At 41.0% G+C, this 60,075-nt stretch overlaps 5 protein-coding genes across 10 annotated transcripts; 3 read left to right on the top strand and 2 right to left on the bottom strand.

Annotated features, from left to right (window-relative positions):
• Window positions 1-339: 339 nt before the first annotated feature.
• LOC125009411 (cell wall protein DAN4-like) lies at window positions 340-11,157 on the top strand. 4 transcript variants are annotated; one of them, XM_047587363.1, is made up of 10 exons: window positions 340-651; window positions 900-1,152; window positions 1,241-1,395; window positions 1,510-1,610; window positions 1,744-2,812; window positions 7,897-7,982; window positions 8,067-8,125; window positions 8,785-8,943; window positions 9,040-9,074; window positions 10,448-11,157. In XM_047587363.1, the coding sequence occupies exons 2-10, from the start codon at window positions 900-902 to the stop codon at window positions 10,487-10,489; spliced, it is 1,959 nt and encodes a 652-aa protein (XP_047443319.1). In that variant the 5' UTR covers window positions 340-651; the 3' UTR covers window positions 10,490-11,157. The 4 variants fall into 4 exon arrangements, with proteins under 4 accessions (XP_047443319.1, XP_047443318.1, XP_047443317.1 ...); XM_047587362.1 differs by lacking the exon at window positions 10,448-11,157 and adding an exon at window positions 9,211-9,730; XM_047587361.1 differs by lacking the exon at window positions 10,448-11,157 and adding an exon at window positions 9,208-9,730.
• LOC125009412 (torsin-1A-interacting protein 2-like) lies at window positions 10,616-15,220 on the bottom strand. The gene is made up of 8 exons (XM_047587364.1): window positions 14,998-15,220; window positions 14,235-14,357; window positions 13,972-14,142; window positions 12,910-13,014; window positions 12,675-12,824; window positions 12,447-12,569; window positions 12,298-12,351; window positions 10,616-12,202 (listed from the first exon to the last, which is right to left on the bottom strand). The coding sequence occupies exons 1-8, from the start codon at window positions 15,068-15,070 to the stop codon at window positions 11,418-11,420; spliced, it is 1,584 nt and encodes a 527-aa protein (XP_047443320.1). The 5' UTR covers window positions 15,071-15,220; the 3' UTR covers window positions 10,616-11,417.
• Window positions 15,221-15,263: 43 nt separating this feature from the next.
• Window positions 15,264-20,630, top strand: LOC125009410 (torsin-1A-interacting protein 2-like). Of its 2 annotated transcripts, none has more exons than XM_047587357.1 (8): window positions 15,264-15,398; window positions 15,942-16,022; window positions 16,119-16,214; window positions 16,322-16,390; window positions 16,503-17,369; window positions 18,641-18,775; window positions 18,888-19,073; window positions 19,309-20,630. In XM_047587357.1, the coding sequence occupies exons 2-8, from the start codon at window positions 15,992-15,994 to the stop codon at window positions 20,070-20,072; spliced, it is 2,148 nt and encodes a 715-aa protein (XP_047443313.1). In that variant the 5' UTR covers window positions 15,264-15,398; window positions 15,942-15,991; the 3' UTR covers window positions 20,073-20,630. The 2 variants fall into 2 exon arrangements, with proteins under 2 accessions (XP_047443313.1, XP_047443315.1); XM_047587359.1 differs by lacking the exon at window positions 15,264-15,398 and adding an exon at window positions 15,407-15,609.
• A 336-nt stretch (window positions 20,631-20,966) lies between these two features.
• On the top strand, window positions 20,967-28,065 carry olfml2ba (olfactomedin-like 2Ba). Of its 2 annotated transcripts, none has more exons than XM_047588285.1 (8): window positions 20,967-21,363; window positions 21,488-21,751; window positions 22,040-22,147; window positions 23,339-23,488; window positions 24,885-25,110; window positions 25,308-26,354; window positions 26,693-26,869; window positions 26,954-28,065. In XM_047588285.1, exons 1-8 carry the CDS (start codon window positions 21,196-21,198, stop codon window positions 27,568-27,570), a joined length of 2,757 nt encoding a protein of 918 aa, XP_047444241.1. In that variant the 5' UTR covers window positions 20,967-21,195; the 3' UTR covers window positions 27,571-28,065. The 2 variants fall into 2 exon arrangements, with proteins under 2 accessions (XP_047444241.1, XP_047444242.1); XM_047588286.1 differs by having other exon boundaries at window positions 21,188-21,363; window positions 21,559-21,751.
• Window positions 28,066-28,313: 248 nt separating this feature from the next.
• atf6 (activating transcription factor 6) lies at window positions 28,314-56,526 on the bottom strand. The gene is made up of 16 exons (XM_047588287.1): window positions 56,280-56,526; window positions 55,249-55,325; window positions 53,977-54,055; window positions 53,502-53,599; window positions 52,709-52,832; window positions 52,358-52,561; window positions 50,639-50,808; window positions 45,050-45,235; window positions 44,772-44,863; window positions 43,188-43,337; window positions 41,518-41,613; window positions 41,316-41,418; window positions 40,402-40,478; window positions 39,694-39,805; window positions 36,512-36,596; window positions 28,314-30,015 (listed from the first exon to the last, which is right to left on the bottom strand). The coding sequence occupies exons 1-16, from the start codon at window positions 56,377-56,379 to the stop codon at window positions 29,819-29,821; spliced, it is 1,950 nt and encodes a 649-aa protein (XP_047444243.1). The 5' UTR covers window positions 56,380-56,526; the 3' UTR covers window positions 28,314-29,818.
• Between the last annotated feature and the right edge of the window lie 3,549 nt (window positions 56,527-60,075).

Raw genomic sequence — 60,075 nt, 5'->3', positions numbered from 1 at the left:
TATGAGTTGAGGGGAGGGGCCTCTGTGGATCATCCCACAGATACTTGATTAGTTTGGGATCTAGGGTGGGTATAGGTATAGGTGGGTGCTACATGTCTAAGTAACATCCAAATGAACGTCAGGTCCAAAAGTTTCCTAGTAGAATGTTGAATTGTCAGAAACTGTATGATTATGGATTGTTTTTCTCATCTTTGATTTGAGGTATGGATCAAGCAGATGTATTTTTACTGCAGAATTAAGTTTGTCTTCTGAGGAACCCTATCAGAATAGGCATGGACTTTTGTCATTATAAAAAACACCTTCTTTATTGATGTGTCATATTCTCCTGGCTGGGTGCAGCACTGCATTACACTTAGACTTAGTACGCCACTGTTTTTGGTAACTCACATTCTGTGAAACTAATAAGAGGAATGTCTCATTGAAGGTAAAGGGAAACTAGTTTGTGGATGACTGCAGCTGTGCTTGTGGGTGGGACCAGTTGTATTTTGAGGACCTCTCCAGCGTCCTCAATAGGCCTGCGGATTTATAGGACAGCTGTCTGGGAGGCACACACCTTTCTACCAAGAGGTCTCTTCTATTTTCCTGAATGGAACAACTTTTGTAGTTGTCTCAGGTTGCTGCACTTTCGTCACACAAAGAGTTTTTTTTAAGGCAAGTAAAAAGAAATTCTGGCTTTTCCTTTGTTACTGTTTGTCAGTCTAGGTTTACTATTTGCCTATTTAAATCAGTTTGTAATGTTTGAATTTGAATAACAAATTGAGTGATCTTTAAAACATTTTATAAAACATATATTTCACATTATCTATTAATTTTGGCCTAAATTATTCCTATTTTGCAAAATAAATGTGTATCCATTCCTTTGTACACATATGTTTTGCTGGCTATGTATCTATATATAGATGAGTGGTACTTCAAGGCATCGTCTTGCTATCAGTGTGACGCTTGTTTCACACATGTGGATGTGCATCTTGGTTGGCCTGAACATCATCACAATCGTGTGTGGGTATTCAGATGGCATAGTCCCAGAGCCGTGTGAATCCATGTCCCCAAAGCATCAGCTTGATGGAGGGCATTATTGTCCTCCTAAGACCACTGAATCTCCATTTATGGTTGACTACGTACCAGTCAGTGATCCCAAGGATCCTGTTACAGGTACACTTTTTTTTTTTTTTTACATTGCAATTGTTATCAACAGTATATAGTTTTCACTGTTACCAATATTCTTCAAACAATTTTCCAGTAATCCTTAAGACGAAGGAGGGCTATGCGCAGACATTTATGGGATTTATGTTGGAGGCTCGACGGACAAGTATGGGGGACAGTGGGCATCCAGTTGGAAAATTTATCCTACTTGAGCCAGATAAATCTCGACTCTTGACATGCCATGGTGTAGAAGTAAGTAATTATTAGATTGCACATTCATTACAAGTAACACATTAAAATGGACTTTTAGTGTAAATAAAAAATGTAATGCACTGGCTGTTGCTTGATTCTTGTCACTCTTCTCAGGGTTTGGTTGTTAGTCAAAGAAACAATCAAATGAAGAGTCTAATCAGAGTTAACTGGACAGCCCCGGAAGAAGAAAAGTTTCCAACAGATATCATTTTCAGGTTAGCTTTGAAATATCTTCACACTTCAGCTTACCTCTAGAAGACAAAAGCAAAAAGGACCAGCTTCAGATTATAAAATACAACAGGACTGAGGATTGTCATCAACATGGGCTCTTGTGTTCATGTGTTTCAGAGCCACATTTGTTCAGACATATGACACATTCTGGGAACGTGTCAATATAAATTTAAGTCTACCAACAACTACTACAGAGCCAAGTACTACAACAAGTACCACAAAGCCAAGTACTACAACAACTACCACAAAACCAAGTACTACAACAACTACTACAGAGCCAAGTACTACAACAAGTACCACGAAGCCAAGTACTACAACTAATACCACAAAGCCAAGTACTACAACAAGTACCACAAAGCCAAGTACGACAACAACTACCACAAAGCCAAGTACCACAACAAGTACGACAAATCCAAGTACTACAACAACTACCACAAAGCCAAGTACTACAACAAGTACCACAAAGCCAAGTACGACAACAACTACCACAAAGGCAAGTACTACAACAAGTACCACAAAGCCAAGTACGACAACAACTACCACAAAGCCAAGTACTACAACAAGTACCACAAAGCCAAGTACTACAACAACTACCACAAAGCCAAGTACCACAACAAGTACGACAAAGCCAAGTATTACAACTAATACCACAAAGCCAAGTACGACAACAACTACCACAAAGCCAAGTACTACAACAAGTACCACAAAGCCAACTACAACAACAACTACTACAAAGGCAAGTACTACAACAAGTACCACAAAGCCAAGTACTACAATAACTACCACAAAGCCAAGTACCACAACAAGTATGACAAAGCCAAGTACTACAACAAGTACCACAAAGCCAAGTACTACAACAACTACCACAAAGCCAAGTACTACCAGAACTATCACAAAGCCAAGTACTACAACAAGTACTATAAAGGCAAGTACTACAACAAGTACCACAAAGTTAAGTACAACAACAAGTTCCACAAAGCCAAGTACTACAACAAGTACCACAAAGTTAAGTACAACAACAAGTTCCACAAAGGCAAGTACTACAACAACTACCACAAAGCCAAGTACTACCAGAACTATCACAAAGCCAAGTACTACAACAACTACCACAAAGCCAAGTACGACAAGTATGACAACAAATACCACAAACCTAATGACGACACGTATGGAAAAAAATATCAAAACGGCAAGTAATACAGCAAGTACCACAAAGCCAAGTACTACAACAACTTGACTGTACACACACATTTCTGCATTGTCTAAAGGTTAATATGTGTTTGTGTGTCTGTTTGTGTCTGTTTAGGTCACTGTTGTTGAACTCGTAATGTCGGTGCCTACTGGGATAGAGCTGTTGCTGCTGGCTTTGCCGTTAAGACCCATCCATGAACTGTAAATGCAACTCCACTTCCGTGCATGAACACTTTATTAGACTTTCATTTCAACACTGTTCATTTTCTTTTGCTCTGTTCCAGTAAGGAGATCAGGGACGTCACTTTCAGAGTGTGTACTACGATCCAAGTGATTGTCACAAGTAAGGAAATACATCTGATTCCATACCTTTGTGACCCTAAATTGTGAATGGTGTGAATGGTTGTTTGCTGTCCAGGGTGTACCCCGTGACAGCTGTGGTAGTTTCCAGCAGCTGCTGTCCCTAGTGAGGATAAGCAGTAGTATTATTATTAGGGTTAGGGTTATGGTCGTTCTTGCAAAGATATGACTAATACCTCTGATTAACACACTTTGTAGTTTAAAAAACAAGCAAAACTGAAACAAAAGCAACAAGTAGCTTCATTTTCAGCTTCTTCAGTTGTAAATGACCGTTGGAGAGCTGAGGTTTTTGTTTTCAGTTTTTGGGGACAAATGGCAAATGCCTTTAAAACACCCAACAAGTCCATTTGTCTTTGTTTCAGCTTTACTCTTTTGGATGAGCCATGACCTGAAAGACTGAAAAGCCTCTGTATGTAATAACATAGATATTAACATAGCACATTTGGCTATAATATGAAGATGTTATATCCAAAGGGTCATCTTCACTGTGGTAATGTTCTGTGACACATATATTATTTTTTCTATTTTTCTAAGCTGTTGCTTAAAAACAACAAGGCATATTCACAGTTCCCACTTCCTCTTCAGACACTTTCCTCTGTCTGTCTATTCTGAATTCATTTCTACATGTGTTTTACACACAGCTGCCATTACCTTTGTTGGTGTCATGGATCTTGATGACTATGGAGCCACCTGGGAAGATTCTTGGCTGAAGAAAGTCATGATTGCTTTCTCTGTGTGGATGTTCCTGTTTGTAATTTGGGTTTTCGTATCCAGTCCAATACTGGCAAGAAGGAAACTAGGTGAAGGACATTTGACATATTACTGTCTACATATAATAAAAATGTTCATGAACTACAGCAAGGATTCTTTCCCTAATAAAATCATTTCTTTTATAGGGAGTTCACAAAAGAAGAAGCACAAACGCAAAAAGGTGAGAACTTGTCCACATCGTGACACAAAATAATTTGTGAACGTCTTTGTAAGGTCTCAACAACTCTGTGGGCCATAACAAACCTTCCACACAGTGATAATGAAAACTGATGTCTGTTTTTCACCTCTAGAAGAAGAACAACCGTGCAGCCGATGTGATTGTCGTCGCTTTCGCCATAATCTTCACCTGTGGAACCACTTCTTTTGTTGTAGTTATCATCACTGGCTTACTTATCAGTCAGAAAATTTAGGTTTGTGCACAAAGGCCAATGAATATGTGCTGTGCGTGTCTTTCATGATGGTTTAATTTAATTTTACATATTTTATCTATGGTTTATCAGACATTTTTCAAAATGATCTTATTTTACAATTGATTCACGCTCAAAACCCAGTTTTTGATAAACTGTACAAAGAGAATGCCAGACCTGGAGCACTCACTCATAACATTCATTTCCTTGTGTTTTTAAGTTTAAAGCTGAAGCAGATGCACATACTGTAAATAGGTCATAAAGTCTGTAATATGTAACCTGCAATCCTTCACATTAAAACTGATTGATTTAGCCAAGGAATGTCTCTGCCAACAATAAACCTGTCAGGGTACAAAGAGCATGTATCAACTACTTAATAAATAAACTTTTATGACTTCCTTGTTTCTTAGTACAAGTTCAGGTAGTTTATTTCAAACCAAACAGACTAGGACATAACATGCACATTACAACACAAACAAAAACACCTAAAATGACAACCACCTTGGTTTGAAATGGGGATGAAAGAGGCAGAGCTCGTCTATTTCCAACCCCAGTAGGTGAAGGTGAAGTTCATGATGACTCATCAGAGAATGGACATGGGTCTCCTGAGGGTGTCCTGTGGTGTCTGACAACGGGATGTTGTTAGTGGGGGTCTTTGGTTCCTATGAGTTGAGGGGAGGGGCCTCTGTGGATCATCCCACAGATACTTGATTAGTTTGGGATCTAGGGTGGGTATAGGTCAGGGGTCAGCAACCTTCAACACTCAAAGAGCCATTTGGACCCGTTTCCCATAGAAAAGAAAACGCTGGGAGCCACAAAACCCCTTTGACATCTAAAATGAAGATAACACTGCATATATCGTTTTTACCTCTATGCTAGGCCTATGTATAAAAAAAAAACTATATTGTGTTGCATTTATGAAATGAAAGAACTGTAACAGAGAAAGCAACATTTTGTTTATGCATAGGAATACATTTTGAACTCCGAAAAAAAGCAGGTTGAACGTAACACTGCATATATCATTTTTTACTTCAATGCTATGTAAAAAAAACCATAGTGTGTTGCATTTATGAAATGAAAAAATTGCTACAGAGGAAACTAAATTGTATTTATGCATACATAGCAGGGATTTATCCATGGTCAGCTTACCTGAAAAGTTCAATAAATAGCTGTCTGGACATTAAACACATTTTATTTTACTGTTACAAGATCACCATAATTTCAAAAATATTATTATGTTTAAAAAAACTAACGAACTAAAATAAAATACATTTGAATTAAATACTCGATAGCAAAGAGTATATGCGCTGCAATGCACTGTGGGAGTTAAGTGTTTTTTGATGTTACGACCTAGTATATACAGTCAATGGTAACGACCATGAGTGTGAGTGGTGGTGTGGCATTCAATGTCATTCAGTTGTTGTATAGCTCTTGTTTGTTCACTACTGACTGAACAGTTGCCGCTTCTCTGAGGCAGTTAGCGTGAAAAAGTGAACGACTTTTGTTCAGCCTCCTTGCTCCGCACCGCTCGCCACAGAGAGCCGCAGCAGAGGAACGAAAGAGCCGCGGGTTGCCGACCCCTGGTATAGGTATAGATGGGTGCTACATGTCTAAGTAACATCCACATGAATGTCAGGTCCAAAAGTTTCCCAGTAGAATGTTGAATTGTCAGAAACTGTATGGTTATGGATTGTTTTTCTCATCTTTGATTTGAGGTATGGATCAAGCAGATGTATTTTTACTGCAGAATTAAGTTTGTCTTCTGAGGAACCCTATCAGAATAGGCATGGACTTTTGTCATTATAAACAACACCTTTCTTTATTGATGTGTCATATTTTCCTGGCTGGGTGCAGCACTGCATTACACTTAGACTTAGTACGCCACTGTTTTTGGTAACTTACATTCTGCGAAACTAATAAGAGGAATGTCTCATTGAAGGTAAAGGGAAACTAGTTTGTGGATGACTGCAGCTGTGCTTGTGGGTGGGACCAGTTGTGTTTTGAGGACCTCTCCAGCTTCCTCAATAGGCCTGCGGATTTATAGGACAGCTGTCTGGGAAGCACACACCTTTCTACCAAGAGGTCTCTTCTATTTTCCTAAATGGAACAACTTTTGTAGTTGTCTCAGGTTGCCACACTTTCATCACACAAAGAGTTTTTTTTAAGGCAAGTCAAAAAATTCTGGCTTTTCCTTTGTTACTGTTTGTCAGTCTAGGTTTCCTATTTGCTAATTTAAATCAGTTTGTAACGTTTGATTTGAATAACAAATCGAGTGATCTTTAAAACATTTTATAAAACATATATTTAACAATATCTACTAATTTTGACCTAAATTATTCCTATTTTGCAAAATAAATGTGTATCCATTCCTTTGTTCACATGCGTTTTGCTGGCTATGTATCTATATATAGATGAGTGGTACTTCAAGGCATCGTCTGGCTCTCAGTGTGACGCTTGATTCACACATGTGGATGTGCATCTTGGTTGGCCTGAACATCATCACAATCGTGTGTGGGTATTCAGATGGCATAGTCCCAGAGGCGTGTGAATCCATGTCCCCAAAGCATCAGCTTGATGGAGGGCTTCATTGTCCTCCTATGACCACTGAATCTCCATTTATGGTTGACTACGTACCAGTTAGTGATCCCAAGGATCCTGTTACAGGTACACATTTTTTTTTATTATTTTATTTTTTTTACATTGCAATTGTTATCAACAGTATATAGTTTTCACTGTTACCAATATTCTTCAAACAATTTTCCAGTAATCCTTAAGACAAAGGATTGCTATGCGCAGACATTTATGGGATTTATGTTGGAGGCTCGACGGACAAGTATCGGGGACAGTGGGCATCCAGTTGGAAAATTTATCCTACTTGAGCCAGATAAATCTCGACTCTTGACATGCCATGGTGTAGAAGTAAGTAATCATTAGATTGCACGTTCATTACAAGTAACACATTAAAATGGACTTTTAGTGTAAATAAAAAATGTAATGCACTGGCTGTTGCTTGATTCTTGTCACTCTTCTCAGGGTTTGGTTGTTAGTCAAAGAAACCCTCAACCGAAGAGTCTAATCAGAGTTAACTGGACAGCCCCGGAAGAAGAAAAGTTTCCAACAGACATCATCTTCAGGTTAGCTTTGAAATATCTTCACACTTCAGCTTACCTCTAGAAGACAAGAGCAAAAAGGACCAGCTTCAGATTATAAAATTCAACAGGTTACATGAGGATTGTTCATCAACATGGGCTCTTGTGTTCATGTGTTTCAGAGCCACATTTGTTCAGACATATGACACATTCTGGGAACGTGTCAATATAAATTTAAGTCTAACAACAACTACCACAAAGCGAAGTATGACGAAAAATACTACAAACACCCAAAATGTCGGCCCAATACTACAAAGTACCAGACAAAGGCAAGTAATGACAACAAGTACGCCACAAAGCCAATACTACAAACAACTTGTACTGGTACATCACGACACATTTCTGAATTGTCTAAAGGTTAATATGTGTTTGTGTGTCTGTTTGTGTCTGTTTAGGTCACTCTTGTTGCACTCGTAATGTTGGTGATTACTGGGATAGAGCTGTTGCTGCAGGCTTTGCCGTTAGGACCCAGCCATGAACTGTAAATGCAACTCCACTTCCTATGCGTGAACACTTTATTTGAGTTTCATTTCGACACTGTTGATTCTCTTTTGCTCTGTTCCAGTAAGGAGATCAGGGACGTCACTTTCAGAGTGTGTACTACAATCCAAGTGATTCTCACAAGTAAGGAAATACATCTGATTCCATACCTTTGTGACCCTAAATTGTGAATGGTGTGAATGGTTGTTTGCTGTCCAGGGTGTACCCCGTGACAGCTGTGGTAATTTTTCAGCAGCCGCTGTCCCTAGTGAGGATAAGCAGTAGTATTATTATTAGGGTTAGGGTTATGGTCGTTCTTGCAGAGATACGACTAATACCTCTGATTAACACACTTTGTAGTTTAAAAAACAAGCAAAACTGAAACAAAAGCAACAAGTAGCTTCAATTTCAGCTTCTTCAGTTGTAAATGACCGTTGGAGAGCTGGGGTTTTTGTTTTCAGTTTTTGGGGACAAATGGCAAATGCCTTTAAAACACCCAACAAGTCCATTTGTCTTTGTTTCAGCTTTACTCTTTTGGATGAGCCATGACCTGAAAGACTGAAAAGCCTCTGTATGTAATAACATAGATATTAACATAGCACATTTGGCTATAATATGAAGATTATATATCCAAAGGGTCATCTTCACTGTGGTGATGTTCTGTGACACATATATTATTTTTTCTATTTTTCTAAGCTGTTGCTTAAAAACAACAAGGCATATTCACAGCTCCTGCTTCCTCTTCAGACACTTTCCTCTGTCTGTCTATTCTGAATTCATTTCTACATGTGTTTTACACACAGCTGCCATTACCTTTGTTGGTGTCATGGATCTTGATGACTGTGGAGCCACCTGGGAAGATTCTTGGCTGAAGAAAGTCATGATTGCTTTCTCTGTGTGGATGTTCCTGTTTGTAATTTGGGTTTTCGTATCCAGCCCAATACTGGCAAGAAGGAAAATAGGTGAAGGACATTTGACATATTACTGTCTACATATAATAAAAATGTTCATGAACTACAGCAAGGATTCTTTCCCTAATAAAATCATTTCTTTTATAGGGAGCTCACAAAAGAAGGAGCCCAAACGCAAAAAGGTGAGAGCTTGTCCACATCGTGACACAACATAATTTGTGAACGTCTTTGTAAGGTCTCAACAACTCTGTGTGCCATAACAAACCTTGCACACAGTGACAATGAAAACTGATGTCTGTTTTTCGCCTCTACAAGAAGAACAACCGTGCAGCCGATGTGATTGTCGTCGCTTTCGCCATAATCTTCACCTGTGGAACCACTTCTTTTGTTGTAGTTATCATCACTGGCTTACTTATCTGTTAGAAAATTTAGGTTTGTGCACAAAGGCCCATGAATATGTGCTGTGCATGTCTTTCTCAATTGTTATTTAATTTTACATATTTTACCTATGTTCTATCAGACATTTTTCAAAATTATCTTATTTTATAATTGATTCACGCTCAAAACCCAGTTTTTTTGATAAACGGTACAAAGAGAATGCCAGACCTGGAGCACTCACTCATAACATTCATTTCCTTGTGTTTTTAAGTTTAAAGCTGAATCAGATGCACATACTGTAAATAGGTCATAAAGTCTGTAATCTGTAACCTGCAATCCTTCACATTAAGACTGATTGATTTAGCCAAGGGATGTCTCTGCCAACAATAAACCTGTCAGGGTACAAAGAGCATGTATCAACTACTTAATAAATAAACTTTTATGACTTCCTTGTTTCTTAGCACAAGTTCAGGTAGTTTATTTCAAACCAAACAGACTAGGACATAACATGCACATTACAACACAAACAAAAACACCTAAAAAGACAACCACCTCGGTTTGAAATGGGGATGGAAGAGGCAGAGCTCGTCTATTTCCAACCCCAGTAGGTGAAGGTGAAGTTCATGATGACTCATCAGAGAATGGACATGGGTCTCCTGAGGGTGTCCTGTGGTGTCTGACAACGGGATGTTGTTAGTGGGGGTCTTTGGTTCCTATGAGTTGAGGGGAGGGGCCTCTGTGGATCATCCCACAGATACTTGATTAGTTTGGGATCTGGTGAATTAGGAGGCCACCTTGTTCTATTCTTCATGTTTTTTGTTTTTTTTTGAGTTGTTCCTAAACTGTTTTTGTGTGTGTGTATGTGTCAGGATGCATCCTGATGCTGCCATCAAGGAGTGTCATTGCTATGGGGTGGGTGCTACATGTACCATGCTACATGTGCTACAAGTAACATCCACATGAATGTCAGTTCCAATATTTTCACTGATCAATGATATTGACATATTCACGTGTCAGCCGTCATAATGTTGTCGGTGTACATCAGACGTCTGTAAACATTGCAGTCATGAACTTCACCTTTCAACTCTGTTTTCTGGAATCATAATAGATAGCTAGCCACGTGTCATGCTCTTGCTAAGTAACTGCTTAATAAATGAATGATTTTCCTATTTTTCAGTTGCAGCTTCCCGTTTCAAAAGGTGGACTCTACTCACTTTAACATTCATAAGCAAAAGCTTCATAAGAAAAAGTATTTTTGCTAGCTATAATACACACAGAGACATCCCAGTAGGCTCTGAAGTTGATGTCACTAGCGGAGGACGATGGTTTTAACAACAAACTCTTCTTTCTAGTTATCAAAATAAACTTTATTGAAAATATTCAAGTGTTCATACAAATAACATAAATTTGACGTCAGAATGATAACATAAGGGCAATGAGCAGAAAGAACACTACATGAACAGTATAATGCAGCACAAATTAGAACGATATACCAGCAAGAAAACTTGTTTGAACTCTGACGTAACAGATACAAAATCAAATGATGATTTTTTTTTAAAAACATTTTTTCGGTATGTTTCAAATCCAATCTTCATGTATTTAAGGCACATTTTTGTGGACTAATATTCAGTTAAAATATTTTTACAAATCTGAACCACTTTGTGAGCACCTGCAGGTTTTTAAAGGTTGATAAAATTGTATACTTCTGTATTTTTTTCTGTGTCTTGCCCGGTGCAAGTTACAGTTGCCTTTTTGTATCCAATATATTTACAGCATATTTACAAACAAATATACATATTCAGAAATATCTGACAGTATAAAACAGGGATCTAAACTTCATATGATAGATGGTTAAAGGAAAAAGGAATTTTTTTTTCAGCAAATACGCAAACATCAGAATGAAACAAAGTGCCACATCTCCAGCGGCTGTCTGCTGGAGATCTGATACTGAAAAGGAAACTTCTGTTGCATTAGCCCGTACCTGTACATGTACGAGAGATTAATACAACCTTCAAACATTTTCAACCAAATCTACATGTCAATGGCACACACATAATGTTTCCGCATTACTTTTGGCTACGTAGCTCCTTACACAGTGACAAGAAGCAGCAGCCTGGTCCAGTGTAGTATCCTGACCTCCTCCTTCATCAGCATCCTTTCTGCTCTACTTCCTCTTCAGACAAGACAGGCAAGATTAGATGGGAGATGCGACTCAACAGTCCGCTGTACTTGTCAGTATCCATTTTATTGAAGGCGGTCTGGCTGCTCGAGCCCACCAGCTTCTCCTTCAGATAGTCGTGCACCATCTCCTCCACCTCCTTGAGACTCCGCTCATCTCTGATCTCGTCTTGAGGCAGCAGCACAGTAAACAATAAGAACACCCGCTTGTACACAGCGTTCTCGTGGTCACAGTAGCGATAAAAGATGATGGTGGAGCCTGGAGGCAGCTCTTCAAACCGGTGAATGACCGCCACAGGTTTTTCACCCTCAAAGGCGGCTTGCAGCTGGCGGTCAATGTCCAGCTTTACCTCATCGCTGTCCTGGCTGGTCATGCTTGTTCCATCAACGTGGAGGACGGAGGCATTGAGGGCAGAGGAGAAAGAGGAGGCCAGTGCCTGAGCCACGCACTCCAGTGTCCTCTCGGCCTTACGGCCTGCGGTGAAGATCAGGCTAACCGGCTGTGTGGGCTGGGCTGTCTTGAGATGGTTCTCCAGGTGGATCTTGCTCCTCTTCCACAAGTCAGGCCGCTGACTGGGGAACTGAGTCTCAAGAAGGGACATGCGATCGGCAAACTTTTCTGCATTCACATCCCTGGACGGTTGCCCTAAACCACCTGTTGTCCTTCGGACTACAGGCATGACTTTGTATGCCAGCAAGGTGGCAGCGCTAAGCAGCACCAGGAGAACCAAACCCCATACATACCGCATACATCCTGAAAAAACACAAACACTTATTCAAATAGGACGCAGAAACAACATGGAACAATCTTTGAGAGTAAAGACAATGCTGTAAAAGTCAATTGCTTACCTGTGGAGGAATTTCCTGAATTTTTCTTGATAGAAGCGGTTTTCATTAACCGTTCTAAAAAAGAAAATGTCGTCATGTTAATTTCAGAATTGTCACAGTCATATTGGATGTTTCAAATTATTAGTAGCATTCAGTTCAAGAAGAAATACCTTGTTTTTTGCGATGAACATCTTTTTCATCTCTTTGTGTTGGAATGTTGTTTACACGTTCTCGTGTGTAAGGTTTCTCTAAGGTTGGATACGCACTTGAAATGTGGTTCATTCTGGGTACATCTAAAGGTGATAATTTCACACTCAACATGTGTTCAGTGCAACTTTCACACATAATAATTCATTTATATGCCACTGATTTATATCAAAATATCTGCAATACAATACCAGTACTCCTGGCTATGGCCTCCATAGTACTCTTGTATTCGGCCGTACTTCTCATCTTTGTGGTGGGCGCATCATATCTGTTCACTCTTGAATTGATTTGCTCGACTGTCTTGGTGGAGGCTTTTGTTGAAGATTTTGTGTCTGTTTTTACTGAAAATAAACAAGTCAGATTAAGTCAATAAATGATCTTAACATAATGATTTTCAGAAAGAATAATTCTATAGCATTTTCGTACCTTTCACGATATTGATCCTCTCCAGATCCTCATTTACAGTATGACTGGTTAGGCAGCATTGACCGAGCACGACATGTGGAGTCAAATTGACATCTCCCAGGGCTCCTGTTTTTCATACAGATACAAAACCTTAATTAAAATGAAATGTCTTGACTGTCAGCGGTTAAATTTGATACTGATCTGTTATTGAACCATAATGAATTTTCCCAGCAAACCAGACACCACCTTTGTCATTTCAATAGCAGCAACATGCATTAGAAAATATATTAAAAGTCATACAGACACAAATGACTGTTATGTCAGTAAGCTTCCACATACACAGGCCAAGTACAGTCTCTTTTTCTAAGTTCGAATTTTCCAGTATAACGCCAAACCAAATGCTTGTTTATACACCGATCAGGTATCACGTTATGACAGCCTGTCTAATATTGTGAAGGTCTCCTTTGTGTCTCCAAAACAGTTGTGACTCATCAGAGAATGAGAATGTGGTGTCTGACAAGAATATTGTTAGTGGGAGAGCTTAGTGAATTTAGAGGCCAGGTCAACACCTTGTGCTGTTCTTTGTGTTTTTTGGGTTGTTTCTAAACTGTTTTTGTGTGTGTCTGTGTCAGGCTACATCCTACTGCTGCCATCAAGGAGTGTCATTGCTATGGGGTGCGGGTGTCTGGTCTGGTCTAAGTGGGTACTACATGTCTAAGTAATATCCACATGAATGCCAGGTCCAGAAGTTTCCCAGCAGAACACTGAATTGTCACAAGATGGTCGATGTTATTTACTTCTCCTGTCAGTGGTCGTAATGTTGTGCCTGATCGCTGTACATCAGATGTCTGTACACATTGCAATCATGAACTTCACATTAAAACTCTGCTTTCTGGAATTCTGATCCATAGATAGCCACGTGTCTTATGAGTCATGCCCCTGCTATGTATTTCTCCTGTCCTGTCATAATGTTGTGACTGACAAATGTACAAACAATAAGTTTAGACTTACTGGAATATGAAAGCGAATAATTCAAAAGCTACAACTGCTTTGGTGCAATTAATCATTCCTGTCAACCCTAACCTTTATGTATTTTGGGTGGTGGAGAAGAATCCTGCTCAATATCCATTTCGTGGTCTGAGTCATTTTTCTCCATCTCTTCTTCAGCTTCTTCCTTGACATCCATCTCGTTTTCATCACCCCTGCTTCCCGCTGCGACTTCGCTGCCCAGCCGTCTCTTCTTGCTAGGGGATTCTGTTCAGTAAAAACATAAAAATCTCATTTGGTTTCACCGCCTTCAACAGAGTTTACACATAGTCATATCTGTGCTAACTAAAGCAACCCACCTTCATCATCCGAGCCGTTCTCTACATCTTTGGTGCCATTGATTGCTGTAACAGGAGCTTTGTTTTGTGATCCCTTTTTGGTCCTCTTTAGAGGACCTCTGGGTGTCGGTTCAACATTCAGCACTGGAGACGAAACAGAAAGCCACTGTAGTGAGTGACAGTCTTCAGTCTAGTACAATGAGAACTACCAAGCAGTAACTTCATCATATACTCACTTTGCACTTAGTTTATGGTATTCAGCAGTTGTTTTAAGTAACAAAGATAGTTCTTTCAAATTTTTTTTTTTAATGTTTTTTTTTCTAACTTAATTTTAGTGAGAAAGACTATCAATAACAGAGAGAGAACTTACAACATAAACTAAGCACGAAGGGGAATTTATATAATATTTATATAATATATACTATAAAACGAGGAGAGATAGATAGATAGATAGATAGATAGATAGATAGATAGATAGATAGATGTACAAGTAGAGTAAAATGCATCAGAAATCTAGGATCCTAAAACAAGGTACGAAAAATAGAAATACTAGGATAAACTTAAAATAGACCTAAAAACTTAAAATACTAATTTGAAATGTACACTCTGCACGTATACCTAATTAATTGTTAAGCGAGTGTAACGTTTATTTAGTCTACTTTGTACTATGGCTGACTATGACTAGAATTACAAGATTAGACATTCAACTGAATTATTCTTAAAGTTTGAGATCTAGGTTGAGTTAGCTCCGATGGCTAAGCTAGCTAATTGACAAGTTGCTCACCTTTAACTGGTGCGTGTCTGGTCGACCGTCTCAAATGGTGAGGAGGCTTGTTTTCTAAAATTCCGGAATCCATTTATAATCGCAACGTGACCGAGAGATGCCAAAAAATATATATCAATTACAAAATGCGACGTAGCATCGTGTCTATAAACAGGTTAGAGTCAAGCAATGGACTTCCCTAGTTGTTATAGGAAGGGGGGGCACATTTCCTTGACGGGACAGTATTTTGATGTCCGGAAACAAGCTGTACTACCTTTAGATGTCTCCGTAGGAACAAGTGCACACCGCTAGAACGTTCCGCTCGGATATTTGCGATCTGTCACCGCGATCCACGTACCCAAAAAGCTAAGGAAACGCTATATGGGTTATATTTCCCTGAGATGTGGTCGAGGATACATTTGGTATGAACTGGTGATCAAAAATAGCCACGTATCAATGTGTGTGTTTTATAAGTTAGATGGACGCAGTTCTTGCACACTAAAGCTGTATATTGTTTTGCTAAGTGTCAGCTGAACTAGCTAGCTTGTCTGTTAACTTAACCTGTCAGCCAGTTGGATTGGACAACCTACCAAAAACAGACGTGTGCCGCGTTCCTTTACAGCTTTTTTCGCGGTAAACACGTTTCTCTAACTGTGCTATAAACCACTTCGTTGGTTTTCTTCCTTCTATGGTTTTCTCACCGTCTGCTCGCTACGAATTGAGTTGAATAACAGTCCCCAAAGATTGCGCTATCCTCGGGAAACATGAGCACAGACAACTTTTAGTTTACACGTTTTCTGTTTGTTGTGTCCAGGCAGATTGAAAACCTGGGGAGTTAAATGTTCCACAGTTAAGTGAAAAGGGGGTTGCACGCGCCGGTTTACAACATCTATTCGGACTTTGAACAGGTGATGACAAATTGATGACGAACTACACTAATGATAATAAACACATGTCTCATGCAGCTGTGAACCGTCCAGTGAACCGTTTTGAGTGAAGTGTCCCTATTCAAAAAATGTCGGAGGAACGCGGAGATAACACCGCAGGTAAGAAAACACCCGCGATGAAGGCCACGTATCCCTGTTGGACTGGTTTATTTATAAAACTGCATTAGTGATTAACATGAATCATTTTTTCTACAGATCTTGAGAAAGAAAAACAGTCAGCGAATATAGATCAAAGTGCAGAAAGTGACAAGTCAGCTGATCTGACTGTAAAGGAGCAACAGCACTCTGAAGGTATATTATTCCGACACACTCAGTGGTAACCCATTCAGCATGTCTTTAACAAAACGGTGTCTCCTTTAAGTGAAGGGATAAAGAATGTTTTTCTGTCATCTAATAAGATTCAGCGGCATCATCTGTGTCCGGAAAGGTGATAAGTGACGATGAAGAAGTGAAGCGTGCCACTGAAAGTAAGGATAAAAAGCAAACGGCTCAGCCCATGTATGAGTGCCGTAGATTTCTTGAACTCAAGTTCAGTCAGACTGAAGGTTAGATTAACCTGGATTTGTTTTGACTTTTCAGGAGGCGATTCAGCTGTAAAGAACGCAGATTCTACTACAGAAGGATGTTCATCACTAGAACAGGACAGTAGGCCGAGTAAGGAGGAGGACAGTAAGCCGAGTAAGGAGGAGGGCAGTAGGCCGAGTAAGGAGGAGGGCAGTAGGCCGAGTAAGGAGGAGGGCAGTAAGCCGAGTAAGGAGGAGGGCAGTAGGCTGAGTAAGGAGGAGGGCAGTAGGCTGAGTGAGAAGGAGGGCAGTAGGCCGAGTGAGGAGAAGAGCAGTAGGCTGAGTGAGGAGGAGGGCAGTAGGCCGAGTGAGGAGAAGGGCAGTAGGCCGAGTGAGGAGAAGGGCAGAAGGCCGAGTGAGGAGAAGGGCAGTAGGCTGAGTAAGGAGGAGGGCAGAAGGTCAAGTGAGGAGAAGGGCAGCAGCCTTCCTCAAGCTGATGACAAAAGTCATGGTGATCACAACAGAGAAATGCCGACAAAGGAGGAGGAGAAGGGCAGTAGGCCGAGTGAGGAGAAGGGCATTAGGCTGAGTAAGGAGGAGGGCAGTAGGCTGAGTGAGAAGGAGGGCAGTAGGCCGAGTAAGGAGGAGGGCAGTAGGCTGAGTAAGGAGGAGGGCAGTAGGCTGAGTAAGGTGGAGGGCAGTAGGCCGAGGAAGGAGGAGGGCAGTAGGATGAGTGAGGAGGAGGGCAGTAGGATGAGTGAGGAGGAGGGCAGAAGGATGAGTAAGGAGGAGGGCAGTAGGATGAGTGAGGAGGAGGGCAGAAGGTCAAGTGAGGAGAAGGGCAGCAGCCTTCCTCAAGCTGATGACAAAAGTCATGGTGATCACAACAGAGAAATGCCGACAAAGGAGGAGGAGGAGAACACAATTACCGAGGCAATCAGCGGTGAGTGTTTGTGTCCTTCACTATAGTCACAGTTTTCAAAGAGCCAGAGGGGATAAACTAAACAGCTTTGAAAACATTTGTTAAAGGGCTTCAAACTGTGTCATTTTTGTCAGTTCTTTCTGTCAGTTCTGAGTAGTAATTTGACCGCTAACAGGTGACAGGAGTTAACATTGATCATCTCATTACAGTGTAATGTTTTGGCTAATCTTTGGTCTAGTATTCTTGTAGATGTTACTTAAACACATACTATTTATACTGCATCCTTACCCCACCTTCAGCAACACTCCCAGCTTCAAACCAATGGAGTATCTGCAGATCACTGGAATTAGACTGATCCACAGAGACCCCAGGCGTCAACCTTAAGGCTCCCACTACCATTACCATGGTGCCAAACACAATCATATTATCATATTGCATCTTCTTTTATTCGTCAGTGTAACTAAGTATGCCAGACGCTAATGCGCCAGGGAAAACTGAGATTTGCGCACCGAAAATAATGAAGAATAGGCTATACAAGGCGTTCTGGGCTTGTAAATCTGTTATTTTCAGTGCATGACACATTCACGCAACTGAGCATGCTATGAATTAACAACGCCAACGGTCTGCAGTGGTGGCTACACAATTAAACACTCGGCGAACGTTTCTCCCTTTGTAACTAATGAAAATACACTCTAACGACTCCGTTTGGTTTCATTTACAATCAACGTGTCTTTTCATGCCAGCACGTAATTAAATGTTTGAAGAGAAGACTGGATTACCGGAGACAAAATAAGCATTACCTCTGCTTCTGTCCCCTCCGACGTCACCTCTGTGGGCCCCTACACGCTACTGACTCTGCCCAGTGCACACACACACAGTGCACACACACACAGTGCACACACACACAGTACACGTCGAGGCCATGGATGAGTTTCTCTCCTTTGATCAATGACGTCGGCATTGATCAGAGTAATTTGTGGTTATTATCGGTCCAAGCAGCACGAATCACGACTTAAATGAGTTCAGTTGGACATTATTGTCAGTCTGTAGATAAACATTTCATTTTATTAAAATCTAAAATTATTATTTAGAGCCTGTGGGCTATAAAAATAATAGTCATTAAAGTAGCTGGCTGGACTTAATTGTGTAGTGGGCTATGTGTCTCCGGCAGCCGGCGCTTATGGAAAGCCCTGATGCGACTTTGAAAAGGCGGCGCTTGTTAGATGAACCTTTAGAAAAAACTGAAAAATGTGTGAGTTGTTGTGGACGTTAATCTCTTGTTATTTTATCAGGAGAGGAGAAAGCATCTGAAACAACCACTTCACCCTCCTTGGACAAAATAAAGGAAGACCAGGTAGATGGACCCAAAACCAGCCCTAATGAAGAATCCTCAACCACTAACGACACAAACGGTGATGTTAACCAAGGTGAGTCTGACCCTTTGTGGAACTTTACTTACTGTAGAATTAATACAACTTTCATCTTTTAGGTGTGAAGTTCTGGGTTCCTTCAAGTTTTGTTCTTTTGTCCACTGGTCAGATGGGGAGAATGTGTCGGACGAGGAAGAAGACACACAGGCGAACGCAACCTCAGCACAGATGCCGTTACTAAAGAACATGTCAGCGGAGGATGAGTTTAAAGAGAGAAGGAATGTTGAGACCATTGGCCCCGCCACTCAAGAGGCGAATAAACACACGGTTGTAGAGGAGACAGGAAATGCAAGAGGTAAACACATTATTTTTCTGTGAAATTTGATCTTTTTTTGTTTGTAGTGTTCTGGTGTTTATCAGCAAATTGCTGAAGTAAAATGTAAAACTATAGCAACTAAGGCCATCAGTGACTGAGGAAAAAAAAACATGACATAACTATGTGTCGTGTACTGTGTGATACACAAGTGTCAGTAATTTATGGAGCCGTGTATGAAGTACTTCTGGAAATAACTCAAGTCTTTTCTCCACAGGAAGTACAAGATACCTGATAGCAGTGGCTATAGTTGTATTCGTTGCCATCTTGGTGCAGCATCTCCTCCAACCTGAATCTCCACCGCAGAAACATGACGAGCAGCAAATAGATGTCTTTCTCAAGCAGATGGAAAAAGTAAAGACTCAGTTTCCTAACCAACGCGATGAGCTTTGGAATAGGTGCAGAATCCACCTGAAGAGGCACCTCCAGACTTCCCAGCCAACGGAACCCGTGAGTCTGATCCTGACTTCAGGCCTCAGAGCTGAGAGGACATTGCAATGCCTGGCTCGGGCTCTGGCCTCCGCCTTCTCTTCTGCTCTTAACGCCTCCGTCCTCCACATTGACGGAAGCAGCAAAGCCGACCAGGACAGCGACCAGGTCAAACTGGACATTGATGAAAAGCTGCAGAACGCTTTCGAGGGAGACAAGCCCGTAGCTGTCATTCATCGCTTTGAAGAGCTGCCTCCTGGCTCCACTCTTATATTCTATCGCTACTGTGACCATGAGAACGCTGCGTACAAGAAGACATTCCTGATTTTCACAGTTCTGCTGGGGGAAGAAGAGGAAATTCCTGCCCAGGTCCGCTTGAGTACTGTGGAGGAAATGGTGGACGACCATCTTCAGAAAAAGTTTCTGTCTCACGGTCACCCTGTATCTTTTGACAAGATGGACCTTGACAAGTATGGTGGACTGTGGAGCCGCATTTCTCACCTCATCTTGCCTGTAGCAGCAGAGAAGAAAATAGAACATAAAGGGTGCTAGAATATATAAACAATTATTCTGGTTTGAACTCTTAGTCTAAGCGCTAAACGTCTACACTTCTCAGATGTCTCACTAGGTGCTCTGTTTGTCCTGGTGCTGGGAGCCGTTTTAAACATCCAAAGTTTCTTACATGTCCTGCTGAAGTGTATTACAAACGAAGACATCTTGTTATGTTTTTCATCATGGCACTTGGCACTTCATCTTTTTAGCCCTGTGTATAACTGTAATTATTGGCAGATTGAAAATGAACGGTCGGTTGAAGATTTGGATTTTGCAGTAGATGGACAATTGCGATGGTAACTGCTGCATTTTAAAGTTATTTAATGTAAGATTTATCTAATGATAACTATTTCACATAAGTTAATAGGCTGTAATAGACATGTCTTTCAATACAAGTTTTTTTTCTTATGATTAAAGTCTTTTCCTATTCTCGATCTGCATGGCACATGGTGCCTTAACTAAATATCTCAGCCCAGTACACACTACAGGAAAAAGTTTAATGGAAGAAAACAAATGCATAATTTAAATGTGCCTTAAACAATAAATAAACAAACAACATTTGAAATGCCTTGTTTATTTTCACTGCAGTGAGCACTTCTGCCGCTAGAGAGCAGCAAACTCCTGCTGAACCTGCTACGACAGCAGCCTTAATTGACATTCAACAGTCTCCAAATGTGTATTTGAGAACAAACTACGTGTATGGTTTTTATAAACTTAATTTAGAAGTTTAATCTGAAAGAAAAAGTGACATTAGATTGCAAATTGCTGCGTAAATGTGTGACGGTAACAAGCATATTGTGTTTTAGAAGTCTTTTGAACAGCTCAACTCCTCCTTTCCAGTTTGATCAGGTCCGCCTCCTCTCAGCATCGCTCCAGCAGCAGATGCTGGTCGCTCTCTCACGGAGTGCACGGCTTTTGTAGACTCTAGCCTGCATTCACTGTGACGATGAAAAGATGACATGGCGCTATGAAGCTTAAACCTGCTTTCTGCTGCCAATTTTAATGCGCATCTAAGTAGTAGGCTATGAATTTGCCTTGCAGCTAAATTAACTTGTGACAGGCTGTGCCTGCTTAGCGAACTTGCAGCATTATTTCTCTCGTCTGAGCTCTGTGAGCCGACAGCATGTATAAATTATGCAGTGTTATCTTGGTGAGCTGCGCATTTTTTTCATGGTGCTCTGCAGCGCCAAAGTCTTTGGGTGCAGACCCCAAGTCTCAACTTGAAAGTAGGTCAGAACCAAACGAGAGGCTGCAAGAACAGATAGATGACCAACAGAGCATCCTGTCCAAGGTAGGAGAAGATAAGAACTTTATTCCTCAACATCGTTCATCTAATAGATACTTCATTCATTGTGTGCGCAAATGTTTTTTGATTGAGCCTAGTGGAAAACACATCCGTCCCTTTCTCTTTGTAGCTGCTGGGTGATTATGACAAAGTGAAAGCCATCTCGGAAGGCTCTGACTGTCGGTGTAAATGTGTTGTCAGACCCCTGAGCAGGAGCGCCTGTCGGCGGATAGAAGAAGGGAGCGCTACTGCGCAGGACTTCTACACTGTGGAAACTATCACTTCTGGACCAGAGTGCAAGTGCGCCTGCATCACTCCTCCGTCAGCGGTCAACCCATGTGAGGGAGAGTTCAGGCTAAAAAAACTTAGGGAAGCCGGAGAGGAGAATGTTAAGGTGAAGTGTCATCCTGTCCATTTTTCCATCCTCACCAGAATCTCTCATACACATAAGTCACCATGCTCCAGAGAGAGCCAACTCGCTCCCCTCCTCGCCTGCTGGTTCCTAGATAGGTCTGGATCACTATGGGCATGGATATCACATTTGGTCACATTCAAACGAGGATAACTCCCGTGATTTATCATAACCAGAGACTCAAAGTTTGAATGGACTGATGGTAGGCCTATTTTACGCATGTTTTGATTTGGTAAACTCTTCTGACGGAGTCCCGCTTGATCATTTTAGCTGTCCACCATCCTTGAGCTGCTGGAGGGTTCCTTCTATGGCATGGACCTACTGAAGCTGCACTCCATCACCAGTAAGCTCCTGAATCGTGTGGAGCACATCGAACAGGTATAGTGTGTGAAGCGTTCAGACATATATATATACTGTAGTTAAACACAGATGATCTCGTGGTAACAGTGGGATTTCTGGATTCAGAGCCTCCATGAGATCCTGGAACTTGGTAGAACTTTATCTGACCAATGATTTACCTTCAAAATGAATCAACTTATCATTAATATAATGTTTTAATATTTCCACGAGTTATTTGTCAACAAATGAAAATATTAAAGTTCCTGATACCATTTATAAAATCATATTTAGTTAACCAAATGGCCCAAGTCTCTGGAATGACTGACTATGGAAACGTGTGTAGACTAGAAATGGCCACAGAATGCAGGGTTTAATGCAGGATTAAACAGATCAAAACTGAAAGGAAGAAGCAAAGAAGAATGGCAAGACCATGGAGAGATCTGTCATCTGTGATTTCACACTCAAATCTTCCAAATTACCTAAACCCAGATTTACAAGAAAAAAAAAACATCCTGAACATCTGGACTGTGCTAAAAATGTTATGCTGGTTAAATACATCTGCTTTTTTTTTTTTTACATTGAGATTGGGTGGAGCAGCTGGGAGTTGCATGAATCATTAACATTAGCCTATAAATCATAAAGTTGCACGCACAAACAGGTGGAGAGCTACATGCCTGCAGAGAGGAGTCTATAACCGAAATAATTGAAAACACCTGCGTGAATGTACCTTGTGTTCGTTCCTTTCCTTAATGGAATGACTTGCAATGACTGTGCTTTGCCTTCAAACCCTAAAATATGTTTGTATGTGTTAGTTCAAATGAAGGAAGCTAAAATATCATGATTTTACATTAATTACAGCAATTGTTGCGGTGATTTGGAAGGTCAGTCACATAGAAGTAACTCTGAGTAAAGATTTTTGCAGTATTTTAAAGTGCATTTAAGGAAATGAATGCACTACACCTGTTTCAGGTCTAAAAATGAATGGTGGCTGAATTCCATTTGGCTGCTTCATGACTTGAAACTGAAGTTTCATGACTAGACCTGGCTTACTGGTGCACCTGAATAATTTTAAGTCACACCTGCAGCACTTTTCGTGTTAGGATAAGTCAGGATGTCTGCGGTGAAAATGTCTTTCGTGACTCATTCTTCTGTCACTAATTAAACAACTGCAGCCTATTTCCCGTAAAACATGCATGATAGTTCTGTTGATTTGTCTGCAACTGCGTGAAGGTGGTGTCTCGGAATCACACCGCGGATGAGGTGAGGACCCAGGATAGCCCTCCGATTCAGGTCCGTGCGACTGAAGACCCAGCTACTCCTCTCCCCCATCGGCATCAGGAGGAGAAACAACTCGATGACATCGCCGGGATAAACTCAGAGGTAGATGTGACACTGAAACACTGACACCACAGGGTCAACAGATGGGGTCACTACAGAGACAAATGCTGGTACTTGTGTATGTGTTCACCTGTACTTTGTTCTATTAAATAACCCATAGTTTAATGTAACTGTGAATTTACTCATCAACTACTATGTGAGAACTTTGATTGCAAAGGAACAACAACATACTGCAGTTGGGTATGCTAAAACATAAGCAACAAACATGACATAAAGTCAGTAGCGGTTATTAATGAATGAATAAATAAATAATAAATTATGCAGCAATGTTTAGAAGATTTAGAAGAAGTTTAAGATTCATAGAACAATTAATATTAAGTTGAGTTCCACACATTACTGCCTTTTAGTCACTATTATACCACTCTTAAATACTACAGTATACACATTTATGATCATATTTACTGGAAAATTCAGCAAACAAATACATTTTTATAGTTTTTACCGTGTATTTAACCAGTAAATACAAGATAATCGGTGTCCTCTTACTACATTCTTGTTTGGTACTCATGTTTGGCACAGTAATAACTTGTGTGAGCCAAAAAAGGAACTCAGTTATGTTTTAAATACTGAATATAAACTTATGTCACATGCAATGTTGTTTTCTAACTTACTGTGATGTAACTAGCCGCAGCTGATAAACCCATTTATGGTAAAACATGACATGCTTAATTTTATCCCATCAATACAGATTGTTCTTGGTCTTCTCTTTGTTCTCTCTTTGAAGGCTAAATGAGCTCAATGTAGGAAAAGAACAAATATAAAAGAAGTGATTGGATTCACATGTTGCTGCTCGGTCCTGAAACAAAAAAAGAACACTCAATATGTTTTTTTCCACAAACTCCTTCATAAAGTCATCGTCAAAGACCAAGAATGTGCAAAAGACTTGCTGAGGTCATTGGAAGCTTTGGCAGGACCGGTGGACAATAGCAGAGCTCAGATTAGTGACTGAACTGCTGGGCCCTGATCCCTGAAAGCTTTAATTTAAACCTGAGAGCAATGGATTGCAATCGATTCACTAACGTCAAATGTGTTCCAGGAGAACTCATAAGAAGCATCCAACAAGGCTATTAGTGAAATTCATTCAGTCTATAAGAAAAATAAACTAATATGGTAAAAATGTCCAGTGACTGTGATGACCTATCGTTCTTTTTACTGTAGCTGTACATGCTCTCTTTCCCCATGAAGGGTTTTCACAAGTCAGAATTTTATTTTCTTGGTGTTTTTGATAAAAAAAAAAAAAAAAAAAAAAAAAAACATTCACGCTTTCAAATGTTACATAACAAAAGTTACCACAGTTCATACAGAGACAGGTGTTTTCTTCTCATCTAATTGCTGAGTGAATAATTTCAGAAAACGTGTGTGTCTGTGTCACTAACAGGGAAAGTATGAAGGGAAGTTTGATGTGGAAAATCCCCCCCTTCAGATGGATGGTTCTGGCCAAATCATTGAGGTCAAACCTCAGGTGACTCCCAGACATGTGGCTGACAAGGAGGCTCCTCAGGTATCGAGGGCCGGCCCCAATGGAATGATCATCAGAGGGATGACTTTTTACAAATCGGAGCCAGATCCGATGGTGGCAGATGACGGGGAGCCAGGAGAGAACTGTAAGTGGAAACCAGAAGTTTAAGGAAATATGTTTTTTTTTTCTTCTCACACTTTCACGCTGTTTCAGAACGGAGCATAAATGGAGCATCTGCTATTTGATGGTTTTGTATAGTTTGAAAACAAAAACAGTATGGCCCCATTTCACATTTTCACCTGGCACTCAGTTTTAACAAACCTTTTCCTCTTTATTTGTTAGTTTTTGAATATGATGGATTCAGTGGAGACGGATCACCCAACCTCTTCATCGAAGAGAATCTTCTTCTACACAGAGCTCCTCGCCCCAGGGCCAGACCTGGATCGAGATCATTTCAAACAAAGTCCACAGATCTGAAGGCCACAGATCATTCCATGGAGACCAGTCAGTCAACGAAACCAAAGGAGTCCACCTCAAAAACTCCTAATGGGTTCCCTAGTACCACTGGAACCACGTCAGAGGATGTGTATGGAGATGCACACAATGACACGATCACTACAAGAAGCGTAACTCTCCGACCAACCACTGCAGCACACACAAAAAGCACAACAGGGATTCCCATGCCTCACACTACTCAAGGAGTCACTCCTGTAAGCGAAACCACAATGAGCACATCCAAACCTTCTGAAAATACAGACACAAGGGACATCACACGAGCATTTGTATCAAGAAATACTCCCACTGCTGTGATGGAAACCTCTAGCCTGGAGCTAAAGGAGCAACTGCCGACCCTACCTGCCAACACTGCAGTTACTCCAAGTTTTTTTGCACTTACTCCAATAACAGAGGCTTCAAGCCCTACGTCTCCTGTGGCCGTCACGACCCATGCTGCCCCGGCCTCAGCACCAGGACACTCCACATCAGCTTCCACATCAGCCACATCCACACCAGCGGCTGCGACAACACCACAAGGCGGAACAGAGTCCTCCACAACTGAGAGTCCGCCTCCCGACACCACTGCGCCTGTCACCACATCTGTCACCATCCCGTCGTCAACCACCACCACAACCACCACCACCTCCGCCGCCGTCACCACCACCACCACCACCGCCGCTACCGCTACCGCTACCACCGCCGCCACCGCCGCCACCGCCGCCACCGCCACCACCACCACAACCACCACCACCGCCGCTACCACCACCACCACCACCACTGCTCAAATCAAACAGAAATACAAAATCAGCTGGGAAGAGGAAGAGACGGAGGAAGGATACCCAGGATCAGACGAGCCAATGCAAAGGCAGGAGGAATCAACTTTAAGAAAACCTGGTAAATGATAAATAACTTTACCACCTGCAGGTTAGCTTGCCATTAAAGAAAAACATGCTTTGAATTTTCTTGTGAACATTTGCCACAAGAAAAGGACTTCACTCATGTTTTTCATTTACAAATACACAAGATGACATCTGTATATGCCTAGATGTTTTAATTGAGTGCTCTGTCCTGTGTGGCACTCTTGCCCTTTCCTTTCCGTGATTCATGCTGGTTAAACACAATCCTATAATTACGTACAGACTTCTAGACGTAGGTCTGGATGATGTTAAAAAGCTTCTGAATCCTCACTCTCCGCCTCTTGTTTTTTTTTTTTTTTTCTTTCTTTCTTACAGGGGAGTGTAAGGACACTTTGGCAACAATCTCCGAGCCAGTAACTCACAATACCTATGGCAGGAATGAGGGAGCATGGATGAAGGACCCAAAGTCTCGTGATGACAAAATTTATGTCACAAACTTCTATTACGGAAACAACCTGTTGGAGTTCCGCAACCTGGAGGTTTTCAAACATGGTAAGATCAAGAGGTAACTATGTTTTTGCAGTAAACTAGTTTTTACTTTGATTGATCTCTTTCCCATTCTTTGACATCTTCAAGGACGTTTCACCAACTCCTACAAGCTTCCTTACCGCTGGATTGGCACAGGCCACGTGGTCTATGATGGGGCCTTCTTCTACAACCGTGCCTTCTCCCGTGACATCATCAAGTATGACCTGCGACAGCGCTACGTGGCCGCCTGGACCATGCTGCACGACGCCCTGTTTGAGGAGTCGTCCTCCCCGTGGCAGTGGCGCAGCCACTCGCACATCGACTTTGCCGTGGACGAGAGCGGACTGTGGATCATCTACCCGGCGCTGGATGACGAGGGCTTCTTACAGGAAGTGGTTGTTCTGAGTCGACTGAACCCCTCAGACCTCAGCACGCAGAGGGAGACCACCTGGAGAACGGGGCTCAGGAGAAACTACTTTGGGAACTGCTTCGTTGTATGCGGTGTCCTGTACGCTGTTGACAGCTATAACAGAAGGGACGCCAACCTGGAATATGCTTTCGACACACACACGAACACTCAGATGATTCCCAGGATGCCCTTCACCAATAACTTCACCTACACCACACAGATTGACTACAACCCCAAGGAGCGTGTTTTGTATGCGTGGGACAATGGACACCAAGTCACGTACGACATTAAATTTGCCTATGTAGACACAAACTAAGGGCTTGACAGTCCCTTTTAATTTTAATCATTAATTCTATGGTTTGATTGGATTGTAGATCAGTCCACTCCACTTTCAGCACGGAGACAAATGGAGGCTAAATGTACAAATATATTTCATCCAAATATAATGGCTCCTACTATGATTTTTTTTTATAACTAAAATAACTGAAAAGATGAGCCTGGTTGCATCAGTCAACACATGAAGTTGTACTGTATATTTTGTAATGCTGTAAAAAAAAAAAAAAACTCAATCAGATGAATACATTTAGGAGAAGTAGTCAACAGTTTGGTCAAACACAAAATTCCTTTTGCCTTTTGCGTAAACCAGTTGCCAAATTTTGTGGGCAAAACCCATCTCCCTGTTTTGTACACACAATTTTGTATTTTTCTTTGCATCATATGCCTCAGGTCCTTTGTCCTGTGAAAGCACTTACTGCCTTTATATCAGACTGTTTTGAGGAGATTGCAATAAAGTTCAGAAATGCAAAAGGAAGAATGCTTCTTCTGTTGTTGCAGATTTAGGCTGAATTGTAGCTTGCTAGCGTTAATTGAACTTAAGGATAGAAGAACAAATACAGACATGCAGAGAGTGACTGTTCAAGTCTGCAATTTACAATTCTGCTACTGGTGGTAAATTAGGTCACTGTGTGAGAAAATACCTGACATCAATTTATCTTTTGTTCCTGTTGAACAAAATGAGGTTGAAAGTATTTCCTCCAAAAAGCCCACACGCAGCCCATATACTTTGAGAAAATCCAGTGTTTATTTTGGTTTATGCGGACAATTAAGTACAAAAAAAACGAACTTTTTGTTGTCCCTAAGTACAGCTGGGATGTAGAGAAAACACTGCGGTGAATCAAATGTATTTTTCAAACCAAAAGGAGTAGGGAAAAAAATACACAGAAAGAGAAACCCTGGCTTTAGACGAGACAACTTTCTGCACAGTTTTTATGAGCATCTGTTGAGCTAAAACACAACCATCTGTACAATCCTGCAGCTAAAAGAAACACACTTTATCACAGGTATATGACATTATATCAACGTACAAAACAGACCTGGAATATAAGACAGCTTACTAAATTATAATCATGTATAATTTATCATTTAATACCAAAGTTACCTCTCATTTACAGGCAGACAAAACACACATGAATATAAGGCATTTAGAGCTAGAATTGAATTTCATTGCATTTATAGTGCAAATCTTTACCACAAATTAGTACTAAAATTCTCCATTTTAATATAAGCTTAACAGCTCCAGGAGCACAATTTAGTCTGTGGAAGCAGAACTCTGAATGTTTTGTTTTGGACGTCCATCATCAGCATGTGAAAAAGTCAACAGTTGAGTAGATGAGGATTTTTCTAGGATAAAATTTCACTCAGTGAACTGGCACTGAAATAACATCTACTATGTATTTGCCTCCACGCCACCACTTTTTATTCACTGTACAATATGTCACTGAGTTTTCTGTAGTCAAAGAAAAAAAAAAACATCAAGAAATCTTGACAGAAGTGATTAAGTTACATTAAATCACATAACTGTACTTTTACATAAAAATAGAAATAAATATGTAAAGTATCTGAATCTGTTCATCGGTATATGTAAAACACAGTGCAAAGACCCCAAAATTAAGTACTGAAATTCTTCATCAATAGAGTGCTTAAAAACAAAGCACACACAATCCTTCCATAAATAGAAACTAACAAAGTGGTTAGTAGGCCAGCTTTCACAGATCACCTCAATTCCTGAGTTTCCTGAATACCTCTGCTGCGGCGGTGCCACGTCCTGCTCTTTATTTCACTGATAAAATCCGCTTTATGTTTAGAGAGACGTAGCGATGATTAAAACACCTGTGCTTCTCAACTCTGACATCACACTGTATTTTTTTCTGAAGTCGGGAAAGTTTTAAGTGCACATGGATGTGTTGTCTAAGCTCTGGCTTTGCAGCTTGTTGGGAAATGGAAGATTTAAAAAAAAAATATATATAAAAATATTTGTGTTACAATGGCGTGACTCAGAGTCAAACAACTGCTCTTATGTGGGGCATCTGTGGTTACAGGGAGATTCCAGTGTTTACCGGATATACCCTGGTAAAGAATGGGGTCAACCAGAGCCAGCGATTTGAGCTTCCTTTGTTTTCCAATGACTACATTTCTACAGAGCACATTTGTTTAAGTCAGTGGTGGGAGACCAGATTTAAAATATCCTTCACCACGCTAAAAACGAATTAACTGTGGCTGTGATTTTAAGCAGACCCCATTAGCACACCGACGGGAGGCGCAGCCTTGTTGTCAGTCGGGGAGTGCTGGTAAAGCGTGTCTGTGTCGTTGACCCGGAGCAAAGGTGGGATGCTGGAAGACCTGATGTGGAGGATCCTGGTGTCCGTTACTTCACAGTCGATCTGCATCATCACCTCAAACTCCTTGTTCCGTATGATGCTGTCTGTAACGGCAAGAAAGAAAAGGATGGGGCGTTAGCTCTGCATAAATCAGCGCATAAATATGCTATTGTAGATTTGATTCCGCTCAACTGGATATCTACCAACACAAACAGCTGAATCAATCCAAAGCATGGCCTGTGTTTGCCAGAGCGTGTTCATTATTCATCATTATTCTTGGCAAGTTGTTTTGACATGCTTCTCGTGGAGAGATTTGATAAGAGACTGCACTTTGGGAGAGTAGGGAGAATTGTTTGAGACAGTGGTGGTGGGGGGCGGGACCACATGGGTGGAGGCTGGGTTGCAGATCGAGTCAAGAGGTGAGTCACATACTGGATTTCTCCATATTGGAGATAAAGGAAAATCTGGTAACGGTGTGGGAAAGGGAGAGAGAGTAATCGCCACTGATGAGTCAGGATCCTTCTCGCTGTGTGCGCAGAAGAAAAGAAGAAACATGGGAAGAAGGAGAGAGCAGAAGTGATCAATGCTGATGAGTCAGGCTATTGTGAATGAGTAAACCCAGGGACCACAGTTGGATACAGTATCACAGACAAATACTTTATGTTCACAGAGTCATTGTCAGGCTTGGCTTACACCAATCAACCACAAGATCTAAACTACTGACCGGAGAAGTAAATAACACTCACCATCTTGTGACAATTCAATGTTCTGCTGGGAAACTTTTCGAACCCGATATTCATTCGTGTGGATGATACTTACACTTGTACCACCCACCTGGACCAGACCAGGCACCCCCACCCCATAGCAATGACACTCCTTGATGGCAGCAACCATCTCCAGCAGGATGCAGCCTGACACACACACAACTCAAAAAACATGAATAACAGCACAAGGTGTTGACCTGGCCTCCAAATTCACTAGATTCCCAAACTGATCAAGTGTCTGTGGGATGATCCACTCTCATCCTCACAGCGGTTGAGGATGGGTCCTAAATCACTGTTTTGGAGTCACAAGGGAGACCTACACAATATTAGGCAGTTGGTCATAATGTTATGACTGATTGGTGTACAAACAAGTGGTTATTCTGGCTTTGTATTGGAAAATTCTAACTTGGGAAAAAGAAAGTGGACTTCATGCTGGTTCATGGTTTGTGGTCTCCCACCAACAACGTTTCTCAGCCTTCAAGAAGAAAATCCTTAAAAGTAACGTTCTCTGCTAGAAAATGCATTTACAACATGCTGAGGGATCCCCCGTGCATTTACATTAACGGACGACTTAAAAACCTGGGACTTCCTTTGTGTGCTGGCGGAGATAACATTCCCCATAGGGAAGAAGCCCAAGCCAAAAGCACTTCAGTCAGTTTTAGTGCTCTCTTATATGACCCAGACATGGAGCTGTAGGCGTCTTTTAAAATGCCTGCGTGCTGAAAGTTCTTTAAAAGCTGCTGTCTTTTTTCCAGACACCTGCGTAAGACATTCTTCTTCCACTCTGCAGGATTTTCAGGGACGTATAGTTCGAGGCAGGAAGAGCTCATCAGATTGTAGAGAGACTATACAATAGCTCCACAGATTCCACGGGTATTCATAACACTAGACGGCCAGTACTCGTAATGCAGAGCGTGACTTCATCTGCAGCTAAACTTCCTCCGTTGCACCTGGAATGAAACTGGAACTTCTCAAACGGCTTCAGTGTTTCCACAGACATCTCTGGAAATCATCCTCAGAGTCTGGATTTAACTTTTGTCAAATCAGGCCTCTATCTGAAGCAGAGCTGGAAAAGTTATCTCCACACAGTTTGATGAGATCAACCCCCGTCAGTTTAAGGTTCTCCAGTATCTCTCTGACGCTACAGAAGTAGAAATATTGTGCTAAGTATTGTGGATTCTCTTTTTGTTTTAATCTTTTTCCCCCCAGTGGTTATAAATAAGGACTTTTCAATCAATGAGTTTCTAGTTTAGTTAATGTTTTTACCCTTGGTCTTTCCCCTTCTTTGCTAGTATGGTGCAACAAAAAGCCTGGAGCCAGATCAGAATATGCTCAGTCCACATTTTAGGTGCCCACTGAAATGTGCTGCACATTAACTGAACTGACCATGAAGCATTAACCTAACTGAGGACCAACATCTAATATCCTACTCTGTTTACATCCATCTTTTACCAAATTACCAAACCGTTTAACTTGTATTTCACTAACTGCTTGGAAAGCCTCAACACAGAACAAGGAAACACACACACAACCACGAAGCCTAACTTCTAACAGTACCTCTTTGAAGAGGCTGCCAGATCGATCGGCCTGCTCTGCATGGTCTTATTCCTCCTTTTACTGGTGCCATCTGGAAATGTTCCAGGAATTTCAGTGAGCTGGTGAACGCTGATAAAGAACCGACGTCTGGCAACAATGAATCTGAGGAAACCCGAGAGTGCGCCTCGGGAGGAAAGAGGCTGGAACGAACTCTAAGGACACCTTCATGAGGGAAGCTTCCCCTGGCTTTATATCAGAAAGGAAGCAAGTCATCAGCCAGCAAAGTCAGAAACCGAGATTGAGTTAAAAAAAAAATATGAAGGTTACTTTGTTCATTAACCCAGCCAATGCAATTTTAATTAAGATAATTCTGCTAATAACCTCACCGTTTCTTAACCAAAGTACCAGCTTTTTCTGAATACAGTATTGTCTGCAGAAAAATGTAAAAGCTAATGGTGAAAACTAAAGAAGTGACCAATGGAATATCAGTCAAGAATCTGGACTTCAGATGATGTATAAGCGTCATCAGCTTTTACAACCCATCTATAAGTTGTCAAGACATAACAAACAAATCGACCTTTGGCAGTTCAGGTAATGTCTGCGTAGATAGGGCTAGAGGAATCAGTGACCCCTTTTAAATCACTTCTTAAAACCCATAATGTTGATTTGTTCTTTGTGGAATATTGTGGTATTTGATCATTTTGTTAAACTTGAATTGTCCTAATTGTGGCATTTTTAATATATTTTTTTTATTTTTCTCATATTACAATCTGGATATATCAAATTTAGCCAAATCTGATTTGCACCTGTTGGCCTTTCTTTTCTTTTTTTTGGGCTCTCTTCTGTAACCACTTTCTGAACCCTGTCTTAGAGCTGCATGCGAAATAAAGTTATTATCTCCTGGGAATCACAAATTTCAACATTTTACAGCACTCAATCCAATAGCTGTAGTTTTTGAGGTTTCAGTCTAGACCAAAGTGGAGCCAACAACATACTGCTGGGGCATATAATGACTGGAAGTGGAGGGCAAGGTTAAGCTTTTGGTGTGGGAAGAGTGCACTCTATTTCAGAGTGGGGATGTTCTGTTTGGATTACAGACGTAGGAAAATGTTACCCACAAGTCTGTTGGTACAGAATCTACCTTGAACCCCCACTGGAAGCTGCCTGTTAGCTAAAGAGCACATGTAAAATCTCAGAGAAGTGAAAATAGACTGCAGTGCGTCTCCTACGGTCAATCCACCTGTATATGATGTCACCCCCAAAACATTCCTCTCCTCCAAGCATGTCGCTGTGGCTTGATTGAGCTACTTTCAAACTCAGAGGATCATTAAATAAACACACTTCAGTCCTTCTATGGAGACACGGCTGAGCCAGATACATTTCTTTTCAGAGCAAATGAAATAGGTCAAGGTTAAGTGACTTTAACAGAACCCCTGAAACGTGGACACGCAGCGAGACAGAAAAAGGTGACGGATTACATCAAAGTCTCTTTCTACAATGTACAGTTATTGACCGAGACAGACCAAACAATCACTCCAGATTAGCAGAACCGATCCACCTCCTCCAGATGAAAACCATTTAGTGACTGGAGAAGGAAGGCATTCCTAAAGGAGAGCAGCAACGGAGCTGGAAAGAATTATCTTCTGCTGTGGAGCAATCACTCTCCAACAACAGGACAGTGTTTCTACTTCTCTAAGGGTAGCACCCAACTAAACTGCATTTGCACTAATCCACCTCAAAGTTTCAAACAACGACAGCATAAATCATAAATCTGCTACTTAAAACGGTCATCTGTGTGGCACATTAGGCTTCATAAACGCAACAAGAGAATCACTGCCATCCTCTGCGTTGTTAGCCTTTGTTGTCTTAGTTATTAACTACAGTCCTCATTGTTAGGTCAAGGAGGAACTACCAGGAAGAGCAGTTGTGGTATCTGCTAACATAAAACAGGTGTAAGCCTTCTCTTGGAAATATACCACATGACGATAGAGCCATTTTTATTACATGCACACTAAAACACTAACGGCTGAAATGGGAACAGAGGAACACAACGTTTTAAATTTGCAAACCACAGATCACGAAGCATCCACAACAAATCATGCAAATTGAAGACCTCTTTCTTTAGCTAATGCAAATCTTTCTAGACCTGATATTTCTCCATGAATGCCACCTTTGTTTGGCCATCTTAACAATTAACTGAAAAGGAGGTCTTGGGTTTCACCATTTACTGATGTTTCAATGGGCCATCTGACCAGCATGGACCTTAACATTCCTCCTTGACAAGACCAACCAAGAACAATGTTTACCTTCATCAATCTTCATCTAACACCCCTTGCGTAGAAAAAAAATAAAAATTCTCAATGGCCGCGGCTTCCTTGCTGAGTAAGAGGCTCGTATTGCACTGACTCACTCGTCTCTGGGTTGGCTGAAACCCTAATCAAGTCCGTTGCTGGTGTGTTGCCACAGAGATAAAGGGGGAGAAAAGATCAACAACATTATTCCTGATAAAAATGTCAGTTTAACTGCCGACAACAAAAGGTTGTCTTCGTGATTGCCCTGATCCACTTCAGTATTTTCTTTCAGTTCACTGTATGTGGGATTGGTGGAAATCCAGCCACCTGATAAGTAACTCTGTAGTGTTTAGTTAAAGAAACGTTCTTTACACTGAAACCTCTATGACCTGACTTTAACACACTGTATTGATAATCCAGGAAATCTCAGGGCCACAGAGAAAAGTTTTGATGAGCTCATGGAAATCACCAACATGTGCAAACTTTAATGATTCATTAATGAAAAAAAAAAAGAAAAAAAACTATTTGGCAACCAACGCACTAGTGGAAGTCCAAGATTTTTACTGAACAAGTCTTAAGATGCCGAGCTGTACTTCACTTATACCAGTGTGAAAATGTTTCTTGTGGGTTTGTTTTTGAGGGCAGACAGTCAACTAAATGGGTGATTGCTTCTCAAATGGGCTGGTAAAAACCACACGCTAAACCGCAACCAAGCGCACTCTGATAGCCACCCACTATGACAAGCAAGCTTGTACTCTCCAAGAGAAATCTGGACAGGCTGTGTCAGTGATTTACAATCAATGCTTTACAATTATTAAATTCACCATGACTACCACACAGATACTACGTGCAACCGTGATGGTGAATGGACTGTCTGGTGTACTCTTCACCAAAGTTCTTAGACTTTCAAATTGGGTTGCACTCCAAGCAACATCTGCTGAACAATAATTCAGCACTGATGACTTCTTGGCTGAATTACTTGGTCACGGTGTGTCAGTCACCCAGAAACTCATGTTACATGGAAATACTGAACTGATCACTGAACAATACACAAGTAAAGCCTAAAAGCTCAAACACACAGAACCACATAAGCAGAAAACAAAGTTACAAAACTGTTCGGTGCCTGCAGGTGGTAGATGTGTGAATGTTGCACATACCTTCATTCACCACTGGCTTCAAAGTTACACCCTTTTCCATCAAGGCTGTTCAAGGGCTAGAGCCAGGTCTAATTTCTAATTTCCTGATTTGACATCAAATGACACGTCTCTCAGCCAGTGAATCTGGTTCAAGAGCCAACACTTGGTTGGTCTAGAACCAAGAACGACATTTGTCAGCCGCTTCAGGCAGGATTTTTTTGAACAGTAAGACCAATTAGGTTAGCTCAGGGTGAGCTAAGTTAACATCTAGTCTGCCTAATCTAAAATGAAGAAAAACTAAAGCTTCACAATAACCAAGGGGGAGCTTCTAGAAACTGGTTCTCCAACTGAGACCAGAAAGCAAATACGTAGCGTATACACTGATGTGATGTTTTGGCTCTCAGGTGTGTCTCTCGACAGACAAAGTAGTTCTTAGAAATTTTACATTTCACAGGCAAACAGGTTTCAGTATTGCTAGATGTAACTCTGAGTTTAATCAGAGGCTGAGGAATGTAGAAACTACAGACGGCTCTAAGGGAGGTAGCAAAGGCCTTGGACTAAAAAGACCCCAGATATCAAAGAACCATGTTGGCGAACAACAAAAATATATAAAGCAACGCTCATTTAAGTTAAATAGGCAGCACAAGTCCAATTTCAAAGTAAGCAGATTACTAAATCTAAATACCAATGAAGAAAAAAATATCAGTATCACCTTAATAGGCTCAAAAACATAAGTTTTTCCTTGGAAGTGTCTTAGGCCACAAGTAATGCATTCTTGTGCGTTTCTGAATCTGCTCCCAGCTTGTATTTCATTTGTTACACTGTGTTGAGTGCCCAAACTCTCCAACTGTTTCTCCACTGTTCAGGGCTTACCATTTATGTTCATGGCTGGCAACACCACAGACATCTTGGGTCGGCTTCCTTTATTGTGGCTGGTGGCAGGAAGTAGAAGATGATCCTGAGAACAAAGAAGAGAAAGTAATTAAGAGAAATATACAGCTCAGTTGGAAGCATTTGGCTGGTTATTTGTTTATCAGGATGTGAAGTGTAGTTTAGAACTCGTCCTAAAAGGAGGGGAATTACAAACCGGACGATCATTGGTGCTGCGGTCACGGATGGAAAAAGCACCATAAACCATCAAATTTAGGTTTGAAATTCTTAACAGAATCAGAGAATGCACACAGCATTACTCACTTTATAAACCTTAAACTGAGTAACTGTCTTTAGGCCTATACACATATATTCAGCACTGTTTTTCACCTCATTGGGTCATTGTTGAAGCAACTCCACTCTCAAAGTCTGGGATCATGATTAATTAGTTCAGCTACTGGAACTATAACAAACAACTTCTGCAAAACACGTCGCCAGACAGTGAGAAAGAAAAGGTTTTGTGGTGGAGATGAAAGATGATGTGTGAACACAGATGTGACTTGGATACATTAATGCAGATTTTGATTTAATTTCTACATCTACAGAAACAATGGGATACGTCTACTGCATATATGAGACAATAACACAACAGATAAGCAAAAGTAGTACTACAAAATGGCATGAAGCCCAAATACCACACACAACGAATGGAACCAGTGTATGATGAGGAAAGGGTGAATGAAAACACTTAAATTAGAGAAAACATGGATGAGATAGGAAATCAGAGGACAGTTTACTCTTCTCTCAAGTTGGTTTTCCAAGACAAATGTCGTCTAAAAACATGAGTAAAAGTACTGGATGAATTGGTGGGAGTCTGGTCAAAATAAAAATAATAGGCTGAGATACAAGCTATACCAGCCCGTCCTATAGTCCTACAAGCTTATCTTTCCTATGAGCTATCACGTGTGAAACGGGTTGAGAATAAACTGAAACATATATCTCTACAGACAAATCGCCAATAACTCTGTCACCACCAAAACTGGAGCTTACCAACCCCCAAGAGACTCCACACTTGGCTTGCAGAAGGTGTCGACAGATGGGAGTAAGGTCAAAAGTTGGGAGAATGATTGCAGAGGGAGGACAGGATGGTGCAATGAGACTTCCTATGGTTAAAAAACTTTTCTTGCGTCATAGGTTTTGCTAAAATTACACACAATTGTAATACACTTTATTCATTTGTGGCACTCCTCTACTGTTATACTGTGTCTTAATTGTTTCAGTGTGAATTACTGTATGCTAATGGCCCTGTAAATCATAGAGGATAAGCTGCAGACCACCATGGGCACAATCACAAGCCATGACAACAGGTGAATTTTCCTTGAACATTACTGGACATGTTTCCACCACCCCACCTCAATGTACATTTCCACAAAGTCACAAGTGTTAAAACAACATGAAAAGTGAAGTAAGGCCGCAAAATGACCGATACAAGACAGGCGGCAGAACAATTCCATGTTTTTTTTTCCTCCTGAGAGTTGTGTTTTCCATCACCTCACCTCATTTCACACCTAATGAAAGACATGGGTGGTAACACTGAGGACATAACATAACCTGGACTTAAACACGACCATCTCCCTAATGAAGAGAGTGACCTCAATTGTTGGAGAGGGCAAGAACAGGCCAAATTAACTTTCCTAAAGGGACAAAAGTCAACGCTGGTGATGACTGAATTTAAAATAAATAAATTCCAAATTTAATCCATAGCTTTGGCAGGCTTGTAATAACATCATACCGACTGGAACAAAAAAACAAAAGCACACGAGGTTTTGAAAACACCCACACACCCTGAAACCCAGGAAACAAAATACAGGCAAATAAACTGACTGAGAAAAGCTAATAAAGGTCTGTAAAAAAAAAAAAAAAAAAAAAAAAAAAAGTCACAGCGAACTGTTTTTCGTCTTTCAACTAGGAACAAAACAGTCAATATGAAGATGGCTTTTAGATAATGCAACGATGGTTTTCCAGTATTTGTCACAGTTCATAAAAACTTAATTAAATCATTGTTAGTTGGTGCCCTACATCTGTACATGAAAACATTAAATCTTTAACATAATTGTGAAGTCTGCTTCCTCTATATTTTATCAGCATCTCTGTGAATATCTTTAATCAATATGGTGAATATACTGTGTTGATTATAAGACAGTGTTTTTTTTTCTTTTTTTGGTAATGCTCAAGATTTCCAAACTATAACACCGTCACTGCCCATGTATCCCAGGGCTGCCACAAACCAAAGGACAGCTACTTGACCTGTAGGGGCCTTCAAATCGGGTACACCATTGTTACCATTGTTCTAGCTGTCACCATGCCAACTTAGAGCCAAACCTTTGTGACTTGATCGGTGAAAAGGGGTCTTGATCTTTGACCGTAGGTTTCCAAACTCTCATCACAGTGAGTATTGCGGAGGATTTAGGAGGTTAACATCGAGAGGGAGGCGCAAAGTGTCTTAAGAAGTCGTCTTCTGTTAAAGATAAACTTGATCCAGCTTTTTTTTGAACTGCAACCACTTATTGTTTTTGTAAGAAACACACAGTAGCATTACGCTGACATAAAGACACACTAAGAGACTGTCAGCTAACTTAATCATCTATTTTTGGTACCATTTTTTGGTACCATTTAGTGAAACGAATGCTCATACAGAATATGAGGAAAACACAAAACCTGAGGAAAAACAGATCTTTCTTTTTGTTTAGTTACCAGTAAAGGATGCAATGTTAGCTAATCACAAGATTCTCACTAGAATTGATGTCAACGTTGGAGCATGCCAACAGAGAAAACTCAAAACAGGTTCAGAGCCTCAAATGTGCAAAAAGAAGACAAAATGTGGAGTTACACCCTTGGATGTGTTTGTTTCATCTCCTTCATTTCCTCTCAAATTAAACTTAAAGACCTATTATGTATAATCTATGAATCATACCTTACTCTTAATTTAATAAATTGCCCACTTCTTGTTTGGAAAACCTGAAAACATATGATGGGATGGGAGTTGATCGGTATTGAGCTGTGACAACTTCCATTGAAATTTCCATTAATTGTTTTTCATGTGACCACTTTAACCAGTCTATAAGATTCTATGTGAGAGCCAGCTTTCAGTGGTCCTCTCAACTCAGCATCCTGTTTGAACTTACCCGACGGAAAGACACGACGTAGAAAGTGTCACCGCGACGATTGAGCTCATCGAAGAAGTCCCCGTAGGTGCGCTGAGGTGCGTAGTATATCTGTAGCTCGCTGCCAGAATTCCTAGAGATGAATTACAAGATTCTAGATAAATGTGACACATAACATCAATATGCTTCAAATAGGCTAATAGCCGATGTTCAGTAGTAGTAATCTGTATTATATCTGATCACTACCTATTTGATTTATAGAACACCATTAAATTTACTGACAGAAAATGTTGAAAATATTTGTTGTTTTTTTTTCAATATTTTTTCGCTGACTTCTGAAAGGGACTCTTCCAGTCTTGAAGATTTGGATAGTTCATACCAAGACTTACAACGGTAGAAAATAAACTGCCAGAAGACTATTGACTCCATCTGTCCGGCCTAAAATACTTGGTTGAAAAAGGTTCTACACGATCGCCAAAGCTCTATAACAGTGCACAAGGGTCAGCCTACAAATTCACTGCCTCATAAATCAGCTTTTGTTAAAACTGTAAAATCTATAAAGGGTTCAAAAGACAAAAATGTTCCCATTACAGTTCTATTTAAACACACTTTGAGTCAAATACAGTTAAAACGATGAAACATACCAGTTTGTTATGTCTACAGCTGCTTTATGTAATGAAGTGGCAACAACATAACTCAGTGATGAAACTGCACCAAGCCTTTACTCACTTTTCCTCAGCTGTCTCTGTGTACTGAACCGTCACGATCTGGGCACTCTCTGCATCCTTATTCTCTGTTTCTGTTTTCTGTTGGGGAGGGGCACAGAGAATTCGCTATAATCTCTTTATAATTACCCAAATAAGCTCTAAAGGAAGCAGGATAAACTGCTGTCAACAGTGTATGATACGCAAGTGCAGACTCTGTTCATCATAGGACAATCGACCATCATTTAAAATCTTTTAGGGATCAACACACATTCCAAGTTTTTATATCTAGTTCGGAAGTCTTAAGGCTGTCGTAGAAAAAAATGCTCAGGTAGTGACAGCAAAAACATGTATGTCACGAACAGAGAGAATGGATTCACGCTTGAATGGCTTTAACTGTCCTGTTCACATCATAGAGTGACAACAGACAGTGCCGTTAACACTAGTCTATTCAAAGCCACTCAAATGAGCTATATGTTTTTTTTCCCACTAACTACTGTCTTTAGGCTAAAATGTTCAATATAGATAAAAATAAGCAAAACTGCATCTTATATTTAGATGAACGTGAAGAGGCCATATACACTAGGTGGGCAGTTCTTGGTGGACTGGAATTGATGAGACAGATTTTGAAAAAATGATGGAAAAAAGAGCAGGGGGCACTAATCCTACAGCTCCCCTCTAAGTGTTATGTTTACTTTCTCAGGGCTGCCGGATTAAACTCGGGCTTACAAAGTGAAATGAGAGGCAGGAAAAGGGAAGGTGTGAGGTGAGGTGAAGCAGTGGTGAAAGAGAGGCAGTGGACTGCCAAAACCTGAAGGTAATTGCATGGAATACAAATGAACTTTAGTCTGCGAAAATCCAATGCATATCACATAAAATGTGTTCACGGCCCTTAAAAATACATTTTCCTGTTGTTCAAAACAAGCTGTTGTAACTTACCAGAATGGTCCTGGTGGGTTTGTGGTTGCTGTTACTCATACGCCTAGATTTGGTCTGTTGCACTTCATGACGGTGGACCCAGCCCCTCAACTCATGCGCCAACCTGTCAAGTTGTGCATATTTTATATTTTAGGTAACACTTGGGCGATTCTGTGGAAAATCATTGCACACCATTCCATACATTAAACGATATATTACTCACTCAATGCACTTGGTCCTGTTAACGGGAGGCTGACAGGGGGGAGGTGGTCTGAGAAAGATGGGATCCTTCACTACCATCAGGGCCTTATCCTCTGAGCTAAAACACAATATGAAAGCACGGTGGCGGTTGGATGAGGAAAACGTGATAACTTTACAAGGCTACAAGACAAATCTTTGTGAGAATTTCAAATAACAGTCTTCTAAAACATTTCCCACATGTTAGGAATATGCTTCGAAGGCAGAGTGAGAGCCAACGTGGCTGCTTTCCATTCACTGTAGGTGAAACGCCCATGGTGCATTGAACAGCAGGAAACAAAATGGCACCAAAAGAGACATCAGCAAGGCTTCAATGTGGAGACAATTATATCACATTACTTCGGTTACCAATGCCTTTTTAGTTTGGCTTGACATGTGCAGAGGTGGCAAAGCTTCAGTCGGCGTATGTGTGCACCAAAGTGCTGACTTGCATCAAAGACGGAAGTGCAGACGCTCTGACACGCTAAGTCCACATGCTGCTGTGAATCCTGCTAACAATTATCTTAAAACATGCTTCAGAGAACCAAGGGTTACCACACAAAAGGTCCCATTCCCTGATTATGGACAATGACAGCTCAAAGGTCTCTGCGGTTACATACGGTAGGTCCACATACATTCTTGATTATCATCACTTAGCATTGCACGGCTTACCTCCTCAGATGTTACCCTAACTTTAATTACAACTGATATGCGTCTTGGAGGGTGAATGATTACATTGCCTAAGGTGCTGATGTAGACTGTCCACAGTCAGTGCCCACCTTAAGGTTTTTGTTTTGTTTTGTTTTTAAGAAAAACGTATGCCACCAAAGTAATCCTGCCTCTAAGGCCTTCCAGATGTGAGCCAGCATGTCGGCCACGCCTCGTGTTCCTGTCTGTAAACGACCTGGAAACGGTTCACTGAGACAACATGTCAGACCACAGAGGCCTGACCATAACTCTAGCTCAGGGGCTCATATTAACCTTCCAACACACACATCTTCCTGTTCAGTGGTACCATGAGATTAGGTTGCATATCTCCCCCCGTCATCCTTCTTTCTGCTGCGTCTCTCTGGTGTCACCCCTTTTGTAAAGGCTAATGTGTTCCTTCCTGCCTGTGCTGGTTTAATGCTGCCGGGCAACCTGATACTGACGATGAATGGTCTGCATTACCATGTGACATGCCCTACACGGAGATCTAACACACAACGCAGGTTGGTAATGCCGTGGAGACATTAGATGCTCTGACCACCTCGAAAAACATAATTTTCCTGACATGGACGTTCAGATAACGTACCAAATAAGAACGTTATTTATGTTACTTATAAATGTTACCGCTGGGCCTTGGGAGCATTTAAAAAGTAAGAAAAATACATAAGCCCTTGGAAAAAATAAACTCTTACTAATGATATAAAGCTTGATGTCAAACTAGGCTGACCCCAATTTCCCACCGTGTTAGTCAAATGCTGCCAAGCTAGCCTGGAGGTATTCAACAGGCAGACATTTGGAAGCTGGTAATCAGCTGGCGCACATGTTTATATCTGCCGTAATGAGCTGCACCAGTTCAGACTGAGCGCAGGCACAGGTGCATCCTGGTCTAGTAACATGGCAGGTAAACACAGTGTTCTGAAGCCTGTTTGAGGGGTTTTAGCTCATTACCTGTCGGCCATCTCTGGGGGGGCTCTGACGAGGTCCTCGGGGCCCATCACAAGCTCACTTTCCGCCTCTGGCGAGAATCCCAACAGATGTCTGCCACTGTGCTGCACAGAGGAAATGTCCAGCTTGGAGCCAGGGCCACCTTGAAGCAGACTGATGGGACAGAAAACAGGTGAGGCAAGGAAAAAAGGCAGGTGATGCAAGGTCACATCAGGACACTCGGGTTGAAGGAAACTCATTTAAGAGAAGAACTTGCTGCTGGATTGTTGCATGACCACAGAATTCCATGTGGCCCTCATCCTGTGCGCAAGAGGGGTTTTGATTTTTAGCCACAAAAGCACAATCTGAACTCTGATCTCGACTGCACAATCTAAAGCGCACTGTGGTGCTCTCTCTCAAACACACACACACGCACACAGTCAATGGTACACTGGGTGGCATTTTCATTTCAAAGGGATCGGACCGCAAAGCGGGCATACTTTACATTCCAAAGGAGAGCCCAAACACAAAACACACAGATGCATGCACAGGTACAGACGCACAAAGACACACACACACACACTGTAACTACTGTGAACAGTAGTTACAGTAAAGTCAGAAAAAGCAAACGCATTCATGGTTCCCAAGAAACGTATACATGTTTAAGCTCAAGAGAAAACCTAAAATTTCCAGCACAGCGAACAAAATATTAGATCCAACAAGTAGATGCCTGCATTCTTGTGTAGAAATCGTATTCCCAGCAGAAAACTAAACATTTTTATAAAATGAGAACAGAGACTCACCCAGTCTACTGGCTGGAATCAAGCTCTTTTTTTTTCCCCCAGCGTAGCTTTATATAACTCATTATAATTTGTCAGGATTGTTAATATAACAAGTAAGAAAAACTGTCACATGCAAATGTTGAACACTTTTGACCCCTTTCTTTTTATTGTAGCTTGAAATCTCTTGTTTTACGTTTGGAAGTGGAAATTGTTTACTTTTGCTACGCATTAGTCATGAAGTGCTATAAACTCTGGCAACAACATCAGAGCTCTGACTCGTTCACACAAGAGTAACGCGCCATGGAGAAACTATTAATCGTCAGCATTGTTTTCAGTTTCTGTGAGAATAGGAACGGACTCAACAATATGTGAACTTCTCCTGATATTTCAGGGACACAGGGACAATTTTAGGACAAATAGCACAAAGGCGGCCATTGTGAAAATAATAAACAGGTTTCAGCTGCTGGCGACTAGCAACTTTTAACTTTTTCAAAATCTCTCAAAGTCTCTTTCTTTTTTTTGTAGGGAGGGGCAACAACAGAGCATAGTGTTTCAGAGGGAAATGTTGTACAATGTTTTCAATAAAACTTTTTTGCATGTCTTACATGAGAGGAAACTTGCCTTAATGAGTCATGGGGCTTCCCATTTGCTTCCCATCCTCCTGTAATCAAATACTCGTGCAGTAACCTTTGTGTGTGCTGTGCTACAGTATCAGCCCTCATCAGCATCAGCATTTGGTTTGAATAGAATTTCAGCCACTGGACGCTAGATTAAATTAATGTGAAGAAACTTGAAGGAATATGGACCATCGCCGTCGGACACTCACCTCATTGGTCCAACATTAAGCACGAGGAACACCAGGACCGCCATGAGACACACAGCTCTCCTTTTGGGTGCTGTTGCCTTCAGTATTGTATTCTGTTGGAAGAATAAATAAAAGCGAGGAAGCGCATTACGTACACACTTCAGATCATTTTTCATTGCACAATTTGTGTCTTTCGTTGTTCCCGTTCTGAAAAGTTGTGAAAATTTCACGCATGTCAGCTGTGCACATGCACTTTGGACAGAAGCTCGATGTGTGGCAGTACTTGCGGAGCCTCTTACCTCACTCAGCAGGCCCTCCAGCTGTCTCTTGAGGTTGCCATTCTCACACTTGAGCACCTCATTCTCAGACAACGCCACTTTCAGGCGAGCTTCCAGCGACAGCAGATACTCTTTCTTCTTTTTCCGAGACAGGGACGCCGACTCGCGGTTCTTGATCATTCGCTGCTGCCTCTGGGACAACTTTGACTAGAGCAGGAACGCGGCAACACACAGAAACGTGGACAGAAGAACAACATGGGACATAAGTTATTACTCACGTTAAGTCATGTGTTTTACCCTTCAACCACTCAGCACCTATCCAAATAGGAAAGAGAAGTGGTTATGCCTGTCTAAGCCACCTGTTGGACTGTAGATCAACACAGTTTCTCTCACTAGCGTGACATCATGTTTATCTATGGTCTCAAGGCGTTTGGTTTGAAAGTAGCTTTACATTCATGTGGACAAACTCTAAAGTCTCAAAATAAGGGGGAAAAAATGATAAAACATTCTAATAATGTCCTATTGCCGATGGTCATCCATTTATTGCCATTTTATTTCACATCCATCATCTGCTCTGCCAATTTTGAACTTGCTCATTAACACTCGAGACACAGTGAAAAACACTAAGGATGAGAAATATCTTAAGAGGACTCAAAACTTAAGCATTAGAAAGAAACTCCCAAATAAAAAGACAGATGACGAAGTGCAAAGTAAATGGAAGAGAGGAAGAGGAACTCCAAGCCAAAGGGGACTTTGTTATTCTCAGCAGGAGAGTGCCTCAGCTGCTGCTGCTCCAGTTTACTACAGAGATAGAATAATAAGCAGACAGATAGCAGCTTTAACGTCGACCCAAAGAGCCCTTAAGTGCACAAGATCAAGCTTCTGCTTGAAAATATTTACACCGAGAACCCCTAAGAGGTCAGGAGGTCGCTGGCAACGGCTCTGTTCTATACGTGAAGAAGGGAATGTTTATGGAGCGTGTCACTGGCTGAGAAATGGGTTCACGTTGGAGACACATAAACACGGCACATCACATATATGTTATATATGTTGTGTTGTGGGCCTGGATGTAAGAAGAGAAAACTTTTCTTAATTGCCGTGTATGCGCTCTAATTAATTTCTAAATAAATAGATGATATCCCACATTATTCTGTTTAGATTTTCTACATTTGTTTATGCGAGACCATCTTACAAATCAAGAAAAATATATGTCATAATAAACGGATTAAGGGATAAATAAATAAAGATACGCTCAAAGATCGAGCAGTGGGATTCTTTCCACTTGACATCAGCGAGATGGGAAGTGAAATCAAAGTCACGCTTGCTAACCCAAACAGTGATCGTCTTAACATGAGCTCGCGCGAACGAACACACCCATGGCACCGATTACCCACACACCTTCTTTGTGCATCCAGTCCCCGGTCACCCCTCGGCTGCCCTTCCCCAAACACAAACACCCTCCCCAGAGTAAGTCTGTAAGATCCTGGGTTTAATGGCCCTGCTGGTGATTAAGTTATTTGGATCCCTGTATTTGTGTTCTGTCTCCTGAGAAACCCCTCTGTCTCCCAGCTCATATCTGGGAGCAGTGCCACAGGACCGAGCCTGGGAACACAGCAAGTGAGCAGTTACCAGGGAATGGAGAGTAGGGGGAACTTCACATCGAGCCCACAGTGTGGACGAGGAAGAAAATGTGGGGCAGGAGTGGCACTTCTCAATGAAGCTCAGTTGAATGGGAAAGAGGCTAACACAGATACTGGTTCAAACTCAGCCTATTTCAGTCAGTGGGAAAAGTCAACAAGGGATAAAAGTGCCCGTAAGCAGCACATATGACCTGAAGTTGTTCGAGTACAGCTGTGCGAGTACATCCGTTAAATTCTTTAACGGACGGATGCAGGTGAAGAGAGAAAAACAAGCGAGTGTTGATAGCATAAGACGATAGATCAGGAACTTCTCTTTCTATCCAGCGTCTCAGGGGTTACTCCAGGGGGAAGTGTGTGATCAACTATAAACATATCCATGTAGGAGGGGCTTCATTTAACAAGTCAGGGTGAAAGTTTTTGGTGATTTTACTGTAGGTCATAACCCCTTTAACAGTGGCAGGTGTTCCACAGGTGAAATAACCGTCAATCCCCCGTTAATTACTTTATACTTTATATTGCAGTTCACTTGTTTGAAGCTCTGCTTCAACTGTAACTAATTCAATTCAGTCAGAAGTGTGTCCAAACTCTTGACTGGTATTGTAAATGTAAATTACATTACTATAAATCCTGTGGGTTATACATGTTGGTGCAGAGCACAAGTAATGCAGCACATTTTTCCAGTTGACTGAGGTCCTGCAGCTGTTTTTTGCATTGTGTTATAAAGTTTATGTTAGGGTGGCAACTGGGGTTGTGTGGCTGTGTTTACAGTAGCACCAAATTACGCACAACCGTGTTTGACACGAAATGCAAACAAACAGATGTAGTGATAAAATATAAGCTCACACTCCATGGAGGTCAATTCAATTTTTTAACATTTTAAAAATGTATTCAAACTTTTTAATAAAAAAAATAATTAATAATGAGGCAAAATATCCTTAGTCCATAGAAATTAACAAAAAAACAACAACTTGATGTTCAAAATAGATTTTAGATTTAGGCAGAGTTCATGATCGCTGTGCTGCTTTATATACTCCTAAGAAATACACATGTTGTCCATTCTACATAGCTCACAGCAAAGGCTACGCAGAATTTCCTTCCAGCACACCAGGAGAGAGGTCTCCTCCTGTAAATCCTCCCATCCTACTAATGGGAGGATTTGTTGAGTCCTGCAATTTCAGGATAGGCTATTTTTCAGTTGGTCTAGAACACACACATACATACACACAGACACACACACACGCTAAATCCCCAGCTGCGTAGGAACCCACTACATTACACTGACTCAATCCCTGATGGCTGTTTACAGCTGTCACAAAACGCTTCGTCCTGCATAACACCTGTCTGAAGCATGTAATCGTTAGCAGACATTTAACAACCAGGCTTATACGGGCCAAAATATAGGCCCGAATACGATACCGTAAAAAAAAAAAAAAAAAACGGTGACAGACATGCTGTAGATACAGCATACAGTAACACCTGGCATAGGCGTGCCATCTTTAACAGGCATTTTACACATCCACTTGCTGAGTCCACCACTGTGCTACGGCCGGTCAAATGACAGAGTGAACACAGCTGCAGTAGGTCCAAATTCAAATGGTCAATTTCACACAGTGTGATGTGACTTCTTGTCCGGTGGACAGAAACAAATGAGCCCTAAAATCATTGTACAGCTTACATGAGAACTATGTTCTATCAAGGGGATTTTAATTTTAAATAAAGAAAAGTGTCTCTTGAAAAACAAGAGGAGGTACCTGCATTCCCCACACTTACAATTAATGTGTACAGACCCTCCCCTTTAATCACCTATTGTAAACTTTATTGACTTGGTTAGCTTTACAAATGGCCGAGAGGCATATTTGTTTTGGCCACTGGGATTTGGAATTCCTCAACACTGGCACGAAAATGCTTCTCCAGACTTGATTATGTCGATAATGATTGGACTAGTTATTCTCCACCCTTTCAGGGACCAACTGTTTTTACAGCTAAAGGTCAGCCATTACCACTCATTAAACAAGAGCCACTTTCCAGTTGAGGATAATCATTAAAAAAAATGAAAAACATAATTAATGTCAAGTTGAATCAAGCACGCTGATAAAACATACCAGTGTGACATCACATTGCGACCAATGGTTTTCACCATCACAAGACGACGGTTGAGTTTAAGTTAGATAGAATTTCTCTGTGTTGCCGCACAAACTCCAGATGTTGTTAAGGATATTTTGTTAACGTCACTTGGCTCTGCATAATTTAAAAAGTGACTCATGTCCTCAACAATGCACTTTTGCAAGTCCAAAAACAGCCAATGTGGAAGTCTTCCTGTCAGAATGAACAAAACATACAGCGTAGGACGCAGGGTGAGAACATGTTTCTCAACTCACTAATGGCCAGAGTAAGAGTAAGCATTCAGGAAGTGCTGGGCCAGAGAGCAGAGCCTGAAACAACAGTTCAGTTGCTGAGAGTCACGGCATCTCTCCGGCTGCGCAATGGAAGCTGACACTTCAGACTACAGTTTGCAGCCTGCACGACAAAGAAGAAAGAATCAGAAACACAGGCCAATGCACAATCCTTGGAATTAAAAGAATATGACAGCCTCTCCCAGCCAAAATAAGACCAGCATACTTAAAAGCCTTCACTGTGAGACCACAGGCAAAATCTATAAAAAAAAAAAAAGCTACTATAACCGAGTTTTCTTTTTTGACTTTTAAATTGTCTGGGCAGTCTCTGCTACAGTTAATAGTACGTTATGAGACAGCCTAAAATCTAAGTTGCATGTATGCGTCATATTTAAACTAACCAGTGAGAAATTAGTGTGTGTGTGTGGGAGTAATATTGTGCGCTCATATCTTTCGGTCCACTGCAGCTGTCCTGACATCACCCCTGAATGCAACACACAGAAGGATCCACCCTCAATCATCAACGCTGAGAGTAATGTCGGCCTGTCACACTCTCTGAACTACAATTACATAACATGTCTGTCTTCCCACTAAAACCTCACAGATACAGACTAAGCAAAGGTCAGCAATGATAATCACTGTAGCTCCATAATAATGATAGTTAATGTAACTTGTCCCATAAGGGAAATTCATTTTCATGGAAGGTGAGTTTGACATTGACACTTAGCATCACATTATTTTAGCAAGCTAATATATCTGGTGATGATGTGTCTTTAGTCAGGGGTGAAAATCATTAGTTTTTTAGCTGGTATTTTCATCCTAACTAAATAAATGTCAGGCACTGGCAGTGTCCAAGCAGTATAATAACTTTTCCCCTCAGTGTGGAAAAACGCATTTGTCATTATAAATAATAGCTATGAATGCTTTTCAACTTTGCATTTTTACTAAAAAATTAAAGGTAATGGTTTGGGAAATTAAAATAAACACTAAAATTAGGTTAACTTGAAAGCGTTGGGGTTGGACAGTATCCAGTCCAAACGTGAACATGGCAACAACAACATCACATACCGGGCAAATGCGTGCACGTCCACGATGACTGATAATAAACATGCAGCTGCATGCAAATGCACGCATGTCCAGTCCTTGCACGTCCATGTGACTGTTGAGAGTGTTATTTATTTCTATGACGGCTTTCTCTAATAAACTGCTTGTGGGACATTGTGTGTTAGGTGGCAAAATAAAGGGTTCGTTAAAAACGTTGAAAACCTGTAGACTTATTTAGCACTAAAACTTAACCATACACCAAAACTGCAAAGTGGTGAAAAGGTTTGTCCCTTTTCCAATGTCTGCTAATGTTAGCACAGATGCTAACACCGCCACCTTCAACTCACTCACCAATAGTCTCATCTTTAGACTCCAGATTACCACATGCATTCAAGATATTGAAAGTGCCAATTTATGAGAATATTTATTCACTTTCTAAATTATGTTTGATTTCTAGATAATGCTCTATAAGAAGCATTTTGAACTATCATAGTCGTCCTCTAAATTTAACACCTCAGAGGGGACTGACTCACATCATCGTCGGAGGAAGGGGTCCGAAGGGTGACGGGAACCATCGGTGGAGCAGCGACAGGGACAGGCTTGTCCTGGCTGAGGGTTTGCATGGTGACCACATTGGCGGAGATGGTTTGAGGTGTCTGGATCTGCACTAGGTGGCTCGGCTGAGACAGCACAATGGGACGACCTGAGAGACATATACATCAAATAATAAGTCATTAACACTGGTGATTGCAGACTGATTATATGTTTATGCAAGGTTGTTCATGTGTTCCTAATCCTTATCCCTCTTTCCATGATAAAAAAAAACATCCAAGCTACTTTTCTATCCAAGCTAGAAGCTACATCTGGCCTTTTGCAGCCCTCAGGTTCCGGTTCCATCATTCCCTCCCTGCTGCTGGTGACCTGCGTTAACCCCTTTTTTAATGGGACTGTCTGTGTGTAAAGTACAGGTGGAGAAGATGTTTCCCATCTTGACCTGTGGTCTTAACCTTCCACATTCCAAAGTGAGAGGTGTGTGGTTTTATGTATGTGAAGGCACATAAACATGCACATGTGGTTACATTTAAAGTGGATCGTGGCCCAAGAGAAATAAGTTTGCACAAAACATCAATAAAAATGATAATGTCTTTGTTTGTTCATGTTCTGTTAAGGTAATGGCCTCCACTAGTGGAGTCCACCCTTCCCAGTAACACTGTGCCAGGAGCCATTCCTCAAACTGACCCGACAACCTTCACCTCTGATGCTAAACAGCCTGTCAGTGCTAATCGTGTAGAAGTGTTAGCCAGTGCTGCTAATGAATGTGTGTGGTGCCAACACACTGTCTTGTGCCCAGTTCACCATCTGTAAGAAGAATTCATAAGGATGAAAGTCAAAAGGAATTAAAAGCATTGGGAACACATGTCAGCGTGTTCCTTCCTTGGAAATAAATGACTGCACACGTCAGACTCTGTAAAATGTGAACTAATCAGTAAAAAATTCTAACTCCTTCCTTTTATCTCCCTGACAAATAAAGTTGTGCTCCTCAGCTGTGAATATTCAGGAGCTTTTTAACCGATGAGACTAGTAACACTGAGCAGGCTTGACTTGACTTTCATCTGGCGTCCCACACTTGATGCCTTGACCTGAACCATCTGCCATCTTGACCATTACCAGACGGGAGAGCCAAGTTCACATTCACTTCAGAAGAGGTCCGATACTCCACCCACTAGGGTCCCAGGCAGTGACATAAGTATTTACATTGGCCTAGGTGCTGCTGATGTAACACACAGCGAGGACCTGATTGGTAAACCATTCAGGCTAAACCACAAAGCAACAGAAATAATGACTTAAATGCATGAAATTCACAGCCGTCTGTAATTATACTGAACACAGATTATAAAGCAGGCTTGATTGCATATTTTTGATGGCTGAATTGCAAAAATGAATAAATGATTGTGGTCATACGTTAGTTTCCTTAACTAAAAATGTGTTTTATTTCTTGTTGTTTGATCATCAGGCAGAGTAGCAGTAGGGACTGAGCTTCACTGCTGAGTGAAAGGAAAAGACTAAGGTTACGGTGCCATCTAGTGGCAAGTTAAAATAACTACATTATTATTTATGCAAAATTAAATTATAATTCATGAAAATCAACAAATATTTGCAAGTAACATCTCAGTATAATGACTTACAAAATACAGCAGACAAACAGAAAAGAGTGTGGCAATATTTCTATGTTTTGCAATGTGAGTCCTGACCTGCAGGGGGTGCTGGTTGTATGGTGACAGGAGCTTGTTTGACCACAGGAAGCACGGTGGTCTGCAGGGGCTGGATGATGATTGTCTTGGTCTGCAAGGGAGCTGCTGCCTGAGCCAAGGGCACAGCTGTAATCACCGGTTTGGGCTGGATGGAAATCTTTGGGCCAATCTGAATCGGCCTCTTGGCTGGCTGAGCTGGTTTAGCTGGTGAAAACAAAGCTGATGTAAGATACAGGAAATAATGGCTCTTTTCATATTTGTTGAACACATCTCGTAACTGTATTAACACGACGACCACAAATACGGACGACAACTGAACGAGCAGATGTGTGGTGGTGGATGCTGCCTCACCTCGTGTCACCTGACCGGTCCTCTTTGCGGCTTTCTTAGCAGGGGGGGCGATATCAGTAAAGCCACTGGAATCTGAACAGACTGACACGGGCGAGGGCTGCGACTGTGGAGACAGGGCCTCGTCCTGATGTGAAAAATAGATTCAATTTACATCCTGTATTTATGTGGCTCTCCACTTTATTCGATCAAGCACTAAACAAATGTTTTACATTTTTAATACAGTATATTCCACTTCTACTGCTCTTTCACAAACCCGTACTACTCATACTGCTCTCATGTGCTTGAAACACATTGGATCAAAATGTATCAAGTGTCCTTGTGAATATTGAAAGACAAATGTGTCCTTGGATTTAGTCCATGTGATTCTGTTAGCAAACAAATGTGCACAGACTGCGCTGGGCCCAGAAAAAGACGTAACCCTTGTCCTTATTTTGACACACTGTGAAAACATCTGCCCGCCAAATTATGCTAATGTGTTTGAAGTTGTCAGCACCTTTTTCTAACGAGGGTTTGGCACACGGCTCAGACGGACAGCAAATTATTAATCTGACAAGGTGTTTAAGGCTTTTGTTAATAAGTGTCTCAAGCGTGTGCATCACTATCCAAAAGCAAAGAGCAGCTGTCACTGTTTGGACACCATCTGGTTTTCTTTGTTCCAACTGCACACAGCGGTGGGCACACATACACTGTATGTAAATACTCACAACCAGCAACAAAGATAACATTTGCATTGGAAATTTCTATTTAAAAGCCGAAAACCAGGAAGGGTGAAGAGGTGAAGACCGTGACTTACTTGTAAGGAGTATGGAGAGAAGGCTTCCACAGAGGAAGGAGAGGGGACAGAACTTAGAGTGTGGGCAGGTGACAGAGAGTCCACACTCACCTCACCATCTGGACATGCAAGGACAAAGAGAAATGTGTTACATAGTGTATGTTGTGAACTGTATGTAGCATATGCCACTGTGTCTCGCATGTATTCACCCAGTAAATAATCATTTTAACCATAAAGCAGCCATGACAACATGACATCGTACACATGCCAGTCAAACATCTTTTACAAAGGAGATTACCAGTACCACCAGTGAATATTATGAATGGTGGATAATAACAATGCAAGCGCTCCTCAATTTCCTCTGCGGCGCTGCATCAAAGGCCCATTACACTTATCGCTGCATGCAGCAAAACAACAACAGACTGCCTGACAAAAATTCTCTTTCATGAGATTCCAAGCAGAAATGTGACACGCATAAACAATTATGTTGCTGTACCTGTGCAGGTGCTGCTTGTGTCCAATTCATTCCACAGAGGAATGTCGATGTCAAAGTCCAGATGTGGACCTTCGTTGGCCTGAGGAACAAAACATACATTTTTCAACCATGGATCTTATGAAAGGACAGACCGGAACCAAACACAATATAGGAGTCATCACCAACTTCAATTAGAGTCAATAACAATCCAAACTGCCTGTGCATGCACCATGTCATTAATTAGAGCATGTGATACTGTAGTAGGTGACGCACAATGCATGGGAGACTGACAATGAATGAAACAGATGGACTCGTCAATACTCAAAATATTATCAGGAATGCAGTGTACTCGTAGAGTTTACTGTGACCAGATTAACAAAGAGCACAAAACATGCAACTATGTCAAGGACAATAGTAGTTATATTGCAGCTGAGTTTATTGGCCTCACTCTCATGTATGCAGTACATGTTCAAATTTTTTTTTTTATTCTGAACCTACACTTGGTGAGAATAAGTATACAGGTAAAGTCTGAGGAGGTTGGCGTTGAAAAAAGGCAACTGGACTTGTAGAATTTTTTGAAGACGTTTCAACACTCATCCGAGTAGCTTCTTCAGTTCTGGAACTGGTGGGAATCTGAGTTTTTAATAAGAAAACTCTGTGGGTAAAAACCCATCAGAAGCTTGACCAGAAACTGTTGTCAGAGAGAAGTAAAAGGAGTCATCTACATATGTCAAAGTGGAGAAACCTTCTCTAAACAGAGGAGGTGTAGAATATATTTTGGACAGGAGGTGGACTAAGATTTAATCTGCCATCTATTTACAATACAGTCTTGATTTCTGTCCCCATCAAGTTTCAGCACCATTCACACCTTGAGACTGGAGGCTCCCACTGACAGTGGCTTCGTTGGAGCACCATATGTGGGGTGGGTAGCCTAGGCACACAGTGCCCGTCCTTGGCGTCAGGTAAGTAACGAGCCGTTATGCAAATGAGTGGCACCAGTTTCTGGTCAAGCAAGTTTCTGATGGATTTTTATCCACAGTTTTCTTATTCAAACCTCAACTTTCCTCCAGTCTCTCAGAACTGCTACTCGGATGAGTGACGAAACGTCTTCAAAAAATTCCAGTTGTCTTTTTGATAAACAGGTAAAGAAGCAGTTGTATGACCTTTCTTTACACACATCAATATACTGTGCTCTTATTAGACTCACTCTTGTTCCACACTACTACTTTCCACATCAGACTAAGTTTCAGTTCACTGTTCTACCATTTGCATATGAGTGGATGAGTTACTCACATAGGCAGCTCTCTCAAGGGCATCAAGCAGCTCATCTGTATCTCCCAGATTGTCCAGCTCATCAAAGAGGCTTATGTCTGTGTAACAATGAACATACATCAGACAGCATGAAAAAAAACAACAACAGCTTTCAGTCTGCTGCACACTGTAATAATGAGACCATTCAAGACAAGAATCTAGCAAAATAGTTCTGTTTTTATACCAGCAGCATACTGAAATGGGGTTGTTAGTAATATAATAATGCATCAACGCAAGACAATATAACTGAACATTACTACACACCTCCAAAGCCTCCAAAATGAAAACACAGTTATATCTACAGCTCTCAGAGTTTTCTTTTTAATAAACGCTGAAAATGAAACTAAGAATTAGAGCAGTGCTGCTCACTAGAGCTCCTACTGAACTGGAAAGGGAGTGTAGATGGTAGTTACTGTAAGCAGTACTGTAAGCAGGGCAATGAGAAATGACACATTTATTAGTACTGGTATTACATAAATACACCTAACTTCTAATGATATTTTATAGCTGTGCCATTAGTAATATTAACTCTAATGATAATCCTTAGTTAGAAACATGTGGATTATTCAGACCACACCAATATTATTAACGTTTATTAAAGCTGAATATAAACATAGGATATTCAAAGTTATAAGCCTTATAACCACAATGGCCACAAAAAAATGTGACCCTTCAGCTCGTAAATATTTTCAGCACTACAGTTGATCCACGTGGTGTGTTAAACATTAGTTGGACTATAAAGTGAGCTATACTGTTGACTGTTCTTGACTTTACATCCAGGCTCAGCAGGTTACATCATCACAGCACATACAGCTACCTAATGCTAACGGGCTAGCTAAAGACTAGAGAACTATGGATACAAAAGCGTCAAATACACCTCAAACGTATGTAGCGGCGCTTTGAAACAAACAACTTTTAAAAGCCCGTTTCTGCGTCTTTGTTGTTGATGACTTATCTCGACTACTGGCTGCTTCCCGGTGTGGGTCCTTCTAGAAACTCTGAGCTTAGCTTACCCCACTCTCCTCCCTGGTCGATGGACATGGTGCCTGTCTCACTATCCATCATTGGGTATTGTTGGCGGTTTCCGAAGTCTAACATCAAGTCGGTTGACATCTTCGTTTAAATTCATTAGTAATGTACCGCACGGTAATATGTTGTGCTCAATGGAGGACTCGACATAACATGATTCATCTTGCGGCTGTTTTGTATGGAACTTCCCGTTTGACGCAAAGATACACGTCTGACTTTACTCGACAGCTACGGGTGCCGCAAAGGGACTAAAGTGTGAGAGTATGAGCTCTGTTGGACGTGTCCGGTGCAGGGGGTCTCTTGAGCCGGAATAAGTTGTATTGTCGAGATGTGTTTCCTGGAAGCAGCGCTGTTCAGAGTAAAGCTCGCCCACAAACTGTTTTTATGTTGGTAATAAGTCAAAACTGTCGCTGTGAGCGTTATTGGCACATTTGTTATCGTATTATTGTGTTTTGAGAAAATGAATTCACTAAACCCACTTTGAATGTATGTAGCCAACTGCAATGCAAATATACACTATAAATAAAATGCATACTTTAATTTTGTGTTCAATGTGGGATCATTTTCTCAAAACACAATAAGGCACAATAAGGCAGTCACTATTTTATGTACATAACATGGTGACCGCCTTATTGTGTAGGTCTCCCTTGTGCCTCCCAAACAGTTGTGACTCATCAGAGAATGGATATGGGCCTTCTGAGGGTGTCCTCTGGCAACACAATGTTGTTAGTGGGGGTCTTTGGGTCCTGTGGGTTGAGGGGAGGGGCCTCTGTAGATCATCCCACAGATACATGATCAGTTTGGATCTAGTGAATTTGGAGGCCAGATCAAACAATGTGCTGTTTTTCATGTTTTTGAGTCATTCCTAACCCGCTTGGGATGGCTGCTGCTTGCTATGGGGGGTCTGGTCTGGTCTAGGTGGGTGGTAATAAATAAATAACATCCGCATAAATGCCATGTCCAAAAGTTTCCCAGCAGAACATTGGATCTTATTATGCAGTCATTGTCTGACATTACCTGTAAAGTTAAAAAAAATCTATAAATAATAATAATAATATATATATACATATATATACACACACACACACAAACACATACATATATATATATATATGCACACACATATATATATGTGTGTGTGTGCATTGTGTGTGTATGTATATATATTGTTATAGATAAACATAGATATTGAGATAAATATAAATACAGTGCATTTTATTTATTGAATTATTTATATATATGGCGTATGGTTACATTATTATTTAATATATATAAAGTTCCCCCATAGCAGGAACGAGATAAATTGAATTACGTCGTTCAGTGATTGCGTTAACAAGGGTGTTTAGTTAATTCAGTGTCATTTTCATGATCCACAATAACACAGCAACGATTTTGGTCTCCATGGGTGGGCTTTCCTTTCGGTCTCGGTGGTACGAGCAAACACTTCGTGGGTGAGCTTTGCCATGAACGCGCGTTCACGCGGTCAGAGGAGGTGGGACAACTTTTTTGACACAAAGCGGTGCTACCAGTGTAGGCCACAAGACGGCAGGATAGTACTGCAGACAGGTAATCGCTCCCTGGTTGACCCCGGCTCTAATGAAGGCACTGAGTTCATGACCTACATAAGAAGAACCGAAGTGACTCAACAACACAACGATGACTTAAAAGTCAATTTTAAGGTAAATTACTAAGAAACTACCCCTATTGGATTTTATGGGTGCAGGCAGTGTTGTCATAAAATTTAGTGTATGACATAATACAATATGAAAGTGATGTTATTAAGTAGGACAATGTACTATGGAGTATATGAAACATTAATTCACAAATAAAGGGCATGGAGCCTTAGTTAGAAACATATCTTGCTGTAGTAATTCCGATGACTGCTAAAGCGCTTCTCATTCTTTCAGTCAGTGCAATTTCATTTCATAACGAATCCCGCACAACCAGACTGCACAGTATGAACGTAGGAAACAGGTCAAGGGGCTTTGTCAGTTCTTTTGGCTGTTTTGAGAGCCAGGCATGGAAACCTCTGTGGCTCATCCATGCTTTTGTTCTCTCATAATGAACCATGAATTCTGTGATTTTGAAAAGGCACAAACACAGTATTAAGTAACATTTGTTAAATATCAGCAGCAGGTGAACACTGGTCCTAATCCCCCATGGATGTTTCAGGCTGTAGTGAGATTAACCTGAAGTGGTCTGGTTGATTCCCTGCTGGACTGGTTCTGGTCTTTGGAGAAAAAAAAACAAAAAACAAGTCTGTCTTAACTTCTTAACTTCAAGGTAAAGACTGACACAGACGTCAACCATCTGCCTGCAGTCTGCAGCCCACTTATAATATAATAAACTTATCAGCTGGTTCATCGTTTGAACCACAAATAAATGGGCAAAATGACCTTAACGGGACAAAGCACCTGGTCTTTAGTCTGAGTCTGAAGTTGCTCTGTTCCCATGCCATAAAAAAATATAAATTAGATTTTTCTGTCCTGATTACAATTACAAAGGAAGCACCTCCGACTCCGACAGTGGCAGACATCTTTAGTCGATGTTCGGGGCTCATCATATTGATTGTGTGTAAATCTCATGGACAGCGGATTAACAGGTTAACCTGATATGTTGGCCGAGCGGTTTAGCAGAACATTTGCTTAAAATGGATTAGAGGCATTTGGTCACATTGCTCCTGTTGTTGTAAAAGCTGCTACAATATGCCTCCTCCTTTGTCTGAAACATGATTTATCTATCTAGCATTTTTTTCCACACTTTTGTAGAGAATTATTAGATTTAATGGACAAAACCAACCACACTATTTGTGACTGTCTAAATTCATTAAGCTATGAAGCAGACTTGACAAAATAATTTCACATTTACACCATTTTTTTTCTGTTGGTAATTTTAGACTTTTGTAACATTTCGTAGCTTTCACATGCACTTCCACTTTAATAGTGATCAAATCTAATATCAGTGGCGCTATAACATTGTTTTGAATGCGTTTCCCACCACTACATACAACAACTTAGTTTCTTTTCTATCAGCAACCAGACTGCCGGAATGAAACAATCACCTAATTTGAACCAAACTTAAACTTAAATGCTGGTCCAGCCATGCTCTGTCTCTGGTTATCTGCAGCCCTGATGGCTGAAGATGATAACATGTTAGGTGCACATTAGAGAGTCGAGATGACAAGAGATAAAGCAGCACACTGTTATTCACAAGAATCCAATTACCGCGTGCTTTTACTCACAAATAGCAACAAAAAGTTTTCTGTTATAAATGTAACACTAAAAATAAACACACAAATAAAATGAAGACCCCACTGTTTTCACAGATAGTGAACAAAGACAAAAAAAATCCCACGCTGGCAGTGAGACAATGTAAAACTAATTAGGCACAGAGGAGGAGAACAAAGGGTAAATTAGGTTATTCATTTGACACTGGGTTTTTAATTTGAGTTTACCACAAAACAAAGTCATATAATGCTGGCAGAGGCTTCTTGTTGTGTCACTTCAACACACTTTGGGGGATTAGCAGCTGTTTTCAATCAGACTTTCAGATATTTCTGCCACTGAGTTCATCTGTCACTGATGTTGAAATTATGTCTGGATGCTTCTGTTTTTGTGCAATTGCATTCATGTGCTCGTGTTCCAAGAAAAAGCTAACATGCATTTGCCACTTTCAGCCCATGCGGCAGCGCAAGGGAAAAGAAACTGTTGGTGAGCCACGTACCCGGCAGTGAAAAGAAGCAAGGGAGTTGGAATATGAGCTTGTTTCAGAGCAAAGAGA

The sequence above is a fragment of the Mugil cephalus genome, chromosome 6 (assembly GCF_022458985.1).
Source record: "Mugil cephalus isolate CIBA_MC_2020 chromosome 6, CIBA_Mcephalus_1.1, whole genome shotgun sequence".
Lineage (NCBI taxonomy): Eukaryota > Metazoa > Chordata > Actinopteri > Mugiliformes > Mugilidae > Mugil > Mugil cephalus.
The sequence above is the reverse complement of the archived record's forward strand: the minus strand, read 5'-3'. Positions and strand labels throughout refer to the sequence as shown.

Bases quoted from the DNA above. Each gene is read 5' to 3' on its own strand.
- LOC125009412 (XM_047587364.1), bottom strand. From the start codon at position 15,070: ATGGATTCCGGAATTTTAGAAAACAAGCCTCCTCACCATTTGAGACGG. The intron at 12,352-12,446 runs GTATTTCTTCTT...TTTCTTTTTTAG, and splicing joins TGTTCATCGCAAAAAACAAG to AACGGTTAATGAAAACCGCT. The intron at 12,203-12,297 runs GTAAGCAATTGA...GTGTTTTTTCAG, and splicing joins TTCAGGAAATTCCTCCACAG to GATGTATGCGGTATGTATGG.
- LOC125009410 (XM_047587357.1), top strand. From the start codon at position 15,992: ATGTCGGAGGAACGCGGAGATAACACCGCAG. The intron at 16,023-16,118 runs GTAAGAAAACAC...TTTTTTCTACAG, and splicing joins ACGCGGAGATAACACCGCAG to ATCTTGAGAAAGAAAAACAG. The intron at 18,776-18,887 runs GTGAGTCTGACC...TCCACTGGTCAG, and splicing joins AAACGGTGATGTTAACCAAG to ATGGGGAGAATGTGTCGGAC.
- atf6 (XM_047588287.1), bottom strand. From the start codon at position 56,379: ATGTCAACCGACTTGATGTTAGACTTCGGAAACCGCCAACAATACCCA. The intron at 50,809-52,357 runs GTCAGGACTCAC...TATGTCTCTCAG, and splicing joins ACAACCAGCACCCCCTGCAG to GTCGTCCCATTGTGCTGTCT. The intron at 40,479-41,315 runs GTAAGTTACAAC...CCTCCCCAACAG, and splicing joins AACCCACCAGGACCATTCTG to AAAACAGAAACAGAGAATAA.
- olfml2ba (XM_047588285.1), top strand. From the start codon at position 21,196: ATGTATAAATTATGCAGTGTTATCTTGGTGAGCTGCGCATTTTTTTCA. The intron at 25,111-25,307 runs GTAAGTGGAAAC...TTTATTTGTTAG, and splicing joins CGGGGAGCCAGGAGAGAACT to TTTTTGAATATGATGGATTC. The intron at 26,355-26,692 runs GTAAATGATAAA...TCTTTCTTACAG, and splicing joins ATCAACTTTAAGAAAACCTG to GGGAGTGTAAGGACACTTTG.
- LOC125009411 (XM_047587360.1), top strand. From the start codon at position 900: ATGAGTGGTACTTCAAGGCATCGTCTTGCTATCAGTGTGACGCTTGTT. The intron at 1,611-1,743 runs GTTAGCTTTGAA...CATGTGTTTCAG, and splicing joins CCAACAGATATCATTTTCAG to AGCCACATTTGTTCAGACAT. The intron at 3,975-4,070 runs GTGAAGGACATT...TTTCTTTTATAG, and splicing joins ACTGGCAAGAAGGAAACTAG to GGAGTTCACAAAAGAAGAAG.